The 72,089-nt window shown below is 39.5% G+C and overlaps 1 protein-coding gene across 1 annotated transcript; it reads left to right on the forward strand.

Annotated features, from left to right (window-relative positions):
- Positions 1 to 723: 723 nt before the first annotated feature.
- Positions 724 to 58,347, forward strand: LOC103138026 (receptor-type tyrosine-protein phosphatase N2-like). The gene is made up of 13 exons (XM_016671454.1): positions 724 to 750; positions 3,368 to 3,451; positions 8,852 to 9,064; positions 20,867 to 21,064; positions 28,672 to 28,819; positions 29,928 to 30,001; positions 34,098 to 34,175; positions 37,862 to 37,981; positions 38,634 to 38,800; positions 44,683 to 44,736; positions 48,709 to 48,773; positions 55,414 to 55,487; positions 56,910 to 58,347. The coding sequence occupies exons 1-13, from the start codon at positions 724 to 726 to the stop codon at positions 56,979 to 56,981; spliced, it is 1,374 nt and encodes a 457-aa protein (XP_016526940.1). The 3' UTR covers positions 56,982 to 58,347.
- Positions 58,348 to 72,089: the final 13,742 nt, after the last annotated feature.

Consider the following 72,089-nt stretch of genomic DNA (forward strand, 5'->3'; position numbering starts at 1 on the left):
GTAAGAAATACTTTAGGGCTGTAAAAAGAGCTTTACTTTACACAATCCAAATTTTATGTAGGTTATAGTCAAAGTAAATGTATAATGAAATAGACAGTCTGTATTACATAAAGAACATTAAATAAAAACCCTGACATCAGTGCTATACCAGGCAGTAGGCCATGAGGGTCAGGAAAATCCTGGTGTTTTACCCTCGTATTGTCCTATTTCTGATCTTGATGGCGGAAAATAAAAAAAATTGGTTGATATTTCAGAGATGTATTCAGATTTTGCTGAAGCTGTGATAGAAACGAGCGGACAAGGTAATTAAACATTTTCTTTTACTAAAGCTGTTAAGCATGCAGACAGATCAGGTACATCTGGCAGTTGGGTTGCTGGGGCCGTGTGGCTGCAGTGAATAAAAGCTTTAAATATTTTTTTTCTTCCTACTCAAAGAAAGAGAGAAAGAAAGGAAGTGTTGGCGCTCAAACCGCCGAACATTTTTCTTCCAGCTCCATTAGTTAGCGTTGGAGGCAGTGAGAGTTAAGCAGGTGGAGGTCGAGAGAAGTGGTGGGGGGTGGCTTGGGCTTGATATAAACTGAAAGGCCCGGCCCCCTCCCAAATCACCAATCACAAAACGAACGCCCTCCACCCCCTCCACCTCTTACCCCGGCACACTGAGTCTAGTTGAGGGTCTTCGCCGCCTGCCACCTCCAGCTGTCGCCAAGGGGGACAAAAGGTTGCATGGGGGTCTCTGTGAAGGAGCTGGGGGTGGGGGAGCAGTGGGGTGTGTTGAGCGGGTTGAATAGAAAGATAAACTGAAGAACCCTTCTCAGAGCTGCACACACACTAACAAGGAAGGACCTTGTCAGCTGCATTAGGCAGCATCTTTTTTTCTTCTTCTTCGCCTCTTTCCTTTCTCCTCCAAGCTGAACTGCAAACACTGGTGAGATGGGAGTTGTCAGCCTGCGCGCACTCACAGCCAACAAACAGAAAAAAAAACCCACTGTATACAAATATGCCTGAAATCCATGCATAAAAAGCAAACATGTAAACACCTATTTGTCTCATGCATTTGCACGAACAGACCGACTGCAGCCTGTTCCTGACTCGGTTTATGAATTGTCCGCCACTATTTGCTGCAGCTGGAAGCCTTCCGTTGGCTGCTTTGCAGCCTCAGCATCTACTAATTAACCTATTTAAATTACACAGGCTTCAGGGTGGTGTTTGTATGTGAGGTCATACACCGGTCACCTCTGAAACATGACAACCTTTCAGTTGTTTCTCTTGGTCAACAAAATAACAAACACATGTACCGATCGAGATGTAGGTTAATGGCGCCATCTTGACTAACTGTGGCGACATTTTAGGTAAAAATCCCGAGTTTGTGGCAGTAATCTGTCTCTTTGAAGGAATTATGAGCTGCGAATGCAAAGAGAGACAAATATAAGGATTCTGTCAGTGTCGCATTACAAATGTGCGCTAAACGTTTACGATATTCTGCTAATGTCAAAAAACACAATTTTGCTATTGCGGTGATTTCATTAAACAAGAAATGTAATTAAAATATGAATGTTCAAGAGATAAGCCATTAAAAATCATGACGACTGATGTAAACAGTTACATGAGATAAATTCATAATTCAGCTATCAGAGGAGACACCGGCGTCTTGTTGGCATCGGCACAACAAGCTAATTATACTTGGAAACAGCAACATGTGCAGCTTTTTGGTCGTTCTACAGAACAGTGATTTTTTTTTTCTTTTTTTTAATTGCCATGTTTCCATCTACTTTCATGCTTTTTTATGTTTTACAAACATTCAGTATGTGAAGAAGAATAAATATTTAGAAGCATTGACTAAGTTTTTTGTTGTTGTAAAAGCGAGTGACACAGTTAGTCTTTCATATTTTAGTTGCCAAGATGAAAACTTGTGACAATGTAGCTAACAAATTGACGGAGACGTCTATGGAAGCTACATCTGACAACTTTTACCACTTTTATCATCAATGCAACTGAGTGAACTTAGTTGCTCTCAGCTAAATCTTGACTTTGTTTCTTTTAAGTATGAAATAATTTTTTGTTGGCTTTCAGGTTCTCAATTATTGTAAAATATTGACCCACTGATTATGATTTTAGTTCATAAAGAGCTTTAAAATAAAATAAAAAAACTCAGCAGAAGTAGTTGCTGTTAAACTATTTCACTGAAAACAAAGACTAATTGATTATAGTTGATATTTTAGGCGGTTATTGAGTTACTTGGTTATCATTAGGAAAACATTAACCTGATCACATTTCTGTCACCTCAGATCTAGATTGTCATCGTCACTCTGAGATTACAGAAGCTTGTCATAAATTCAATAAGTTTTATGATATAAACTCAGATTTATCAAGCTTCTATTGGGCCTTCCAGTTATCTGCTGAAAGTCTTGCTCTCTCTCACTGTCTAACAGCTGGCATGTCTCAATGTGCCACAACACAGTTTCCTTCTAAGTATCTCCTCTGACTTCACCTCACTGATGCAGAAAATAGGAAAAGAACAGGATTTTTAAAGACAACCTGGTGGCTGTTTTGCATGATGCATTCACTGCCTGGAAAATAATCTGACTTTTGACTTTCTGATTGGCCAACTGAGCCTTAAAACCTTCAGATTTCAGTCCTCAGCTGATTTCTCAGATGAAGGTTCAGATAACAGAACATTCATTTTTCTATTTATTTCCCCATTTGTTATTCTGTAGATTGATTTCTATCAATCTACAGAATAACTGTGTTACAAAAAAGGAAAATAAATTAGTAATATTTTGATAAAATTCCCTCGTATTTTCTGTTCATCCTTCTTTTTTATCTGTCTGTGTACTTTCTTTTCTTTTTTTCCCTCAGACACCCCTCTCTTTACCCTTTTTTTTCCCCCTGAACTCCTCTTCCTCTCACCTCCTGTCGGCAACATGTGGAGCCGTCGCCATGGCAACGAGGGGAGGTGACATGTGCTGTAGACAGGCAGGGAATGGAGGGAGGGATGGGAGAAATATAAGGAGGAGCCCCATGGAGCACTTTGTAGCCTCTCTCTCTTTCTCTGGAAGTAAAAAAAAATAAAAAGCGTCTCAGTCGTCCATGTGGAATCGCTGGATGCTGCCGCCTGCAAATCTTCATCACTTTCCAAACATGTACTTAACCTCATCTAGGAGCAAAACAGAGAATCCGCATCTTTCCTCGTTTTAATTTTTCCAGTTGAGATGGCGTAGAGAAGGAAAAGGAGGAACCCGGGAACTTTCTTTTCCATTTTTTTTTTTTTGTTCGTCTTCAAATGAGGTAGAAAGGATGATGGGAGGAGATAAATCTCTCTCCAGCTCCCTCTCGCTCTCCCCTGCTCCTCCTCCTCCTCTGCCGCTAGCGAGGTGCTGTCTGTGGACCCAGAGTTGAATGGGAAATAGGAGCAGGAGAAGGTTTCCACTCCATCTCTCATCATGGATTTTTGGTAGGATTCGTTTCACTTCATATGTTTTTACATGTAAATGCTGAATTTTCATCTGCAGCTGTAAATGTCTCTTCCCTAAAAGTCTGTGTGAAATCTGAGGAAATCAGTCCAGTGTCGGGCTGAGGAGTGTTCCTTATTATTTTCCTATATTTACATTACAAGCCATGTCTTTTCCATCATTTCTTGTCCATTTATTTGCGTGTAAATGATTGAAACAGTGTATATTTGTGTAAAAGGTGAGCTGGGAGTATCCTCAGAGTTGAGGCGCTGGCTGACTGATGGCTCCCCGGCTCGGGGATTTCACGCAGCTGCATCTCACCGTAACGCTGTAATAACAGTCACTTTAATGGGATTTGCTGCTGTTTTCATTTTCTGGATCTGCCGCTTTGCACCGCAGGATGTGCGACATTGAAATCATTTTTAATGTCATCCTGGAAGAGCATCCCAGTCTGTCTGCAGGTTGGCGCCTCGCAGAAATGCGTTCACAGCACACCGCTTTAATGTCTTATAGGCTTTTTTAAATTTAAGGATGAATTTAAAGTGAACTTTGAGTTTGATGATCAGTGTGGGATATGAATCAGTTTGCTGTGGAACGTGACATGTTTAGGGACCCTGCGTGTGTGTGCATGCATCTGGTGAGGAAGGGTGTGTGAAGTCCCGCCAGCTTGTGGAGTTGCTGTGTTTCTGTTTGCTGAGAGGTTCCGTTAACACCGAGCTGAACTTTTGCAAATGCCCAGGATGAATCAGAGATGAGAGACAGATCTTTGTTTCCTCCAGCAAGTCATCACAGAGGAAGACAATAGCCGTCTGCTGCGACCCCGCTGACCCCTTCGCTTTTCCCCCTTCGCTTTTCCCCCTTTCTTTAACTCATTCTGAATAAGCCAAAGCCGTGCAAATCCATCTGCCTTTTGTCTATGGGAGCCGGGCTAATCCACACCCTATTTACACACACGCACACACACACACACACACACATCAACTACCCTAACACTATTAATTCAGCACATCTTGACATCTTAAAATAACGCCACGTTTAATCTTACTTTACAAATTTCTGCACTACGATTTAAGTTTTTTAACAACCATAAGAGCATCAAAAGATGCTAATTACGTCACTATCAGTGCAGCTAACGCTGATAGTTTAATGAGAAGTAAAATCTCAGATTTATCTCGTCAAGTTCAGCGTGTTCTGTCTTTAGCTGGTCGCTGTGTTTGCTCAAAAAGAAGGTAAATCCATCAGATTCAGTGCAGACAGGCAGACTTCATCCTCGGTGGGCTACGCTGAGGCTTTGCGAAATTGCGCACTCAGTGTGATCCACAGATTCTTCTGGCAAATTGTTTGCGAAACCAAAAGATTTGCAAGTACAATGAATTTTGTGAGAGCAGATGGGTGGCAGGGGGTGGAAGTCCCTTCAGTTTGTTGCTTTTTGGGGTGTTGGTGTTCCTGCTTCATTTCCAAACCCCCGGACCAAAAAATTAACACCAAAAAATTAATAAATGTTTTGGTGTTTTAATAAACACAAACATAAAAATGATATTTGAGTTTTTTCCTCTTTTTACTTGAATGAGTGTGAATAAAATTTGGTTTGGCTTCACGTTGACACTCCTAGCTCTCCCCATTGAGCTCGTGTGAAATGTAATTTGAGTGAAAGTGTTGAGCCACAGGAGGGATAACAGCGAAAGGCCACAAAGCTGCAGCGCCGAGCTGATAACCTCTTATTATTCGACACATATAGCGCACTATAGATAGCACATGTAGACAGAGATAGAGGGTATTAACATACTCGCCTGGAGCTGCACATCACACAGGAGGCTGCACGGTTTGATGCATGCATATGCATGCATCAGTGTTCCACCTCCCATCTGGAGAAAACATTTGATTGCTAATATTTTTTGCTCCGTTTTCCTCCTTAGCGCCTGCAGAGTGGCTCCAGACACACACGGCTTCCCTCCTTTGCTGCTGCTACTAACAACTGCAGCCAAACTTGTTTAAGCAGGTGGGGTCAAGCAACATTTGTTTGAATCAATAGACAGACATGCTAGGCAGCCATGATAAAGAGACCAGAGGAGGAAGAGGAGGAGGAGGAAGAGGGGGAAGTGTGTGTTGGAAATGCCGGCATCTGTCCCGTGAAAGATGACTGAGCTGTTACAGTTAGAGCTCTGAATTATGGGCCATTACTCGCCGAGCAAGGCGCGATGGCTCGCCATGAAACTTCATTTGACAAAACAATGAGACGACTCGGGGAGGAAAATGACAAATGAAGTTATTTGATCCGCGGTATTGTGGGTTTGAGAAGGGGGTGGGGTGTGTGTGAAGAAAATAAAAAAATAATACATTTAACCAAACAGTACTCCGCTGGAAGCGTGTGGGATCAGCAATAATTCATTATTAATGGCCGTGCCAAGCCCACAACACTTCCAGACTGCTGCTCAGCCACTTCTCCTCATCAGGCCTCCTTAATGGCTGCTACTCCTGCTGCAATCTTTTACATTAAAACCACATTAATGAAAAGAAACTGAAATAGACACAATCGGTTCCTTCTGCTCCTACAGATGTCTGGATTAATATGTGCAGCCACAGAGGTGTGATGTAATTATCCTGCCTGCATTATGTTTGAAGCAGATTGATGCACTTCCATCAGGTTTGTTCTTAGAAAGCGCTCGCTCTTTTGCGGATCGTCACATCGCGGCCAAGCGGAGCTGTGCGCTAACCGCTGGCCCCCCATTCTGCAGCCGCTCTTTATGAGGTGCTGAATGCAGCAGCAAATGAATGCAATCATAGAGGGGGGTCGGGCGGAGAATTATCGAGTGTTGATGGTGGCGACGGTGTTAAGGAAGGGAGGCAGGGGGAGTGGCACCCTGAAACCTCACAAGAATTCCCGATTTGTGTGCGGCGCTCCTTTTTTCCCCGTCTTCCCGGAGTTCCTCTGTGCTGACAGGCGGGCAGGAGGGATTCAGGAGGACCGCTCCCCTCCCCTCTCCTCCTCACCGCTCTGCTCTCAAAGCCTCCATTCCATTAACTCACCACGCTGCTCCTCACCTAATCTCTGTGACCTCCACTACTGAGGGACAGGGGTTTTTTTCACCCCCCTCGGTTCTTCTCTTAAACTCGAGTGAGAACCTGCTGCTTTTCTCAGATGTGAAGAGACCCAGCATTGCAAACAAAATTTTCCCAGAAAAAAAAAAAAAAAAACCCGAAGGGGGTAAAGAATTGCGTTTCCAGAAAGGGACGAGCCGTTTCTGCTATTGATTTCTATTGAACAGTCTTTGTCAGGCTTGTAATTGGCAGTGCAATTTGCAGCTCTCCTCCTGTTGGTTCTTGCCTCTGTCTTTGTTGCCAACATTGTTGCGCTGCATGTAATAATGGGGAATTATGTTGGCTTTTGTTAACTCTTAGTTTGTCAGGTAAAAAAAAAGAAATGCAACAGGCCCCCATTATGTCAGAAAATGAACAGCAAGCAGCAGTTTGGAACTGCAGCACTTAATTAGGAGTTCAATAAAGACTCTCTTCCTCTTTCTCAAATTATTGCAGCCGTTTTCTTTTCTTCTTATACACTGGTGAAGCGGAGCAGGCTTTTATCGCACGCCTTGTGTTCATTGTGTTATCTGGGGCGGCAGAGTGGACTGGAAGGACGTTCTTTAATCTCCAGTTGTTTGCTCAGGGAGCCGGTTCTCACGCGTTGAGTTAGATTGCAGCCGAGGTCGGCGGAGAATCCCACATTCTGCTCAGATGTACCTGTGGATTAACTCAGGGTTTATTAAATGCAACGCTTTGCCTTAAAGATAGTGGAAGAAGCTGTTTTTATCTTGCAAAATTATTTGTAAATTTCCTCCTTGAGGGGAGAATCATTAGTATCAAAAATAGCTTCATGCTCTTAATGCATTTCACGCAGATTACCTTGTTGGGTTTTGGGGTTTTTTTGGCCTGTGTTTGCAGATGCTTTAATCCGGGGCTATGAAGCAGCATGCAGTGACGATCCGGCAGCCTGCAGGGTTGTTCCCATCCCACACGCTGCCAGATGTATCCCCAGATTAGCTCCTCTTGTCTGACTGATCAGGAAAATCACCTGAAAGCTTGTGTGTTTTCATGCGCCAGTAACAACCTCCGTCACACAGTTTCTAACAGGGCGGATGAATCAGAACTCTTACTGTACGCTTACAGAGGCAAAAGCATTTATGACACGCTCTGTTTATCTGGACACAACCGAAGGCCTTTTTTTTTTTTTGTAAAGAAAATGGATTCAATATGAGCGAATTTTAACAGTTGAGGCCCATTCAGAGCAGTCATTCATTACATTTCATGCAGGGTTCTAACTCTGAGTAGAACTGTGGTTTTCATGCTTTCTCTCAGTAATATTTTATTCAGAGTACTTCAATGAATTCGTTTACACATATTTCACTCAGCATGCAGCTTTTACATCACTGTACAACTATAAATCTCGCTTTGCTGTAACGGATGAACCGATTTTTATATGAAAGAAAATCTCCAGGTTCTCTGTTAAGAGCACAAATGGAATAGCTGATGATGCCTTTTATTTATGTATTTTTTAAAAATAAAACATTTCTTTTTTTGGATGTTTTAATTGTATTTTTCAGTGTTTTGTTCTCCTGTTGGGTTGCATGAGCTTTGAGAGTAAAAACCGTTTATCATTCCTAAAATCTTTTCATTTATTATGTTTTTTAATCTGTTAATTGAACCCTTGCTATTGGTTAATAATGCAATATTCTATCTAATTTTAGATTGTTTAAAACATGAACATTAACAAAAAATAGTAAAAAAGCCTGACAAAATGGTTCAATTACCTTAAAAAGAGCATAATGAAGAACATGCCAATTATACAACTCTAATCATTTGAGTCTGACTATTAAATTAAACCAAGTGGTTAAATTAAGACTGAAATGGATGAAATGTGATTTGAAATACAGGTTTTATAAAAAGCAAAATGTGTCTCTTATTGTGAAATGGCCGATTGAACGAATAAAACTGATCTGAATTCAGATTTTATCATTTCTCCTCTCTGCTCAGTGCCTGATTTCAGGGTTTTTGTTTCATGCAACAACTTCCTGATTCTTCCACTCGAGGAAACTACGTCATCATTTTTTCCATAATATTTAAAATAACTGACTATTGCTCATCCTGGGAAGTTCAAATGTGCATTCAGTATTAATCAACAATCTGCAATATATTTGTAATTGGGTTTTTTTTTTCCTTTAGGTAAAACATGAAAGTTTTTAATAAACCAGAGTGGTGAAATTTCATTTTCTCAGCTTTAATTAAGGTACTTTTTTTTTTACAGTGTTAGCTGTGCCACGCCTCATTGAGCTACACAATGAGCCGCAGATAAAAACTAAAATAAAGAGAAATGTTGTGAACTCTTTTGTGTGTTTGGTGGCCAACAGGGAAGCCAGATCAAGCAGATCCCCACCAAGTACAGCCAGGGAGAATCCACCAAGTTCCTCGTCCTCACCGTTGTGTCCATCCTCTGCATCGTCGGCGTGCTGCTGGCCTCCACCGTGGTCTACTGCCTTCGCCATCGCTCCCACCACAAGCTCAAGGAGAAGCTCACCAATCTGGGCACAGACAGTGGCGGCGATGCTACTGCCACCTATCAGGTAGGAGGTGTCACTGCCTCCTCTGGATCCAAAAAGAAAAGCTTTAAATATTTTATATGTTTTGTGTTGCATGCAGAGTCTTTTTAAAATCTTTTCTATGCTAATGTATTCAAACAAAGGCATCATTTTATTTCATCATTTTCAAAATTAAGTTAAAAAAAGTGAGCTTTCTAGGAGCATATCATATTTGTGTAAACTCTTATTTCAACTAATGCAATGAATAGTAAACATAAAAGACAAAAAATTAGTTTTGAGTCAAACAGGAAATTAAGAAATTGACTGAAACTCACACAGACATGCTCATAACCAGTAAAATCACAATTACAGACCTAAATTTAAACTGGTGAAGTCAAAACAAAAACTAATAAAACAAACTGTGGCACATTAACAGACTGGAAAAATTACAGTTTTAAGTTTTAGTTAATTTAATAAAAACGGGGGAAAAAAACATACGCTTAATGAAAAATGGCAGATTTTTATCACACAGTAACTTATTGACACTTAGCTTTAAACATAAAAAACACACATTTAATATTGGGTTTGACTTTGTTGAGCCTGATCTTTGAGCTGGTTTGTTGAATTTGCTGTATCAAAGTTTAAGTGTTGTGCTGCTAATGGTCCGTTGATGTGGCTAGCTGAATGCTACGTTCTCCTCTGTTTCCTGTTAGATTTAAAGGCTCTGATTGGTCAGCCTGAGCAGGTTCTGCCCATCACATCTGTCCTGCTGAAATGTAAAAAATAAATTTGGTAGACTGAGGGTGAGGACCCTTTTTCTTAAATTGTCAGAAAAAGCTCCGTTTTTTCACCTCTGTGTGATTAGTTTATGATTGCATTATTAATATATGTGACTCCAGTTTCTCTTTAAACCTTCTGGTGAGTGAACTACAGGAAGCTGCTGCTGATAAAGATTTTCTCGTTTTAAACAAGTGAGTGCTATTTTGTGTCTCGCCATTATTTCCTGCTTAAGGCTTGAAGCAATAAAACAAACCCAACAGGTTTTCTGTTTTTTTTTTTCCTCCTCCAGTTATTTTTATTCCTCCTCGTTTGCTGGCTGCAATTATCCTTTGGCCAGAATAGCCGAGTGTGAAATTTAATTTACAGAATCCAATATTAAGTGGCTTTTTGAGCAAAGAATTAGATTGAGATTTTTTTCCATCGCTCTCGCTGACCTTTTCCCCGCCATGTTTTTAAATGAGAGTGGTCCTGTGAGCATTGATTTTATAATGAGCCCCCCTCCCCACACACACACACACACACACACACCCTCCACACGTAAGTGCCTACGCTTTCTGCTCTTCTCCAGAGATTTTTAACTCCTGAAATAAACTGTAATGCTGCGTCAGACAGCACAGAAGTTTGACGCTTGTTTGTGGATAAATTGTTGCTTAGCTGTCAGGAGAAAGAAAGAACTAACAAATATCAGTAAAATTATGGTCTGTGGTTAGGATTTGACAACTTACTCGCAAAACTCCACTTGATGTGGAAAGAAATAACTGTAAATTGTGTGTGTAGTCATAATTAATCAGGGTTATGCCGGGTTTTGCTCCCTCTGTTGATCCTGTTCTCCCCTCGTCTTCGCTCAGTTCTGGCGTTGTCATCCTCACTGTTCAGCTCCCATCTTAGCCACGTAAACCTCGTCTCTTTGTCGGCACGGTGGTGTGGAGGGGTTCCCTGGGTTGGATCCTGTATGTGTGTAAGTGTGTGCGTGTGTGTGTGCGTGTGTGTAAGTGTGTGCAGTCTCTGGGGCTACAAGCAATTAAAGCAGACAGAAAGTGGCAGGCTGCCTGAAGGCTTTACTACTGCAGCTCCTTCATGCTGACTGTCAAACACACACACACACACAGCTCCCCAGTCGGCTGCATGTTAAGCATTCTTGCCCCTGTGTCCCGTTTGTTTGAGGCCTCGCTTCGTACCTTTGCTCACTCCCCCTTCACCTTCCATGTATTTGGCCACAGCCCCGCCCCCTCCCACTCTCATCCCCGCCCCGTCTCTCAAACGGACCGGGATTGGCTGGCGCAGACAAAGGAGACGTTGATTGACGGGCGTCGACGCAGCATGGCGTATGGGAGCGTTTGGCGAAGAGTCGGTAGATGAAGCCCGTCAGTCACTGAGGCTCTGGACTGCTCCATGACTGAGCCGGTGTCACGTTTAGATTATCTCTACTGCTCACCTTCCATCTGAAGTCCTTTTTTCTTTCAGCAGATATTATTATCAAGGAATGAAATGAAAAAAAATCTTATCCTGACATTATCCCGATTGTTTCATGCATTGAGAGATGTCGCCTACATCAGAAGGAAATGCAAATATTAACAATGGTCTCCAAAAAACAAACACATTCAATATTTAAGGTTTTATTGATGATTATTTGCTTTTCTGTCTAAATTCATGCCTTTTTTTGGTGTAAATCAGATTCTTGGTATAATTCAGTTTTGGTAGCAAAATTGTTTCCATTACTAGATAGAAATATTGTTTGTTAGATGAAATCTATATATAGTCACTCCATCGTCTCCCATGATGTCTGATGGAAGATGAGCGCCATGGCCGAATTCTGAATATGTCTCATTTATATCTGTAATTTTTAATGACTAATCATGTGATCAAGCTTATTCACGTATGACTTTAAGTGCATTTCTTCTTTAACCAAAATTGCAAAATAGTGTTTTTTTGACATTTTAATTGCAAAATACTGAAAAGATTTTGCACACATTTGTAAAGGAAACAACTTATGTCAAGTTTGTACACCAAGCTTAGAAAAAATGAATTCAACTGGTTTTTCATTTGCATACAGAGTGTAAATTAATGGGACTTTTACTCTTAGCTTGGTAAATATTACATATTTTGCCATCACAATATTGTACATATAATCTTGCAAAATGGCTGAATGGAGCTGAATCTGGATTCAGCTGCAACATTTGGGCCATATTTCAATGTCACAGTGAAAAAGTAGCTCAGCTGATTCAATAGTCCAACCCTCACCTCAGAAAATGAGGATAACGAACAAAAGAAGGAAATATTTCAATCAAAACATGGAGAATGAAGTATAGATTTAACGTAAATCCAGAGACCAAGAATTTAAAATGACAAAAGTTATCAGGAAAATTGATAAAAAATATTTTATTTTGATACATTTGATTGTTTTATCATAGTTTGTGCTTCTGAGGATAACAAGTGCAAGAGTCATGATATTGAATACAAGGACCTGTCATAAGCTCATAATAATGCAGTCTAAATTGACAATAAAAGATTTAACTGTAGCATAAAAGGCGTCATGACGTCACAACTCCGTGGCACCATGACCACTGGAAGAGCTCAGTCTGACATTAACCTGTTTGCTTTACAGCCTGATGAAATCACTTAAAAGGATCTGTAATGAGAGAACTATTTTATATTGCCTAACCAACTCAATAAAAACCAGAACATTGATCAATTTTATTACCATTACAGTGGCTCATGATACTGGAGCAGTCTGCCAGAGCAGAGAACGCAGAAGGGCAGGAAGATGCATCAGATCTGAAGAGCGGTTAGTTTAGACTGAGGGGTCAGATCACGGAGGAACAAACACAACTGGTGGCTGATTATTACAATCAACATGATTTCCTCCTCCGGGACAACATGAACATGTACTTTAACTTTAATTGTAGCACACATTCAGATTGCATCTTTAGGACTTAATGAAACATTCATTTTAGATAAAATGAAATGAAACTAACTGGAGAAGACATGTTGATTCTGTTCTAGTATGAACCGCTTTCCATCCAGACATAACAGTTTCATTTATCGACAACTTTTGAATTATGATGCAGAGGAAAATATGTTTTGTTTTTAGGAGTTAGTGGCTTTCCATATCAGTATTAAGACAGGAAATGGGAGAGAAGAAGTTTTATGTCTGCACCACACATAAAACTAAATGCTTCTTTATGTACCAGTTGGATTTGGCTGCATACAACCTTCACTAGTTGTTTTCTGATTGTTTAAGAAAGCTAATCTTCAACACGGCAGTTTTTTCCCCAGGAAATGACCTTTTGATGACCACATGCGCATCTTAATCATACAGTTTGTGTTTGATATCCTATCAGAACATCTTCTCCATATTGTGACATTTAATCATCCATAGGTACATTCTTACCCCAGGATATGCAGAATAAATAGGTAATGAGTGGAAACCTGTGATTAAAAACGTCCTACACAAGAAGAAATGAGTCTCAAAAAAGCTGCACTGTTTGTAACCAAAAGGAAAATTCAGCTGCACCCTCCAACCCCAGGAGGGCAGCACTGAGGTGGCTTTGGGCCAAACATATTGCAGAATTAAACAAGTTTACATGAAAATGTCAGTATAACGTAAAAGTAGCACTCTTAACCTATTTAGACAGTTTATCTGTAACATGAAGTTGGCTCTAATTTACCATATCAGACTGCATGAGATTAGGAAAGGGTTTAACGTTTAACGCTGTTAAGCCTTCAGGTCAAGTAAGGTAAAACAAAAAAAACCCTCAAATAAAAAATAAGCATTGTAGTGCCAGATTACTTATTATCACATAATAAATCCTCGGGTAAACACAAATCTGTGCAGGATTTCCTTTTTTTTTTTTTCCACTTCGGCTTCCCTTTAGCCTCCGCCATATTTATTCCACCTTTTATTTGTTTGTGCTTTTATTCAGAGTTCCAACACTGAGGCCTCTGAATTTGCTTTGGCCAGAGCAGCATGTAAACAGAGGCAGCCCCCCTTTCTGCCCCGCTGCAGAGACACGCCTACTGTCACCCCATGGTGATGCATGCAGCCCCTGAGAGTCCCCGGCCTGTCGCCTCTAAGAAGAGGTGTTGGGGATGTTTTAATGTTTGCAGGCAGAGATGCACTAAAGGGCGCGGATCACACAAATACAGCAGTCTGTCTCAGCTTAATTGTAGGAGCTGCGTACGCGTTTCTTCTGGTCTGCATGGACATTTTCTCTGAAGATGTCATCTTTCTCGACATCTTTCTTCAAGAGTAATTGAATTTCATTGATTTCTCTGCTGTTGTTGCCAGAAAATAAATACAGCAATCCACATTCATTGGCACTATGGGATAAAAAGAAAAAAAAAAAGGCTTAAAACAAATTATTTTTTTATTGCAGCAGCATTACTTCTCTCTGAGAACTGCTCCGGTTCTCAAACAAGTGAGCAGGTATTTTTACCTCTGATTCTATTAATCCCCACACCTGAACCATCCAACCTTAACCTTTTTATTTTAGCTCTGATTGCAGCTGTGGTTGAGTCAGACCAGCGACTGTTTTCCTGTCTTTCTCCTTTTGAACATTCTGTGTAAAGTCATATTTATGCCACAGGGAAAAAAGCACTGGACTCTCTGGTAGATTATTTTTTAATGCTAAAACATAAATTACAAAAATGTCCCAGCTGTATTTAGTTCACGGGTCCAGATGAGTCTCAGTAAACTGAGAGGCTTGTTTGTCAGATGAAAAGAACCTTTTGAAAAGATGTTGCCTTCAGCTAATATTTATGTTTTAAAAATGTTTTTTATTGGTCTGATATAATCTATCAGGTGTTGTGTTTTTATAAGGTGTAAAGGGAATTCAACAAATATATTTTAGCTTATTGAAATGGATCTTTTTTGGTCATTAATGCCACTAAGTTGGACAACAATTTTAAAAAAAATCATTGTTGTCCAACTATAAATTTCTACTAAATTTCTAATTTATATATTTTATGTAGACATTTAACAGAGGTACAAATGCTGTAAATAATAAGAACATTGGTTATGAGCAAATATAAACTGAATCTGGTTAATTTTTTGATTTCAAGTGAAGAAAAGAAAAGTTTTGTGTATCAGTAAAAAATAGTCAATGTCATTGACAGTCAGAGCCGAAAGGTGATTGAAAAAAGTAAGTCTTCTGTCCTTCAAGTGTGACTTAAGCTTTTATTTTTCACTTTTATCTATGCCAAGAAAAAGATCTGATTATCATTTTTATCTGAGAGTCACTTTCGGTTTTAACATTGTTCTCCCTTCCAGACACATTAATTTTCATTCATTTAATTTTATTTTAAAGCTGATTTGAAAAGCCTGACAGAGATAAATAATCCATCATTGTAAACATTGATCCATTTATCTTATAAAAGTCAAACTTAATGTAGTTGTTGAAGTGGCTGATGCAACGTTTTTGATTTGCCAGAAAGCAAATGATTTAAGAGCCGTCCAACACATTCATCCCAGTGACTGAAAAGGCCAACGTGAATGTCCTGGAAAAGACAATTTCATCACCGCTTTACCATCAAGACGTATGCTCAGTCGACTTTCAGTCCACCCACACTTAGGTTTTACTCTAAGGTATTAAACTGTATTAGAAACATTAAGGTTCAGACGAAACTTTTCTGTTCGGGCCGGTCCTGACTCACAAACTTAAAAACACAAACAGAAGCTGTAAGCAGTCTCAGCAGAGTGACCTCCATATCATAACGCAGTGAGATTAGTGGGATGAAATGTGGGAATCGATACGGTGTAAATAAAGGTTCTGGTGGTTGTGTGCTTGCAGCTCAGAGATTGGAGGCATCAGAGTGGTAAATTTGCACTCTTTACACTGTAAAGCTGTCTGGGTTATACAGGTTCTTTACATTTTTTCACTCTTTGCCCTCTAATTGGCTCTCAGAGGAAAGCCATTTTGAAGCAGCTTTAATTACATCATAAAAAAAATTGCTGCAGCTGCAAAGTTCAGTGTGTTGGGATCGTTCTGCGATTTCCCTCGGAGGCACAAAACCGAACCAACAGCCAGAGAGTCAGACTAATTCATCGAGACAGTATTTGATTTGTATTAAACATATGAAAAATCAATGTTGGTGGATCCATCTTCAACCCCCTGGTCTAAATGGAGAACAGTGTATATTTTAGATTTTTTCCACTTTCTCACCAGTTTGACACGTGAAACACGTCGGCCCTGAGTCTGTTCATCGACTGGAGAAAAATATTTCTCATTTCAAGATAAACTTCTAATTATAAAACTGTACTTGAAGTGAAGAGATATTAATTTAATATGACTGATTAACTCAGCTCACCATCTCAGCTCATCTTGGGCTTGAAGGGAACTGATTTGGGATTTTTATTGGTTTAATTTAACTGTTTTAATTAAATGATATTAAACACAACTTCAGGAAATTGAAAAAATAGAAACTGGAGCACAAGTTTGGATGAAATAGGAATTATCTTTGATCAATATTTAGTAAGAATTATTTGTAAATCATAAAGTATATTCACACTTCCTCTCCAGTCGTAGTTAAATGTTTTTTAGTTGCATGTTTTTTTGTTTTTTTTCCAGACAATAGAGAGTTTCTGGCTGGATATTTGGTCACTGTCGCCTTACTTTGTTTAAACTTTTGGTTTCTTAGACTGCTCCTATAGACCATCACCAAGTTGTCAACAGTAGATGTGTTTCCATTCACCATATAATTGTGCAATTTGACATTTCGAAAATAAATTTGCTCAATGGAAACTTGGTAATTAAAAAAAAAAACAGCTACTGTTGAGGTTGTGGTTTTAAAAAGACCATTAGATAACCTTCATATGTGAGTTTATCTGTTTCAGAGCCGGTGTCATTATTCTCTTGGAGCACTGAGTTTATTCCTATATTTGAACCGTTTTGCTGTTTATTTGTGGTGATGAAAAATGTTGAGGTCGTCCTCCATTTTTACTTTTCTCTATTTTTATGTAATGTAGTGGTATTGGCAGTTTAACAGCCGGTTTGTAGGTTTGGACACCTACGAACTCCCTTCTTGTCACTGTGGCCAAACACCTTGAGCAGTTTGTCTCATCTGAACCTCCAGAAGATTTTTGGTTTCTGCAAATTTCAATCCAGCTCGTTTCTATAGACACGGTCTTTTGTTCTTCCTGTTTCTATTGTGATATAAAAAGGGTTTTCCTGTGGGCAGTGATACTGGTGTTCCAGTGGTTTCCAGTTCATGACACTGGAACCTTGTTGATTTCTAACCAGTTTCATATCATCTGAAGCAACTACTTCCAGACTTTGGCAATGATTTTAAATATTTGGTTCAAACTGATATTTGAGTCTGTAGTTTTTTCTCCAAAAGATTTTTCTAATGTAAATCTAAATTTTTAAGGTTTGTTGAGTTCCTTGGACTTAATATTCATAATCCAAAGAGTGCTGTAAAAAATACTTTTAGGACAAGTCCAATAAATAATTAGCCATTTCATAAATCCAATCCCACATTGGACTCTTCTGTATGTTAGAAAGCATGTTGGCTCAGAATCTTGTAACGACTCTGTTTAACACTCAGAACCAAGATGGATAAGAATCATTTTAAATGTGTGGTTGTACTGAGAGCCAGTCTGATTTTCTCATTTAGAGAGCTTTATCATACATTAATGGTGCTATCACATGGTTAATTGTTTCGTGCATGAATCATTTGATTCAGAATATTGATTGAAAGGGCTTTTGTTATGAGATAAGATGATTTACTCGTCCAAACGAACAGCTCTGTGGATCAGTAAGCAGAGACTCACGACTAAATCTGAGAAATCCATTAAGTCTGCAGCAATCAGTCAGAACTTTACTCTGTTCTCATTTTGTGAATTGCAAAAAGTCAAATGTAAGGAAACAAAACGGTTGGATATGTAGAAATAATCCTTTAAAAATACTTCCTGTTGGAATATTTAAGACATTTATAGCTGGAGATGTTTAGACATTTATTAAATGATGAGGAAAGGTTTTAAAATGCAATCTTAGTTCCTCATCTCAGATTTAAAGTCGTATTTTATTTACTGGAATAACAGCCTTGTGTCCCGCGCCAGCCTGTTTTCACCTGCCTTCCAGCCATAACCCCTAAACCCAGGTGCTTTAATAATCTGAACGCGTTTATGAGTCCTTGTCCGAGCCCATAGATCAGTGTCAGCCTGCCGACCTGCGAGAACATCCGTTAGATCTGATACGGACTAATGAAGGCCCTCTCACATTACCTCTGCTGTCAGTCAGACGCGCTGTCGGTTAATCATCAGCATCTCCCTCATTAGGAGACACAGATTCCCACGGAGATTGGCTCTGCTGTCCTGCAGTAGCTGCTGTCCTTGCAGGTGGAGCTCTGTGATTTATGGATCTGTGGAAGACGTTACAGAGCCTGTGCCAGTGTGACAGGTTCAGCTTTTATTTCCATGTCAGTCTGGAGTCAAATACAGTTTTCTGAAGGTATAATTAGTAAATGAGTGGTTCTTACTGATTATGATCTGAAGCTCCACCAAAGTGCTTCTACATAAATGGTGTCATGTTTCAGATAGTTACAAGGAGTGTGTTTGGTAACACTTTGTTTGAAGAGGCGTGCATACGACATGACACCGTCATAAACATGACATAACATCTGTTATGAACATGAAGAAGCCTTCATGAATGTTTATGACTGTTGTCATGACATCTCATTTGATACATTACGGCACTTTTAATGCACATTTTAATTAAACTTTGCATTTAAAGTGTCATTATTTACCAAATGACACTTCATGACAACTGCTCTAAGTATTCGTCATGTTTCTGACATGTTTGACATGTTTCTGACTGACTGACAAATAAAGTGTTACTGTATGTTTTACTCATTCCATAATGAAGCTGCATTTGACTCCTAAAACTTCACCCTTATTCATGTAATTGTTAAAGTTAAACTGATTTGGTGAGTTTTTGAAATTGCAGAGGTTGATGGGTCCAAGAGATCCTAAAGGTTCATTCTAGGGTCTTTTGTTAGGTTGGTCTTCTTGACGTCTCACCTTTCCGTCTCTGCTGTTTGTTGACATGTCTTTATTCCGTCTTCGAGTTTTGCAGACAGAAACGAGGGAAGGAATAAATCTGGATCAGTGGCAGAATGTCCTCAGGCTCGGCTCACATAGTTTAACTCTCTATGGTGATTAGTCTGAAAATCTTCCTTCCCTCTCCCATCTCAAAAACAAATGAGGAGTTAAGTGTTGTTCTGTCAGCGCAGGCAACTCATTTGCAGTCTGAGTAAAATCATAGGCTTGCATTTAGAGCCACATTGTCTCCTGGCATTGTCCTTTCCATCTACGGAGGGAGGCGCAGTCGCTCATTACAGCAGGCCGACGTTAGCGCTCGGAGCGCTGTGAAGGAGAAGTTAGACACTGTGTTAATATTTCATTGTGGTCACGTATCCAGCAGACAGAAAATGACAGTTTGCTCAGGCGTGTGAATGAAGATATTGTATTTGCTGCAAAGAGATTGTGACAGACGGCTTTTCTCTGAAGTTTTCCTCATTTAACCAGTGAAAGCCTGCTGAGCTGTGAAGACTTACTGGACGAAAGTCAGGAGTTGATGAAGTGCCTGAAATTTCATGTTTTTCAAAAGAAAATTAGAAAAAAAACCCTCTTCAGAGGACACAAATTCTCAACACTTAAAGTTGGGTTTGAAGATACAGCTGCCTGCCACTGATCCCACATCATCTGGCTGTAGAAAGAAAACACAGTCTTTGCTATTTGGAGGTGTTGCGGATCTCCTGTGTTCTTTGGTGGTTTCTGGGCTTAGCCGTCTGAATGGCCATGTAGATCCAGAACGTGTCTGAGGGACTCTGTGTGTCCTTCAGGCCTGGGAAAACCTTGGTGTCTCCAGAATCAGCTGGGTCGGGTCGTTTGGTAGAGATGTCTGGGTTTCATGTAAGACATCTCAGCAACTCGCTTGAAACCAAAAAAGCAAACTCTTGTTCACCTAAAAACCTTGATCTTGGTTCAGTTGAAGTGAACTCTGGTGCGATTCGAATGCGTTTGTGAATGCCAAGCGGACCAGAGACAGCTCCCAGAGCAGGGCATTCTGGGTAAATACAACCAAATCAAATGGAAGAGTCTAGCACTAGTGGGAGAAATGGATCATGGTATTTTACCAAGCACAAAAGAGAAATCCTATAACTGCTAAAATCTGATGCTTCTCCATTTTTGTCTACATTTTGCGAAGAAGGAAGTTGCGCTCTTGTCTTCTTTGGAGATTCCTGTGTCATTTCCTTCAGTGGTTCTTGATGCAGCGCCACCACAGGCGAAGGAAGGCAAATGATTCAAAGAGCTTGAATCATTTGACACAGTGTGAAAGAGAAGCACATCAGCTGAGAATGTGAAAATGTCGCAATTTTGTCGTCAAATCAAGCTGATTCTACAGAACTATCAGGAATAAAAACCTGGCTTAGCTGCTGTGCTGGTTACGCCATAACAGCCATGTTTGGAGTTTGTCCCCAAGTGTTGGATTTCTTGTACAGCATATTTAAGTCCCATGAAACTCAGATGCCTAACTTAAAATAAAACTAAAACAAACTCAGTCAAGAAAGTGAAGTTTGTCAACAGGAACTTTAGATCTCATTTGAAATCTTTTGAAAACTCGTCGCCTCATCCCAGCTTCCCCTGCTCATGTTGAACCTCACTTTCCCTAATGTTCATCCCCGATCTGTAAAGTAAGTCTGAATACGACTTTCAATGTAAAAGTGCTCTGAGTGATCGGTAAAACCCTGAAAGTGCTTTCTGAATGCAGTCCATCTACATTTGATGTCATGTTTTACGTAATTAGAGTTAAGTGCAGCGATGGCTCTGGGATAAATCTGGTCTTTATTCTGACTGAGCGGCATTTGATCTGACAGAAGGGATATTTTATCTACATTCAGCCACATTTTTTATGTCTCTACTCTGTAGTCTCCAGGTTTCACCTGGTCCCTGTGAAGACTAAGTGTTATATCTGTTATGTTTCGTAAAGCTCTACATCACGTCTCGTCATGACTTGTTTTCCGTCGAGGTGAGCTGTGATTGATGAGTCCGTGTCCTCCGCTCCACAGGAACTGTGTCGGCAGCGCATGTCGGTCAAACCCTCCGTGGACCGTCCTGAGCCCATTTCCTCCAGGATCAACAGCGTCTCGTCTCAGTTCAGCGACGGCGGTCCGGCCATCAGCCCCTCCGGACGCGGCAGCATCTCCTCCTGGAGCGAGGAGCCCGCCCACTCCAACATGGACATCTCCACTGGCCACATGATACTGGTGAGTCTCCAGTTCAGACGCTTTGCTGTGATTTCGCTGACTCATCTTTCACATCTAAGATTATGCATTTTGTGATCATGAAACATTTCAGATCAATATTTGATACATTTTGTTGTTTGTTGAGTTTGAATTTGCTTCACCCATCCAGACTTTATTATATTCAGATTAAAACATACAACCGTTTCAGTAATGAGCATCAAAAGTCATTTCAGAGGGAAGCTTTGAACTTAGATTAAAAAAAAACTTGATAAGAGGAGGAATTATGTGCTTAAATGCCTAATTCCTAATAAAAACCAAGTAGATGGAGTTTTTAATCCTGCAGATGATATTTCCAAACGTTGCATCAGTTTTTGATGTCTAACAGTGATTAAAACAAACAAGAAGAAACTTTTTCTTCACTTCTTCCTGCAAACTTTGTGTCTTGTTTAAATGCTTTTTCTGCTGTGCAGAACTGAAGTGTGATCTATGCAGTAAAAGAATGGACTTTAAGGACAGATGTATGAGGATGTGATGTTTCACAACTTAAGCTGTTTGGAAACACACTGATGCATTGATGGGCAGAGAAATCCACTGAAACATCAGCCCAAAGTTTCCACTTGGAAAGTGGGAGAAACTGATTAAAGGGAACATAAACAATAGAATAACCAGATCTTACTGCTCAGTCATCTTTGTGATTTTATGATTAAATTACTGCTAAAGTATTTCTTCTTTGCAGATATTACCTTTACAGCTCCTTCTCAAAGTTAAAACGAGCATACAAGCACAATGTCTACATATTAATGTCCATCATGACCTGATGAAGCATCCTTTGCTCCCTCCACCTTCCTCTCTGTCGTTCCTGAAAGCTTTTTTTTCGAGAGCTAGCTGAACTGTTTTGGCCCCGTGTGAAACATGGCCGTCTGCGTTTCCTGCACACACAGAGCATTCCCTTCATGTGCAAACACACACCTCTTGTTCCTCTCATCCTTCCCCCGTTCTGCGTGTCTCTGCGCCTTCGTACATCTCATTACTCCCACAGCTTCTATAAGCAGCCCTCTCAGCCTCGTCTGTTCCCGCAGATGAAAATCTCGATTGAACCTCGGTTGCATTCTGTCGAGTGCCATCGTAATTTCGATGTACAGCTACTCACTTCAACAGCCCACCTCCTCTTCATCCCTCCCCTCCTCTCTCGCTCTCCATGTATTATGAAGCTGCCGGCGAGATGTGATAAAGCCGGCTGCTTCTTTTTTTTTTCATTTTTTGATGTGTTCAAAGATTCTAATTACCCATGAGATTTGTGTGCGGCTGAAATGACTCCCTCTGCAGCCTCTGCAGTGAGTCCCTCTGTTGTTCCACGCAGGCACACAATCAAGCTAAAATATTTCTTTGACAGGCGCAGCCACAACACTGAACAGCTCCTGCGTTTGAGGTGCTCAGGTTTTATGTGGCTGTAAATAAATCTGAGTAGAGGTGAACATGTTCAGGTAGAATTTCCTGTCGATCTGAAGAAGCCGATAGGAAGAATAAGATGAGTTATTTGTAATTACATACTAAATTAATTCATTTAATTCATGGGGTCAAGATACTGGCTCACATTATGTAGTATTAGAATATTTGTAATGTGTAAATAAGGCAAAGAGTTCAGCTGGTCATGGAATTATAAATTATGTAATTCTGAAAACAACATACTATAAAATATTGTTTTAATACTGAGATATTATCATTCATAAAGAATGTATGGTGATATTTGGACGACATACCACAAAAACCTGATTAAAGGAAAAAAAAGGTTTGGTAAAACTGTTTCCTCAAAATGTATAAATGTCAGATTAGGTAACGAATAGAATGAAAAACCAGATATTACCTCATGGATCACATCTACATTAATCAGCAGAGTCACTCTTAGTTGCAGTGTGTAGTTGGTCAGAGGAAACTTTGAGCTTCCTGGTTGAATTGGATCTTTCTCACACGTCTGACCTGCTGGAGCCAGAGCCACAGCTCCTTCAGCACCATGGACAGCTCCTCCCGCTCCGTCACGCAGGTCTGACGCTCTGATTGGTCCAAAGCAACGCAACACAAACAGGAGCCTTGAAAAGACACAACAATCCCTGCTCCAGCACTTTCTATGGACTCAAAACGTGAACTTTTCGAATCTGAAGGATGTGTGATTTGTTCTCTAATAATTGTTTACATATGTCTTGTACTTACTGGGTTATGAGAGAAGAAGTGGATTTACAACCTGCAGCAGGAAAAAGATGCAGAGAGGATTCCAAAAACAGTTGAGAAAATATTTACAGAAATGATTTTTCATACCATAAAACATGGGAGGAAGGGCAGTTAGTCCTAAAGAAAGTCACAAACCGGTAAAGTAGATAAAACACATCCAGCCATGGTGCCCTGCAGATGATGGTGAACTGACCTGCCTGGACCACTGCAGCGTTCCCGCCCTCTGCCCAGGTTCTGCTTTGGATTAGGAACAGGACTGTACACATTGTGTAATCCTCCTGAAAGGCAGGCCCATCAGACTGCTTCACAACGTCCTGCCTCAAGCTGTTTGGATTCAATTTATTTTATTGCTAAAATTCTCAGTTTTCTCATCTTTTTTTGTGTTCATCTCTTCTATTGTATCTAATTTTGAACAATAACTTGCTAAATGTTTGCAGAGAAATGCTTTGAGTTTCCTGTAAACCGTTTGCCTCACAGTGAGGTGATTTGACTGGAAGCCTGATGAACGCAGCAGTGAAACCAGAGCAGTGTGTGTCTCTGGGCTGCAGTGAAAGTTTTGACTTGTTGTCTGAGGAATCCTCCATGCTTATGAAAACTCACAGTGACTGACTGACATCAGCGCCATTCAAATGCCTCCTACTGCTGCATACAGGAAAAAAACCCATAAATATGAACATGCATTTTAAGGTGAGCCAATTTGTTTTATTGCAGTCTTTCAAACTGCATTACATCATACATCATCTCCTGCTGCTCCGTTTTCCTCTCTTCTTTTTTATACTTTTGAATTAGACATTATTCTCTTTTATTCTTTCTTCCCTCCTTTTCTTACTTTTTTTTTTCTCTTTGTGCCCACGTTTTGGAACAGTGCCTGTTTGTGTGACTGCTCATATTTCCATCTCGCAGTCAAAACTGTCAGCCGTACAAAAATATTCACTCTTACAAGAGACCTCATTTCGAATTCCCACCATGATGTTAAGTGCAGACCGGAGCCGCAGGAGCAGAGGGTTTCCTGGCAACAAACCTGGGCCCCGGTCGACATGTTTGAGGGGGAAACTCGAGAGACTGAAAACATTTTTAGTTTTTTTTGGAGCGATATCACATCAGGAGTCACAGTCTTTTGCGAAGCAGCGAGAAAAGAAAAAGTTAATATTTGTTCTGACGGTGCAGCCCGTCCTCGGATGAGGTAACTGCTGAGCAATTATTAAGAAACCACGACTTAAGAGGAAGAATTGACATTGCCACTGATGAGTTGCTTTTCCCCTCCTCACCCCCGCTCAAATATTAATTGCCACTTGTAAACCTCTGGCAAATTGTGTCATCTTCTACCCAGTGAGTTTAATATGAGGAGAACCAGCTTTCACCATCTTATCCAAGTTAATGTAGCTCCCCTGTGACGGGCTCTTGGAGGACCCTTCACCACCCCCACATCCTCTTTGCTTGTGTCTTAAGAGGATTAGGCCACTCTCTATATAAAGCACATTATCTTGTCCTTTGTTGCTGGCCAAGTAAGTGTCATAGATTATATTGCTGCTGGAGACTCCGCTGAGATTTGCCTTGCTTGGAATGTGTCTCCTCGCTTTTTCGTAGCTCCCCTCCAGGCCAGGCGCGATGTGATACGCAAAGTTGGAGTAGGTCACAGTGCAGATGGGGGGAGGAAGAAGCGACTTCGGGAAATGGATGTTAAATCACTTTGATATGGTCAGCTGAAGAGGGGAAAGGCTGAGCTTCAGAGACGATGTACTCATGTAACGGGATGATGTCAGCTTCTAAAACTGAGGCAGCTGCTTCTGCAAATAAAACCGGATTAAGTTTTATTACGTGAATTATGATTCTATGTATTGAAATCAAAGCGTGTCTATGTATCAAACTGAGGCTCACTGGATGTTCTCCCCTTTTCTGGCCATCATCTGAGTGAGAGAATCCCTGTAGAGTCCCTGAAGTGCTGTGATCTTCCTGTCTGCCTGCAGTTTGAACCCAAACACGTCGCCTTCAGCATGTCAGGAGTCCTAAACACATGGAGGGGCTTCCGTGTGATTGGCTGAGTCATCATTTCTTAGACTTGTGCAGGTCAACATGCATCTCTGATTCAAGAAAAAAATATGACATATGATCGATCGCTCTATCATGATGCAGATCATGAATAGATTGGTTAACTGAATCTATTCAGTATTCAGTTAACCAAAGTAACTGATTATAGCTGATTAACTCAAGCAATCAGCTAAGATTCCTCCTTTATTTTACCGGTTTCCCAGGAATTACTCTGAGACTCACACCTGGCCACAGGTACACCTGATATTTATCAGGTTAGGGATGACAGACTCCAGACAATAACTGAAATCCTCCAACACTTGAAACCTCCTCTAAAATCGCTTATTTTATTACATCAAACACCAAATGTACCATAATATGCATTAATAAACACAGTGGAAACTGTCTCAGCATCACTGCAGAAGCTAACATTCACCGTCTTCCTTATTTACGCACTTGGAGGTACAGCCAATCAGCATCAAGGGAAATAAATGGTTCTCCTGGATTGGCTGTCAAGTAGCTCTGCACTTTGGTGTTTCAGCTTCTCCACCTGCATTTTCTCTTGAATATTTTAGATATTGCCACCTACCTAAAATACTGATCTATCGTTTTATTTAGCCAAAAGTGAGTCTTTTTTTTTCTTTTTTTTTGCCTAAAACATCTTTTAGAAAGAAAGAAAGAAAGAAAGAAAGAAAGAAAGAAAGAAAGAAAGAAAGAAAGAAAGAAAGAAAGAAAGAAAGAAAGAAAGGAAGAGGTAGTGTTTTTTTACTTGTTTATTTTGCCAAATTAATGTTTGGCATGAATGGCAGGCCATTTTAGGAAGGTGATGATTTGCTCTAAGAAAAATCAGTGAATAGGTGAAACTGCAGAAACTGAAGCATGATTAGGTGAAGGTGCCCTGCATCTCGTCTAGCTTGGAGAGATTTGTGATGGGAATGTTCAGATCTCTGAGAGGAGATGTATAATAAGTAAATGCTGATGAGCTGAAGCGTCTGTCTGATCCTCTGTTGATGCAACTTTCAGATCGTCACCTTTAAGCCATTTTTAGGCTCCTCAATTTGTTCAAAACTCAAAAACCTTCCAGAAACCCTAAAACCTTAAAAAGACAAAAATCATGTCTGGCACAGTAGAAGACGGTGGGTGGTTTCACTTTTCCTCTTCTGGAAGTAAAAAGACACTTTTGTTATTACTTCATAAAAAGGTTTATGAAGTAATAACAGAAATAAAACACTAAATAAGGATGTGATAAAGGGCACAGTTGCATTTTGGCCTCTCTTCCTTACTGAGTAACTGCGTCCCGCTGTGATTTCTTCCACCCACTTCCCCTTTTCATTCGCCATCTCAGTCGATCCAAAATGGCTCCCGCATTATGTCACCTCCCATGCGGCCTGGCTTCCATGCTGCTCTTTCCTACAGGTGCTTCTGGATGGTGCGTCAAAGCCACAATGGCAGCTCCGGTAGCGTTTTTTATTGAGCACCTTTGGCAGCTGCGCGCCTCCCCCCTCCCCTGCTGTAAGGGGATTATTCAGTGTTTGGCCGCCACATGGTGATCTCAGCACCTCCTGATTGGATTGCAATAATCCCTTTACACAGCCACAAAACCCTATTACTCTGGCATTAGAGGGGGAGAAGGAGGGCAGGGGGTAAAGGGCGGCTGGGGGCATCTAATTTGGACAGTGCGTGTTTGAAAGTGTCTTCTGATAGATTAATGTAAATTTCTGTGTGTTTCATGTGGATTGCATTTGATTTCTGCTTCCTGTTTATTTCTGTGTTTTTCTTCTTCTCTGTGGGTGGACCTGTTCTCTGTCATTATTTGGACCTCCTGCCATTAATAAGCACAGTGCAGGTTGAGGTTTGCACCATCCGACCTCCTGTTACATCATGGCTGCTTTTAGCAAGTATAATGGGGGGAAGCTACCGCAGGAAGGAACGGCTAATGTTACACTGTGCATGTCATCGCCAACTGGGCACACAGAAAGACCTAAAGGCCAGTTTTCCTCCGTCTTCCTCAGCTGCTGCTTCCCTTTTATGAACAAACTTTCTTTCATTTCAGCCCAGAGCCATTAGGCCTTTTTTGGGAAGCTAATTCTGATTAAGATAAGCCCCTCGTTTGTAATTGTCACCATAAATCATCGGCGGATCCATTTACAGAACCACCCCACCTCGTTTCGGACCCTCATCTATTAAAGACGATGGCCTGTATTTTGCGTGCGCTCGCCGCCGATTCTCGACTCAGAAACAAGCTGCGTCAGATACGGCCAGCTACGACTTTTCCACTTGTTTTGGTCTGGAGCCAAGTTAATTTAAGGGCGATTGTTCAAAGTCACCTTGCCGCCTTTAATTATGAAAACCGGCTGAATGTAGGTAATAACGAGGATGAAACTGGCCATCATGACTCGGAGCAGGAGTAGATTAAACAGGCGCGCAGTGATTAAAATGACATTGGTGCATCTAATAAACTGAAGAAATTATGCGTGTGGACATTTAGATATGAGGCTAATGAGGTGTCTCAATGATTTGTTTTTCTTTTAATCTTCAGAGAAGATCATCTGAAGAGAATCTTCATGTGGTTCAGAAACACGGTTCAGTTCAGCTCCACTGTTTGGTTATTTAGTGCCACAATTTTTCTGGATTTCTTGTGTTTGGTGAAGAACCTAAAACTGGAACATAAATTCTCATTAGAAAGGTTCTTTCATAAAACACCCAGAGTGCTGTTGCTCATTCTGTCAGTTTACTTTTAAATTATAAACTACTAGATTTAATTTTTAAATAATTCTCAGATGTATGTATTTTACTGCGATTTTATGACATATATGCATAATAATGGTTTCTTAAATGTTTTACCACATTTTCCCACAATGAAAGCCTTGAAGTTTTTGCCAGATTTGCACACCCACATATCATAAGTTTTTTTTCTTTTTTCCATTCTTCTTTGTACAGTAACTCAATCCCAGTCAGATTAAATGGAGATAATCTGTAAATATCAAATCTGATTTTTAGTTGTATTTGAATCTGAACTTTGACTGGGCCACTCAAACACATGAGTATGATTTGATGTAAGTCTCTCCATCCATTGTTAACCCCTTCATGGATAACAATGGTGCATTTATGGCAATGAGAACAGCTGAATCTCTGAATTTAGGGGTTTCAGATTTAAAGAGGCTCAATCCAAAACGATGACATTCTCCTTCCTGTTCAGTTGTGTAATGTATGTTGTTCTGTCACAGAATCAGACTAAAATTCATTGATCTGTAGAGAATGATGGAAAGTTCCTAAAGGAATTGGTTTAATGTTTGTACCCAGAACTGAATCTCCTTCTTCCCCACATGAATATTTTAACTTTCTGCACTTTGTCTTCTTCCTGCCTCCTTCAGTCTTACATGGAGGATCACCTGAAGAATAAAGACCGCCTGGCGAAGGAATGGGAGGCTCTGTGTGCTTATCAGGCTGAGCCCAACGCAACCACCACCGGCCTGAAGAACGGCAATGCAAAGAAGAACCGCTCCACTGCTGTGGTGGCATGTAAGTACAGCTCCAACCTGTCCTTGTTGTATTTTCTTTTTGATAAATTACAGTACAAAAGTCTTGAACTTCCCCTTATTTCGTTCCACTTTACAGTGAAGAGGTTAGAATCTTTTAAAGTGGTCTCGATCGATAGTTCTCTCGTTTCCGAAGCTTGTTTTTTTAATAAATCTTTAAGAAAATACCCACCAAGGCCGACCTAATTTGGGTGTTGCACCTCCTGGTGTCATTCAGACATGGAGGCGTTAAACTCTGTCTTTGTTTTCCAGGCCTTTTCTCTATAATCAGAAAGTCGGAGCAGATGCAGCGAGCAGAAGGGTTGTAAATTAGTTTTCTATTAAAGCTCTCCTGCACAGGCCTCATCAATGTTTAAAATTTCTAAGCCTTTGTGGAAATGGCTCCATCTAGAAAAAAGGGGAAAAGTGCTGTCCCAGTCTGCAGCGGGCCGAGGCTTAATGAAATCCAGATTGTGAACTGGGAAAGCGGTTTGTGGAGAATAAATTGCGCTTCCAATTTGAAGCACCTTAAGCTTCTGTGAGTGTGAAAAAAAACTGAACTGTTTTTGCCAATTAAGCTGGTGAGGTTTGACTTCTGTTGAATAAGAAAATTTTATTAAAAAATGAAGCAAAGATGATGAGCAGCACATCTGCTTGAAGCTAAAAAGGAGCTTTTCAAGTCACTGGATGCACAAGTCACCATCTTAGCCCTAAAACGTCCTTGGATTTCTGCTTGTAGTTCTGTAATCTTTGGGATCAGTGTGATATCCCTTTGATTAAACCTTTGACACATCAGTGCGCCCGCAGTTTCAGAGCCTCACTGTAGAAAGTTTGAAGTGTGGTGACAATTTGTTAGATCTTTTTGGATGAAGGGAGAGATTTAGGGATTAACCCATCAAACTTCAAGGAGCATCTCCAATTTTTTTTCTTTCCATTCGGCTCCATCAGTTCAGTCGTGAGCTGAAGATTAACTCGATTCATTATAAGAAAAAATGCAAGTTATGTTTTAAAAGTTCGGTCAGCAGATATGCCAACTAAACATCCTGTTTTCATTCTAAAACTTGCTTGAGTGAGACAAAAAAATTGCTGAATCCTTTATTTTTCTGTTCCAGATGATCACTCCAGAATCACCTTGAAGGTGGAGAACAGCCAAGGCAACTCCGACTACATCAATGCCAGCCCAGTAGTAAGCACCTCCTCTGCTTTTAAACTCTGCATTTCACACTGCCGCCCCCCGTGGGGCGTCACGGCAACACAAGCAGCCTACCGTTGCCCGATGTAAATTTTGATGCAACGCTTGCTTAACTTCAGTGGCAGACTCGCAGTGAGCCCGCTCTCTCCACCATGAATATTAACGATCTCCATACAGCAGACACCCCGGGCGGGTGATCATTCAGGGGAAGGACATGCACAGGACTCGCTTTACATTTGGTGGAACTCAAATTGATCTGCGGGATCTTGGGAAATGATTGTTTCTGACCTTGGGTTATGCTAATTCAACGCTGCTTTGTGTTTACTGTTGCGCCTGTGCTCGGCGTGCTGAGCCCCGTTCTCGGCACGGTACCGATTTAAGGAGGGAAAGCAGCCTGCAGGACAGAAACGGGTGGGGGAGGGGGGAGAAAAAAAAGCCATGTGAATTCAGTAAGTGAGGGAATCAATTTGGAAACCAGTGTTGGAATAGTAGGTTTATGCTTCCCTCGAGGCAGATACACTGGTATTCCATTAAAAGCAACAGAAACACTATGCATTTGAAATCTGGGCGCCACACCAAAAAGTGGCTCACTCTCTGCATGTGTGTGTGTGTGCGTGTGTGTGCGTGTGTGTGTGTGTGTGTCAGCGAGAAACCAAAGAAATCAAAACTATTTGAGAACAAAAGAGCAACTCAGTCGAACGTCAAAAATGCAACAACAGACCCGACACAGAAACCAACACATGAAGCCCGAAGAGGAGCACAAACTCTGCCGGGGTGCACATGCATGGAGCATTAAACACACACACACACACACACGACATGAAAGAAGGAGCAAACACCCACACTGACACACGATCACTGTCAGGCGTACGCTCCCACCTCCCACACGCTCTATTAATACAGCAGGCTGGATGTGAACGTATGGCGGATGCTGCGCTTATTTGAGGAATTTCCTCCATCCTTCGCTCGCCCACACTCCGACCAAAGGAAGAGGAGCCGTGTTTGGGATCTTCTTCCAGCAGCCTGTCAATAACCATAAAACTCGTTTATTAAAAAATGTATTGGCTGAGGAGCTAAATATAATTCGATTCCCTGCTGTCATGTCAGATAAACCGCTTGGTTCTGATGACATTCATTCATTGACTCATACTCTTAAAAATTGAAAAAATGTGCTATTTTTTTATTGTACATATATGTATAAATAGATATATAACCATCAATCTTTTTTCCAGAAAATAACACAAATGCCTAGAGGTGATGTTTTAATTTAGGTGATTACAGCTGCTTATCAAGGATTGCAGGGCCGTGTCTAAGACTTTCCTGGTCAGAAGCCACGTTTCTGCAGATTTCTGAGGAGGTAAATGTACTAGCACTAGTCCTCACACCCCTTAAACTTTTTAACATTTTATCATTTTAAAATAGTTACAGGTGGTTGGCAGAGCCTCCAACAGTCAGTCAAACATGAACAACCCAGAGGAAGCTCTGTATTTGTCTTTTAAAGAAGAAACTTAAAGGGATTTGCAAACAGATGCGTTGAGAACAAGTCAAGTTTCAGAGAAAGTAGAAAAAGACGCAGCAAAAGTTCTGTTTTGTCCTTTAATTGTCGCCCATCCTTGGAAACAGCCTCAGGTGTCAGGCGGCAGTAACAGCCTCCCTCGTTGTCAAACTTCCTCCCAGAGTTGAGGCTGAGTGATGGAAACAGCCACTGGATTTGACTCTTTCTGTCTTAGTGAAGAAGAGACAAAAAGCCAGCAGAAGGGATAATTACATGTGTCACGTCCCACACGTTTGCTTTTTGTTTAAAGCAACATGTCTGAAAGGTAGTGAGAAAGACAGTTGTCCTTTTCCAGCTGCATTAATGGCAGGGTTTTATTCTGGAGACTCTTCGACTTAGACTTTTGTCTCCGCCGAGATGGAAAAGAAGAAAGAGGGATGTCGGGAGATGAAGACAGGTGATGAGTTTGCAAAGTCTCCCTGATCCCAGGATCTTGGTTTTCATCATCTTCTCCTGTCAGTTTTACCCGTTCTTTATCTCCAGCTTTTTCATGCATCAAAGTTTTTTTCCTGAGGAGAAATATTTGTCAAAAAAGTCTCCGGGCAGCACATCTGGAGAAGTTCATAGCCAGATGATTTGGAGAGTCCATGCTGTGTTGCAGTTTTAAAACCTGCATTAAACTGGAAAAAACACATTTAATTTAGAAAAATATTTAACTTTCCAATATTTAAGAGATAGAATCTTATTTGCAGAAGAACTTCATTTTCTGTAAAACCTGTTGATAACTTTGTTTTACATTCCCAATACAGACCCCACAAAGTCAATTCACTGCTTTTCTAGTCTCTAGAACTTCTGAGGTGCCAAAAATCTTTAAAACTTTTTTTTTGCACTTTTACAAACTGAATAAAGGCATCAGAGATCCAAACCTGTCGAAATCCAGATCTGATGAGTCTAAATGTTTAGCAGCTGATCCAAGTGGGTCCAGAAGGAAAATCAGAAGCTAACGTTAGCATTGTTGTTTCACATTTTGATAATAAAACTGCACCTGAACAAACTAACAAATAAGCCGAATATGTAAATGTCACATATCGAAACAATAACAAAGTGAGCTTCCCAGACATGTTTTTCCAATGATTCTGCATTAGATCTGATTTTTGGGGCTCTTCGCTCAGGAATGGACGCAGCAAGGTGCAGTTCTTAACTGAAACATGACAAGTTATAAAAGAATTAGAATTTCCTTTTCTTGTCACAAACAGAACAGCCCCAGATCAACAAAACTAGATGTAACTGCGGGATAATGTAGACGTAAACCTCCAGACCTCTGCCTTCATTTTTCTTTCCATGCTGCTTTTCTAACTGATGTTTTAATGAGCCCCAGCAACATGTCACCTTTTTTCCCTTTTCTCTTTCTTTTCTCCGCCTCTGTCTTACTACCTTTTAAGTTCATTAGACATTCATTATTGTTTGGCATTCACAAAAGCCACCGAGGACCATTAAAGACAATTTGGTGTGCGGAAAAGCCCGAGAAATTATCCGTCTTCCTTCTGTAATTGCCTCCAGCTAAATTGGTCCCGCCAATTATTACATTTACCGTACAATTTGCATCCTAATAAGCGGGGGTGTCACTCACTTCCTGCGCTGGTTCTGCTCGCGCTCCGTCTGCCGTCTCCTGCTCACGACGCCTACACCATCCCTCTGCACTTTTCATTAAGTTTGAGAAGAAGTTGAGTTCCTGTTCGACCTCTTCTCCGCCAAGCTTCCAGCTGTGAAGAGGAGAACGAGGAGGGGAGAAACGGTGTCGTGACACGGTAAATGTTTCAACCCAAAATGGATCCAGGCTTATAAACCTCCATTCTTAGGTTTATTCCTAACATGGGTAGTTTTAGAAACGGTTCCCTCGACTTCTCTCTAATGTTGTTAAAGGTTGCAAATCAAAGTGAAGCTTTTTTTTTTCCAGCTTCATTTTCATGGCTCTATTTGATTTTTTTTCCTTTTCTGTGTAACAACGTGTAGAACGTAATAATGAACCATAAGGCAGCTTGAACACCGTCAGGCCCAAAATACTTCATATGCTGGCTTGTTAGTGAAGTAGAAAGAAAATAATACATGGTTCAAAATATTTTTTTTACAAATAAAAAACTGAAAAGTGTGATGTGCAAAATATTCAACCCCCTTTCCTCTGAGTGCCTTCAGAAGCTGCCAACCCTAAAACCGAGTCTGCCTGTGTGTGATCTAGTCTCCAGCTGCTCTGTGACGCCTCGGAGGTCGGTTAAGAGAATATCAGCATTATATCTGACAGAATATGGAACAGTTCAAGAGATATTAATACTTTTGCAAACCACTGTATGCATAGGTTATATTTTTTTGGAGTAGTGAAGTAAATAAAATGTACGCCAGACTTTCACGTTGCCACTTTTCACCACTTTCTGTTGGTCTGCTCCTTCAGATTCTAGTAAAGTTTGTGGTTGTAGCAAGAAAAACTTTAAAAACAAGTTCAAGATGTAATATATGAACATAAAAAAATTACATGAAATTAAGGAATGAAGAGAACAAAGCAAACAATCTGTTAATCCTCCACTTCCTCTCTCCCTCCAGATGGATCATGATCCCAGGAACCCGGCTTACATCGCCACTCAAGGTCCCCTGCCCTCCACTGTGGCTGATTTCTGGCAGGTAAAGACACAAGAAAATCCGCGTGCACAACACATATACACCATTACAACGAAAATCAATACACCCCCTTAAACAAGAGCTAGCCGATTTTTTATTAGAGCAGCAACTCACACAGGAGGCCGTCTTGTTTTGTGGATGTCATTATTAATCTCTCCTTCCACATAAGGCTCAGCGCCTCCACCACAGACGTGTGCAGCAGTCGACAGTGCCATACGTTGTTAACGTAGGAGGTGGCAAACCCTTTTCCCGCTGTGTCCAATGTTGGATTGGGTTTGAATTGGAGAGCAGAGGATCGATAAGTTATTTTAGCCGGTGTTGGGGTGGTGGGTGTTTGTGCCGGGAGGAAAGGTCGCCTTGTCAAACAAGTAAAGTCTCTGTTAGGTTCGGAGTTGTGCAGGTAACCGTGAACGAGGAGCAGGAAGAAAATAAAAGTACTTCAAGGTGGAGCACGTTCGCTGAACAGTTCTGGATTTAAATCCTCAAAACAAAAGATGAAAACTATTTTTTTCATTCAATCTGAAATTAAAAGGTTCTGTCAAAGCACAGAAAAACAAACGACTTACATGAATGAGTAAGTCTTCTTAGCGTAAGTAGTTTAAATTTGTTTAATTCCCATCTGTTTCATATAAATTTTACTGAATCTAATTCAATTATTTGTAATGATTTCAAAACAATTATAACCCATTTCCACCTCCAGTCTCACTTAATTTAGTTCAATCTAACTCATCCTAAATGAATTCAGTTTGACATTTTTCAAAATGCGTACAATCAAATTAGCTGTTATTTTAGGACAAATAAAATGGGATTTAATTCCAGAAAATTCACTCAAATTCACTTGAATATTCACAGTTGAAGCCAAATTGTTACAAATAAATTAATTCTAATTCTTCTCACCTCAAACTAGTTAAGTAGGTTCTGGTTCAAAACAACTGATGTCAAAAATATTCAGTCCACATTCAGCCGATTCCAAAGAATCAATAATTCTTTTCAAGCCAAATAAAACTCAGATCCAGTCATTCTTTTCAGTGATTAAGAGTCAGGTTCAGGTCAGTTCAAATTAAATTTAACTATATAAATAATTACAGTTCACTGTGTCTGATGCAGTTTTAGCTTTTGGTCTAATTTCTCAATAATTTTAGATTTCAGTTGGGCTCAGTGAATTTGCTTTAATTCACTAGACAGTAAAAGTTGATCTACTATATTAGGATAAACCATGCTGCGCTTTTTCACTCATACAACAGAAAATCTCAGCTACCTCAGTTGTTAGAGCTGAAATATTTTTAGTGGCCGTCTCCAGCGGTCACTGTGCGAGCAATGGGAGCAAAACTGACAAAAAGAAGTTGAAAAATCTGTGCTTGATTTGTATTTAAAATAATATCCTGCTAATAATCTTGCAAAACCAGAAATACATTTAGTATTAGTTTCCATAAATTTTGGTTTCAGCTGACCTGAGTAGAAATGCTGCCTGCCTCTAAAATTAACTGCTAGTGAAAATGGAGCATTATTATAAGCTTTAGTAGTACAAAGACATTTTTGTTCATTTTCACTGACAGAAAGGCTCTTATTTAAAGAAAAGATGAAGGCTAGTTCACAAAATCCCACCAGAAAACATATATAGAGCACAAAGATTTATGCCTTCAGACCATAGAGAAAAAAGTTCAACTTTAGCTCTGGAATATGTAAAAATATGCATTTGACATATTTTAGGTTTACTGAATGGTGAAGGTGAACTGATTTTAAATCTGAAACCACAACCGTTAAACACAGGATGCTGTTATTTATGATGCTGAGCGAGAGAATCTGTTACTGGCAAAGAAAGAATAAACTAACAGAAATACCAAAACACTGAGAAACGGTGATTTCATTTGGTGAAGATAAAAATTTAGAGTCATTTAAAAAAGGTGCAAAAATATACATAAAGCTACAAATCAAGTGAGAAAATAAAGCTTCAGCTGTGCATAAACATCTGGAGCTGCTGTTGGTTTTCCACTGCTGCTCATCGGTTGACCTCATTTACGGTTTCATCAGACCTCTATGCTTCAAAACTGGCCAATGTTATTACAACACATCCATCATGCTGCAGATCAACCTGCCAGACTTAAACAATTCAACGTGAAGCGCTCATGGTGCAGCCAACTTTTCACCGGAAAATATGGGTTTGAATAAAATGTGTATTTCACAAAGCTCAGGTTTTGATAAAGGGAGCTCGTCCGCGCGGCTCCAGGAGAGTTCTCACCCTGTCAGCTAAAACAAATTAACACCATTTCTCAAGAAAGTGCAACGTCACGGCTTTGGGTCCGCGAGGCTAATCAGTAAAGCAGGAGGGAGCAGAGAGGGAGGGGTGGGGAGGGGGGCTGTAACTCAGAACCGACAACAATTAACATCAGTTAAATCACCATCCAATGAAGTGCGTGTGCAGCCGCCTAACACAGTCATGTGAGAGCGCTATTGTTTTATAGCTCCCATTAACGGATGGCTGTTATCTCTGATCGGAGAGGAATGGATCTCCTGAGCGGCGCGGCCCGCCCAGCTGTGAGAATATGGCCGCCATCAGGAAAAATAAGAGCGGGAGGCAACGCTTCGCTGTCGAATGATCCAGTCGGGGGACAGAGCGGCCTTTAGAGCAACAGTAATTACTTTTCATAGCGCTCGATTTCTAACCAAAGTCTGAGAGCGTGAGCGTTCTTCTTCCCACGTAATAGACTCTTCTGTCCTTACAAAATAATAGCAATCTGAATAAATGTAGGCTAACACGCAACTGAGTGGGTGAGTGGAGATCCGTGTCCCAGTTGGCAGACTTCGAAAGGCGTTGTTCATCTTCCACATGAAGCTCTCTGCCACTTCACACGAATAACTCGATGTACCAATGTGATATTAATATCTGTATCGATCCCAATATTAAAAAAAATTCTAGATCATGGATAAGTGACAATGTGTGCAATCCATCAGGGCAGATCTATCCAGTCTATTTCTATGCTTTGTGCTCAGAGCGAGCATTTATTTTACATTATATGTATAATTCCTAATTCCTCTTTCTGAACCATTTGAAAGAAGGTTTATTGCCGTTTACTTTTCACAGGTTTGACTGATTTTCTTTTCAGTTTCTTTATTATTAGTTTTACATTGGCTGTTATGCTCCTAACTGCACTGACTGAACAAATGAAGGTTGTGTTTAGGCGTGCACCGATTGCAGTTTTCTGGACAATCGCCGATTTTTATCTTTCAATTCAAATTTTGGATGGCAGTGATCTTTTTGTCTGAAATGTTGTTAAATATAATAAGAAAGGGACTGAGGTGGTAACAGTGTCAGCTGGTCGAATTATCAACGCAGCCCTAGTTGTGTTGGTTCTGCATGTGAAACTGGCCAAACTTGTAAAGCTGTTGGTGTATTTAAGTGTGTAGTACTGTTGTGGAGTTATCAAATAAATTTGTATTTCAGTACATTTATGTCTGTGATTTAAAAAAAAAATCAATTCAGCAGTTTTTCTGTATCAAATCGGTATCGGCTGATACTAAATCTCAGATATCGGTATCGTGCATCCCTAAGCTAAATGCTAGCCATCTAAGGAACATTGAGAAATTTAGATTTGAGAAAAAATTGAGTGTTTATCAAACAGAGTCCTGTCCAAAGCTGAATCTGAAGGGTAATGTGTTTAAGGCGTTTTATTAAAGTGTTTTCTTTGCAGATGGTGTGGGAGAACGGCTGTGTGGTCATCGTCATGCTGACTCCTCTGGTGGAGAACGGAGTGAAGCAGTGCTACCACTACTGGCCCGACGAAGGATCCAACTTGTACCACATCTACGAGGTAAAGGTCGCTCTACTTTGAAATGTTTCAGCTCTTACCTGTAAGTTATGCTTGAAAATAATCTAAAATGAATCATTTAAATCATTAATGACGTCCAAATCCAAAGCTTTCCAGATGAAACAGAACCATTTTAGTGACCTTTATTTGACTGTCTTTTCGTTTGATGCTTCTTCCCCAGAGCTTGAGTTTGCATTTAGTTGCATATGCAGTTATGTTATATGCAGTATGTATGGAAGATTTCCAGCCTCTAATCACCAGTTTTAGCTTTGCTGTGGTGGAGGGAACATTATCAGCATTCCTATACCTGATAAGATCAGATAAGATCATCATTTCATTCTGCAACATCAAGCTAGCAGCAGCATGAGACGATGCAGGTGAAGGAGTTTTTGCTGCAGGACTTCCTGCTTTTCTCCCCAAATGCAAATAAAGACCAGGTGATGTTGGCAACATCCGTTTCAAATGTGTTTAAAAGCCTCGATGATTTTCCACTCTCCTTTGTATGCAATAAGGAGCTCAGTGCCTCTGTTCTGGGACTCTGCGCTCAACAGGAAGATTCATCAAAGACTACACTCCTTCTGACTGTGCTGTGTTTGTCTTGTTCCGTCATAGCAGGCTCTTTTTAATACAGCTTGTCTGGTCGTTTCCCTGACAGGTGAACCTCGTGTCTGAACACATCTGGTGCGATGATTTTCTGGTCCGGAGCTTCTACCTGAAGAACATGCAGACCAACGAGACGCGCACCGTCACTCAGTTCCACTTCCTGACCTGGCTCAACCAGAACGTCCCGGAGACCAGCCGGACCCTCCTCGACTTCCGCAGGTAGCACTTCAGCCCACACACACGCAGTCATGTTTGTTTCTCTAAATGTCTCTAAATAAGCGAGTGGCTGAAGGAACCAAATGGGTTTGGAGTGAACATTTGATGCTGCAATTACTCTTTCATCCTCAAGAACTAGATGTTTTCCATCAGTGCACACAATGCTGGATTACAACCTGAGTCTGTGGCACCAGCAAGCAATTTCATGTTTATCTCTGCTTACCTACTGATAAACACTTTCAGGCTGAATTGTATTTGAAGTGCTTACGCTTCCCTTTTAATGTGGATTGAGAAGCTTTGAGCTTTTGCAAGTTGCACTTTAATTCCTAATAAGTCTAATAAATCCTTTTTAATTGAAGTCCTCATTTACTCTTTTTTTTATTTTACTTTGCTTTGATTGTGCAAAGGAAATTCTAATTAAAACAAAGTTAAATTGCAGAACAAACTTTTTCAAATTGCATCTTTGGTGCCAACTAGAGTTTACAGTTTTCACACATCGAAAATAAACTGATTTTAACTTCAGGAATTAGCGTCCGAGTGATATGAACTTACAACTTGGCATATTTCATTTGATATCACACATTTCCTACAGCGTGTCTAAAATATTTGGTTGTCCTGTTAAAATGGTTTCCACTATTAATGCATATGAAGCTTTTATTTAGTGTCTACACTGTTAAAATGTTTATTAATGTTTTTAGAATGGCTCTCATGCTTTTATTGATTTTAGCTTTTTGCATGTATGTGTGGTCTGACTGCCTGTAATACCAGAGACCCACTGTAAGTGATGGCCAGTTTGATCTTCAGAAGACAAAATGTTGAAAAAGAATCAAAAGGAGGTTAAAAGAAAAATGACCGCTTTTAAAGATATGCAGTTATTTAACCTGGTTATTGCACCTTTATTCTTAAACATATTTGTTTTGAATTTGGGGTTGTGTGATGAGCGAGGTGAAGTCACTCAGCAGACACAGCTACCATTCATCAACAGGATTCTCCTTCAGTTAACAGGAAATTGGAAATAAGTCAACAAATATCCCCCAAACCTTTGAGATAATTGCTTTACACAAATTGACTTCTAGAAAAAATTGTGAACAGATTTCAGGAACATGGTGCATGCTTAAAAATATGAATAAAAGTTTGTTTTAATATTTTTCACTCCTCTTCCAACACTCTGCATGGGACTCAGGTGTCTTACTAACTCACCAGCTCTCTGGCCTCCGTCTTGTTTTTGATGAATGCAACTTTTACCACTGACCTTATGAAATGAGTTGGAAAAACTAAAAGTTTTAAAAATCCAAAAGAGGAAAATTTTATTTTTTTTCCATCTTAATCCATAAAAATGAGTATTTTAATGTTTGTTTGCACCATATTCATAATCCTGTGATGCAAAGAGACAAATATCTTCATGTCCTCAGACATCCATGTTTCCTTCTGGATGTATTGAGGTGATTCAGCCATGTGATCTTTTATTTGTGGTGCGACTTCCTTCCTGCTGACCTTTGACCTCTTTTTAAACTGTTGTACTGTATTACCTGTTAGGTGTGAGCTTTCCTTTCACTCACTGTGGATTTAGACCCAGCCCTGTTTCATATATTGACCTGGTGTCGCTGCACATCAATTAGGTGGGATATCGAGAGTCACAGCGTTTCTAAAGGGGCTGGTGGGCGTCGCCACACACCATCAGTTTGGAAATATTGCCTTTACTCACAGGGCAGCAGGGTCACGACGCAATGAAGGAAGCGTTCTGGGAGATATTTTTCTTTTTTATTACTGCGGTTATTTCAAAATAATAATAAAAAAACCTGACCTGTTTTTTTTCCCCCCTGCTCTGATGTGTTGAAGATAACGGCTGATGTTTTCCTGTCTGTGCGCTTTGGCCAGCATGCACTCACAGTGGACTGACTGAGAATCCTCTCCAGCTCCTCCCTTCCTGTTTTACCAGCTAACTAGCGGTTGCCAGTGTCATTTTTGTGATGTTGCAGCTAGTAATATGAGTCCAGTTGCATAGTCACAAAAGTGATCATTGGAGACTGTGACTCTACAACCAAGCACCGCTCCTCTTCCTCCCTCCCCGCCTTCCTCCTCCTCCTCCTCTCTATCCTCGGTGTGCTCGGTGATCTGAAATGACCTCTTCCCTTTTTGCTTGCTCCTGGTTTGCTTGACTGCCTCCGATCTTCGCTCCTCTCTCACCATGTATCCCTTTCTTTGGCGGTTGCTTTGTCTTCCTCTCCCTCCCCTCTCCATCCGTCCCTCAGTGAGTTTCTGCTCGTCTTTTCTGAAAACTTCTGACCCGTTGAGCTGAGAATACGTCCAACACAAAGATGAGGCTTCTCTCTGTTCTGTCGGCTGCAGGCTGGGAGAAAAGAAGGACAATATTTGCTGCCAGCTCAAAGTTTTTTTATTTTAGTCACATATATTAAATGCTGACACAGGAGAACTTTTATTAACTTTTATCAATGTAAAGTATTGATGCACATTATTGTTCAGTGGCGCACTGGACATTAAAAAAGTGACTCCTCTAACATAGTTTTGTAATTTAAGAAATGTTTTACTCTAGTTGCATTGAATGAAATAAACTTGGTATGGTTCTGTTTTGTTTCTGAAAGTTTTTCTTTAAGAAATAAAAAATGAATGTAGTCGTAACTCTTCACCTGGACGCTGCATCATCACACTGTGTGGGAAATTTCAGAACTTTTTAAATCATCTTATTGCTGCTAAAATTATGAAACTGAAGAAACTGGGAAAAATATCTGTGTATTCAGGTTTCTGACAAGAAATTAATACCTGATGATGAGAATAATCCAAATGATCAACACATACAAAATCAAAACAGTTTATTGAGGGTAATAAAGTGAAATAACCCAACAAAAATATATAAATAGGTATAAAATTTGACAACTACATTCTGAACCGTTCCAACAGTTTATTTTACTGGATTTAGTCCTTTGGGTTTTGGAATAATTTTGAAAAAACAATCCATCCTCTTTTAATAGTCTGATCAATTAATCCTTTCTTCAACTCCATGAAATCTGCCAGAACCGTTTGGTGAAACACATCGTGACCTGAAACGTCGCTGTCGGATTCCTGCTGTTGGTTTTATGGTGTCCAGTTTCTTCTGTGTGCAACGACATCCAGAATGCTAAACTGTGGCCTAACCTGACCAAACTGCAGCATTTCATGGACTAAATGTTACAGCAGGCTGTAATCAGGTTTCAGCCTGCATTTCTCCAGCAGTATCATGTTATTCAAGATAATCAGATAGAAAAATGACCTGTTTTCTAAAATCTTAATATTTTTTTCTGTTTGTTGATTCAACAACAGAAACCTCTTTGCTTGTATCTTTTGTTTCATGATGAAAGTAATTTGCCCAGAATATAAATCTGGATTCTTCAGTTTAATCACTGAATAAAGCAAAAGAAAAGAAAAGAAAAACACGTAATTTCACTGAGACACTTTATTGTCTCTTTTAAACCACAACAATCTAAACTAGTTCATCTTTTCTCCCAGTTTGCACAGTGGTTACGGTTTGATTCCCTCCTATCTGGTGGTCAGTCTGTAAATGTTCTTTATCTGACCATTAATCTGGCTTCTGAAGGCATTTCCTTTGATTTTAGCTCCCCTCTCTACTTCCATACCCCTTCAGCCGCCCACCCTGCTCGTTGGCGATCCTCTCCTGGCTGTTTCCATGGTAACGTCACTAGCGATTTTCCTTGGGAAGCTCTGCCGATTCTGTGTAGGGTTTTGTGTTAGGTGGGGAGACGTATTGACTCGAGTTTCTTTGTGGTTGTTCATTTATTCCTGCCCTAAAATAACTGAAGTTCACGTGTAAAGTTGACGTTACTCCGTTTGGCCGCTGATATCCTACACCGTTAGCCGCTTGTTTGTTTCAGAGAAAGAATAATTGGCGTCATATTGATATTCTTCTTCTCCTGCAGGTTTCTTCTGGTTAGAATTGACAACTCGGAGAAACAAAATAATAGGCTACCACTGTTAATCAGGTCCTACAGATGGAAACTCATTAAAAAAAACAAAACAATCGATGGCAAAGTGGTCACTTTATTCCACAAAATGATTCTGCTATTTGCTTTTTGTGGATCTGTGTAATTAATTTTACTGATCATCTGCTATAATAAAACATTACATTAAATTGTATTTGTACAAAAAGCAGAAATGCGCTGCTGTGTGTTTATAATAATTTAAAAGTTTTTCCTTTATCAGTTTCAGAAATGATCAAAGTATTCAAACCATCTTGAACAGTGGTGAGATCAAAAAATATATTTATTACTAAAGTCATGAAATAATATTTTACTTTGGATGTCTTAATTTGACAGCACAGATTCACACCAACAGAGTGTAAAACTGTTCAGGTAAGCAGTTTGGACCTCAGTCCAGATAAATATTTTTTGTGCAATTCTTTTTAAAAGTCCTGTTAAATTTCAGCTTCTCTTGTATCTGAACATTTTTTTAAGAAAAATTTTTGCAAAGGTCAAAAAAATAAATATTTTACTTTCACCTGATTCTTTTTCCCTGACTGCAAACAACCAATAGTCTGTGAGTTTTTTTTCTGGGTTAAATACAAAATGTTTCCCTGGGATTAAATTGCTTCATTTTAAATAATGAAACAAATAGTGAAATGTTAGAGTTGGTAGTTAATATTTAACTAAGATTGTCTTCTTGCTGCCTGTTGATTTGTCTGCCTTGGTGAGAAGATTCCAACACTTAAAATACTTTATTATCATCTGGTAATAAAGTTGCTCCCTGAAGTTTTCACCTCACCAGATATTTGTCCACCTGCATGAATTTGTTCCAGACATTTTTTATCATGTTGGCTGCAGAACTTCTAGCAGCCACTGGGTTTCTGGGTTTCACTGGGAAGAACCTGAGAAGAGACGATTACTCTAAATATTTTCAGCAATGTAAAATTCAAACCAAAAGTTTTGGATGAAGTGGAAAAGAAATAGTTTGCAGACTTTGAAATGAAATCTTATTTCGTAATTCGCTGGAAGCTCTGAGATATTGAATGAAGTCAGCTGATCTTTTAAATGAATCCTAGAAACCTTGAAGCAGTAACTTTTATTTTGTTTGTTTTTTTCCTTCTGTAAAGATGTAGAGAAAGCTAATCAGACACGTAAAATTTTTTATTTTTAAAGCTGCAGGATAAAGTAATCTCTTTTGTATGTGTTTCATCTCTTTTTACTATGGCCCATTCTTGTATTGGGAATAAATACTAATTGATTAATTGATAAACTATCATTGTTAATCTCTATTCCAAATTATTGTAAGAGGTTTTGAAACCATACCTTGTTTTTGGTTTAAAAGTTGTACATGAATAACTGTACAAAGTTCTTGCTTAGAGGTTTTAAAAGCAGCCAGTTTGAGGTGTAATTTTTTTATGTTTCTCATGCACACTGCCTGCTGTTACATAATTTGTTTGGGTGGAATGTAATTAATCTGAGGTGTCATCTTGAAAAGAAAACTCTCCAGCTGGGATCAAGCTCAGCCGTTCTGGTTCCGGGTCAGAGAGCAGCTCCATGTTTTTACAAATCCACTGACTGCTTTAAAGAAAAACTTCTGCTTTTAACCAAAATCTCCAGAAGGACTGCTTTGCTTTTTCATTATGATTCTGCTAAAAGTCTAAAATAAACTAAATTCAGAATCTTTGTTTAGCCACATGGTAAAACTGTAAACACTGTCAACATGACGCCTGACTGCCAGATGTCGACACGGTTTTAGTGTCAAACTAAGATCAGGTGAATTTCGGTCAGTGGTCCAAAGTTGAAAATATTCCAGGTGTATTAATTGTAATTGTATCAGGGAATAAATCAGTTTGTTTCTGTATGAATGGCATTTATACTGACTTCCTGTTTTGTTTTTGTTTTGTCTCGTAGGAAAGTTAATAAGTGCTACCGGGGTCGCTCATGTCCCATCATAGTCCACTGCAGGCAAGTATAACATCTTCATAAAATACTTCAGTGATGTTTTAGCACCAAGTTACCGTAGCAACATAGACTTATTTTTGAAGCGGGCAACAAAGTGGCTGTTTGAACTCACTGTGGCGTTTCCTTTACAGGAATTCATAATAAAATATGTAAGGGGCAAATTAACCTGGATCCTTGTTTCTAAGTTTAACGTAGCATTAGCATAACATTAAAGTCATGTGAAGTATTTACTACTGCTTAGATGTTTACAAATTGTGGGAAGAACAAAGTGGTGCAGAAGTGAATTAATTTCACTCCTGAACAAAATGACTTATTGTTTAATATCACCCAACAGCTCCAGCTCAGTAATAACACTCTGAGCTCGTTAAAGAGTTTTATTGAGAAACCATCTACAGAAACATGATCTTCCTGATGTTCCTGGGTCTTTTCTTCCTTAGGGGTCCACAAGTAGCTGTTAATAAAATAAATGGAGAAATTTGTAATTTGGGACCAAGAATCCTTGGTCCCATCTTTGCTGGCAGACTTTATGAAGGTATATTGTATTTGTTTGGGAATATTTCTAATTACTGCAAAGAGCCCAGATTATTTCTCACATATTCTGGATAGTGATGCTGACCCCGTCTCTGTATTGGCTCTGGTAGTTTAGTTGGTTAGCTCCTGGTTTAGTTAATGAGGTTTTCTGTGGGGTTTGCATTTAAACATTTGCACAACGAAAAAGATCAAATCTCTTGAATCTCATCACACATGGACTGCACTGTGGTGCTTTTCTGCTCCACACGACTCAAAGCAGCTCCAACTTAATCTGTAGGAAGATTCATCATAAAAAAAATAACTTTGCACGAGTCTCCTGCTGTCCATCTGTGGTGTTTTCTCTTGGATAGAAGTGGCTTCTTGCTACCTTTCTAAAGGTTTTCATCTAACCGTGTGCCCTGCTGTCAATGTTGAGGACGTTCTGCACCAATGGTAACATCATCACATGGTGCTTCCCTCTGGTAGAAACTCGATTCTTTCTGGACGCTCTTGGAAACGTGTTGCAACTGGACGTCTCACTCTGAATCTCTTGATGATCTAATGGAGAGTCTGTGCAGCAGTTGTGATAAGTGATGATGCCTCGGAGGCATGAGTGATGTCTATCAGCTGATGCAAAGGAGAAAACAAAAAATGTACAAACACGTTTTGATGTTAAGTGGAGAATTTTGTTTTAGGTTGATTTTGGTTGAGCGATATTTTAATAATCTCAGGTTCTACATAGCTATTATACATTTTGTGGATCAAGTTTTTGGTATTTGAGCATTTATTAAGAGAGTTTGTTAAGAGAGTTGCTGCGTTTATATTTTCTTTTCAGCCACAGAAGCCTTGTTGCCAAAGCAGTCATGGAGTGTTATGTCTGATAGGAGAGAATAGGAAGAGAATATGTGACATCTAAATTCTTACTTTAATAAATATCAGAGAATCCTAAAAAAAAACCCCAAATGTACCAAGGTTGTTTGAAATGTACTGTGTTGCTCCATGCTTCTCCGTCTCCATCTTGTCTTTCACTTTTTCTTTTCCTTCCTTCCTCCTTGTTTCCTGTCTGTCATTGTGAATGGATTCATTCACTGCAATAATGTTGACTTATTATTTTAACAAATATTCCATGCTGAATCGTTTAGATTTTTAACGGTGCTAAGCATTTGCGTTTATTCTCTTATTTAATAATTATTTTCTCTGGGCTCGTCTAAAACAAGGTGAAACCAGACATTATCTTGGTCAACAATCCCATTTGTAGCTGAAATATCCAGTTAAGTGTTTCTTTTTTTGCACAACTCGTAAAACCTTTTAAAAAATGCGTGTGCCCGACCTTGCCGTTGCTCAACCTAACACAACCCCACTGTGCATCATAAACATGCAGAACACAGGGCTGGGTTGCAAGGCAAAGGATGAAATTGGACCCATAATCCGTTGATGAATCTAAGAGCAGACCGACCCTGTGTAACGGCAGAGCAAAGAAAAGACTGAGTGTGGAGACTTTCATTTCCAAATGGGTTTCTCAGAGCCAACATTGCAGTGCCATTTATCGCCCTAATGTATACAGAGAGCAGGGTGAGGCAATCAGGAAGAGAAGTGAGCGAACAGAGGAGTGCAGATGCCGAAATTCAATAACCTCACAGCATCTCTCCTGCTCCATCCTTCTTCTGGTGTCCGTCTCCATCTTGTCTTTTACTTTTCCTTCTTTCCTCCTTTTTTCCTGTCAGTGTCATTGTGGATAGATTCATAGACGGCCGCAGACATCCTGACGTGTTCATTCACAGAGCTGAGGCTCTGTTCTGTCATGATTGGAGATCAGACGAAGTGATCACCTTGTGATGAAAGCACACACACACACACACGCACACACACACCGGCTTCCATGTTATCTTTCAATTAATGCAGACTTACTGGTGAAAATGAAATATTCTGATTCTGAGGGCAAAGACATAAAGTTTGTACTTTTATCCATATTAGGACTTTGTATCAACTTCCACTCATTTTTAGAAACTCTAAGTTTTCACCTAACACTGACCCAATGCCCATTCATTCCTGGTATATTTGTAACTCAAACTTTAAACTTAATTCACACCTCGTTCAACTTTGACTTCAAACCTTAAAAATGGGGATCCGGTTCGTCAGAACCGAGCTTTAGTCTGTCTATGACATATTGCACTTCAGAAGGTTGGTGAATTTATAGGAAAAGGTACTAAATAGTTTGCATAAACAAGTCTATACACACACACACACACACACACACACACACCATACAGATATAACATCCCCTGAAACAAACTTTTAGGATACATTTATCACTTTCCGACGCTTGAAATAAATCCATAGTACAAAATATTCTTTCCAAATACATTACTTTGTCTAATAAATGTTTCCTCTCTGTTTCCAGTCTGTTACTTATGTGGAACAGAGGAAAATGTATTTATGCCTGGTGTTTAAGTGAAATACTCTTCATATTTCAGCTTTCCCCCAAAGACTTTAAGCTCTTTACCACATAAATCTACACATCTGCAGCTATTTATCCACTTGCAGTAAAAATAGTAAAGTCATAAAAAAGAGCTCATTTGTCTGCTTAAGACTGTAGTCGGATGACATCCAACCAGAATAGAGCAACACGAAACAGTGACACTCCTGCAAAACATCCCTTTATGTTGAATAACTGAATCCTATTTAAGGTTTCTGACTTGCTATTTTTTATTACAGAGTAACTTTTCACAATGAATTTGAGACGTAATTATTTCTTTGTTGTGCTTTGACGGCATTTTAGCAACTAAAAGTGGATATTAGGAGGTGATGGTGGATCAAATGGACCTGCAGAACTCAAATGCTAACTGCTGACTTTGCACTAGCATAAAAACTAACCAATAGGTTTGCATTGTTTTGTGCTGACACTGAATTAGATAATAATAAATAAGTAACTTAATCATCTTTAGGTTTTATAATAATTGTGTAACCCATCAAGCTTTTGCAAACCTGCAATGCATTACATGATACACTGCCTTAGCTAAATAATGCTAAAGCCTTTCCTTCCTATACATTTATTATTCTAGCATGCATCAGTTAAACTTGACTTACCTCTTGATTATGCGGTTAGGTATTAAACCAACTGCGGCGCTTATCAAGCATAAGATTTCCAGATGGTTTTTTATCCTTAAATTTGGGAAAGAAAATAAAACAAGGCGGTGACCTGATGGCACAAGTAACTCACATCATTCTGATGCAGAACACTGTGAATCCCAACCTTTACACTCGTAGTGGTAGTAGTTTGTTTTTATTTAAAATGTTCATTTGATTTTATTTACTGCTGTAAATATAGCTGCTCATTCAATAAAATGTTTTGGTTTTTGATTTAATGTGATCTAAAGGAAGTTTTGATGAATTTTCTGAACCGAAACGATCCGCTGATGTAACTGATGCCTGTTTCTGTCCATCCTTTGCTGCTCCGCCCTCCAGTGACGGTGCAGGAAGAACTGGGACCTACATCCTGATTGACATGGTCCTCAACAGGATGGCTAAAGGTGAGCGCCGCCTCCATGTCCTTCCTTCCTGCTGCCATGGAGAGACGTTACCATGGCAGCATGTCTATCTTCTGCGGACTAAATCAGGCAATTTCATTTCCAGTAATGATATTTAATTACATAATTACAGCAATTAGCAGGCAAACATAATGTCACATTTTATCAAAACACTCAGTTGTGTTGCTTGTTACCTTTGAGCAGCAGAAAACAAACGGCGTCTGCATTGGTGATTAATTGTATTCATTTGTATGAGAAAGATGCTGATTGATGCCGACTGTTGATGTTTTTCTTTTGAAGATCAGTAAACAAGTTAAAGTGATTTAAACCTAAGAAAATGTCTGTTCTAATCCTGAACAATCCCATCTACTAACTTGGTGGATTTGTTGGTGTTGAGGTTGTGATGTGGTCATGGCGGTAAACAGAGAGTGGAGTAAAAATGACCTTTCACCCTGACCTGCTGCTGTCGCTGACACCTGCAGCTGGATCCTTAACACAGCCACTAATAGTTTTTAATCATCCTTAGAAGTTGTTGAGCTTCGGCCCAAACAGCCTGTTTGCCTTCAGGACACATTTTGCTTTTCCGATCTATATGCAGCAACGTCCCTAAGATTTAAAAGCAGCATTCAGCGCCTGCAGCAGTGAAGAAACCTCCCCAGTCAGCCATGGTTTTCGATTTTCCACGTTTCTTGAGTTTTTTGGTAACAGTCATATCATCCATGCATTTTCTAATGAAGCATGTGGCAAACTCTGTGTATCCCTGCAGGCCAGTGATGCCGTTATTTGTTGTTTCCTTTTATGCTAACAGTGCTTAACATTGGAGTAATGTCTTAACTCTAGTTGCACAAGTTGCACTAAAACACTTAAACACAGTCTAAGTGTGTCAGTTTTTGGACTAGAGATTACATTATGCAATCCAGATTTGCATCAGATTTTAAAGTAGATGCTAACTTTAGCATTGGGAGTATCCAAGCATACAAAAATGATTTTTATCTGGTCTGCCTCTCTGTCAGTTTGTTTTTTCTGTTTATGCTACTTAACAAGACAAGAGTGCTGCAGACGTCTTCATTTATTTATTAAAACTGTTGTCTGATGAAAAGTCTTTGATTCAATCAACACAACAGAGAATCTGAAGAACTGAAATAATATCTTACCAATGAGGTTACATGCTGACAGCTAAAACAAAGTCAGGACTTTGTTTCTGAGCTACAGCTGAGATCAAGATTATTATCCCCTCCGTGAAACTTTAAGTTACTTTCAACATGTTTTTCAATTTCTTAACTGTCCAATGATTTTATTTTTGATGCTTACAAAATTCATTCAGAAAAACTAAAAACTGCCAGGATCAAAATGATTAGCTCTTTAAGATCTGGCCTTTTTGTTTAGCCAAAGCACAAATCGCTGCAGAAACGTTTCTCCTGGCCTCAGACTCAGAAAAAATTACAACTTGCTTGTTGACAAATGATAGCAAAAGGTTACTTTGTGCAGCATATTGTCATGGCAAGGATTCAAGTTTTAGAAACGGGACTGAGTCTTCTCAATGCGAGGAACAAATTAAAAAGAATTAGCTTCCACTTGTAAGTTGTTCATCATGTGTAGATCTGAGACATTTAGTCTGCGCTGCAGTGATTTCACAATGCTGCTGCATGATCTTTGTGTTCCTTTGTGTCCCATGGTGGCGCTGCCACTGTGGCAGAACGAGCTCCTGCGTCTTTAATTCCACATCAAAGGGGCAGCAGTCGGTTCCCAGGCTGTCACACTGTGATCACGCTCCTCAGCACCCCGGCCCCGGGGACCGAGGGGCCGAGCTGGGAGGGACAGGACGGGCCCCGGGGCGGGGGTCGGTTCAGGACACACTTCTGTCTGTCCAGAAAGACAAAACTCAAACTGCGAACAGCAGAAACATATTATCAGTTGTAAAAGCATTTTTGTTACTTATGTTGTTGCTTTCGGTTGTCCACCTGAGCCGTGGCCCGCTGCAGCTCCTCCAGTTACATTCTGTGATTAACAATCTCTTTGTCCTGCCTCAGTTGGACTGGGCAGCCATGAATTGGCTGGTTTGTTGTCACTTTAGATGGATTGAACATTGAGATGTTTTATAACTTACCGCCGCTTTAAGAATTCTCCACAACTTTCTCTTTGATCTGTCTGCTATGTTCTTGGAATAATTTACTGTTTTAATTGTTTTTTTGTGTTTTTAATTGTTTTTTTGTGTTCTTTTTTGTGGTTTTTTTGTGTTTGATGATGTAAAGTACTTGCATCATAAAATAAAATTGATTGATTCTTAATACTGACATTAAATTACAAACAGGTGAACTGTATTTATTAGGATATGTGACTCTACAGCCAATATGTTGCACTAGATTTTATGTAAAGGTGTCAGAGTAAAAGGGGCTAACAAACATGCATTTTACATTTTTTTATATTTTATCTTGAAAATCCTGCCACACTTTCCCTCCTCTTATGTGTGTTGCTGCTTTGTGTTTGTTCAGACAAACTTTCATCTCTTATTATTCTTCAAGTTTTCAAAATGTAGTTTTTATTTTTGCTCGTTTTACTTTTTGAATAAGTCTGATAAATCCACATCGAAGGTCAAGCTTTTGATTTGATTTGATCACATTTCTGACGATGTGAGTGGATCAATCAGAATCCAGGCCTTGTAGAAATTTACAACCAGAATGTAGAACATTTTAAATACAAACATGGTAAAATCTAGTGGAAAACCTGAGATGGCTCATCATCGGCTCTTTATAATGATCCTAAACAGGATGATCTGGGGAGATTGATGGCATGAAATGTGAATTTAAGGATTTACAAACTGACGTATCTGTACCAGATGAGTTGGAGGGCAGTCAGTTTTACTTTAAATAACCAAACTGCTGTTAAGTCTGATCCTAAAGGCAACAAATTCAAACTGAAAACGGATTAATCATCAGTAACATGGGAAATATGGGTGTGGTCAGTAAGGCAGCGCCCTCTGGTGGATCTGAAAGAGCCTGCATGTTGTAATCTGCCAAAGCAAACTGGATAGAATTTGATTTATTAGTGAATAAATCAACAGCATGATGGAAAGTAGAACAAAGTCTGGAGCATTTTAAACATTGGGATTTGATCCTGCAGTGTAGCTTTACATAATTCATGCTTTTCTTTCAATCATCGCTTTACAGAGAGAAGACAAGTGAAAGTTTTAATGTAATTGTGGTTTAATCAGAACAATGCAGAGCAGCGTTAAGGTCGCAGCTGCAACATAAAACTGTTTCTTTAGGATAATCATGTTTTGGATCAGCACATCCCAAAAAGATAACAAGCACTAACATGATGCATTATTAGCGTAAGCATTGCATCCCATAAAAGCAGTATATATAATTGTATATATATTTATTTTTGTGTGGGTTAAACCTGTGGGTGTTTTTGAAGTCGTTTGTTCTGGATCAGTTTCTGGAATCAGTTACTTAAAGTTATTTTGCCACATTTTAACATCAAGACTTGTATGTTGTGTAAACATCAGAAACAAAATGATAATGATTGGTGTAAATTTGATTGATATTTATGCACATTTCTGAAAATGCTTTCTAAAAAGCTTCTCTGTGTTGGCTCTGATCTTCCTGAACCTTTTTGTTTGCATGCGTTCCCCTCGCCTCCCTTCCCCTCATCCGGCTCCCACAGCCCTTTGCTTTCTGCTGATTGCTCCAGCTGCTCAGAGGGAATTGTAAATTTTCTGAGGAGTTTCGGTGAGGTATCAGAGATGAGGAGGTATTGCTCTGGTTCTGAAAGGCTCGCTCCATTCCTCGCCCCTCTCTGTTATCCCCTCACATCCCCCCGCCACCACCGGCCACATTTCTCTTCTTCTTAAGACTCTTACAAAGCCCATGAAGTGGTTGGAGGTTTTCAGCTCTCTTTCAATTCCCTTTGAAATGTTACGTATTTTTTATTTTTTTTATTTTAGCTGATTAACAGTTTGCCTGGCTCTCAGCTTCAGCTTTCTTTTGGCTTCCTCAAGCACCCCAGCTTTATTTTATTTCCTAAATTCTACATCACTTCTTATAAAATCACTTTCTCCCTCGTTTCTTGTCCAACTCCTTGACCTCCACCTAAAATCTGGAGTCTTACAGAAGCTCAAAAAAGCTGCTGAGGTTTTAAACTAACCCCCTCCTTGGTTCCTCTTTCAACCCTCAACTCCGTCAAAGAGGAGCTGTACAAAAGGAGAGCTTTTTGTTTTGTTTTTTTCTTTTATTTCCCTGAGATGCGATCCGTTTTGAGGCTTATCAGAAAGTTTTCCGTTTAAATTATTTCCCTCCAAATGAAAGAGAAAAGCCAAACCTGTGAGCTGTGTGTTTCCACTTTTCTGGCTGGACAGGAGTCCATTGTGTTGAAAAGGAGAAGAAAAAAGACTGCAGCACAAAACCTGTGAAACAGAAAGAGAAAACTCTGAATGAACAGCACTCCCACCATTCATGTTCCTCCTCAGGCAGGCAAGAAAAAGAAGCGTTATTATGTGTCTCAAAAAAAAAGTAATTCTTGTGTTTCTTTGTATCTGGGGTTGGATAGAGGATGCTGAGAAAAAGAGTCAGAAAACAAATTGAATGTTCTTCACTACTCATGTTCTTTGTGAATTTAATTGTTGCTCCCACATCATCTTTTCTGTTCAACTATTTCTCGTTTCATTGAGTCCTCTACCTTTATTGTAACATCTGCTTAAAGAAAAACTTTTGTGAGAATTCCTTTGTCTGGTTTCTTTGCCCCCATGAATATTTTAATCATGTTCCATAAAAAAATAAAGTTTTAAAAAGATACTTTATTAATCCCATGTTAACCAAGTTTTTTCAAAGAGTTGTTGTAAACAGTGAGGATCTCCTGTAGCAGTCAATATTACAGCGGCAGGAAGAAGCTTCTAACTGGAGACACTGTTCTTGTATCCTAGTCTCAAGAAGAGCAAAGTCTAACAGAACCAGATTTCTTTTTTCTGTTTTAATTTACTGGATCATTCTGATGATGATGAGCAGATCACCCTCCACCACAGACTAATAGAAGCTGTGCAGCATCTTTCTGCAAACGCTCCTTCACACAGGGTTTCTGAAGACGTACCGTCTGCTCTGTCGCGTCTCTGGTCCAGTATTATGCCAAGGAGAAGAGAGATATTTTTACTCTTCCGCTTCTTTTCCCCTGACAGACAAAGTGTTTGACATGTTTCTGTTTGTTCTGAAATCTACAATCATCTCCTTTGTTTTGTTCACAGTAAAACTCAAAGGGGTCAAACAGTTTTCTGTGCTCAGCTTTTCTGACTCACTGACTGCAGAGTTTTCCTGCAGATTATCCTAAACTGGAACAGTGAGGTGTAAAAATGGTGAGAGAATAACAGCCTGAGTTAGAGGTACTGCTACTTTAATGGTGGCTACAACCCTCTGATCAGCAAAGATGCAAGATCTGGCACAGAGTTACACAAAGAAAGAAAAACAACAACAAACTATTAACTACTGAATGGATGGTGTCAGTACAAAACATGTATTTACCTTACAGTTACGGCAAACCAACCAATTATAGGACAGAAACGAACAAACACAGGAAAGCTCTGAGCTTCCCAGCTGTGTAAAAAAAACAACTAATGTGAACAAGTGAAAGAACAAGCCCATGAGGAGCGCCCCCTAGAGGTCCCTGACCGTAACAATGGTTACTTTAACTTTCTAAACTGCAAACAGAAAAAAAATACAACCACTTGAAATGTGTACTTGAAAAATAAGAGCAACACAAAGTTCAAATAGATGGGAAGAAACTAAACCATTAGAAATGGCAAAAGTAAACTGAATTAATTTAGACAAAATCAATAGAACAATTTTGAATACTAACATCTTAAAGTTAGCATTGAAATTAACAAGAAAAATCTTGGCATTCCTGACAAAACCTAAGTAATAACAAACCAGTGGAGCCTCTATTGTTTTTTTATCAACCACAGCACCACAACAGTCGACATTTCTTAGCAGAATGACTCATGTTTCTGTTAGAACTCATCACTAAAAGTAGCTATTAGGAAACTTTTCTTCAGATTATTCTGGTTCTTTCTCACTTCCCAGAAAACCTAAACTATAAAACTATTTTCCTCAGACTCGACTAACAGTGGATGATTGGCTCCACAGACTCCAAAGACCCAAGTTTTACTTTAGCAACTGGGTTTACAAAGCAATAAAATATAATTTGATTTGAACTATGATACCACCAGATAAATTTCCCTCTGGAAAATTACCCAGCAGGTATCATTTAATTTAGGAATAAGAACTTTGACTGTAAAGCAATGAAGGCTAAAACTTTTTGTACACCCTAAGGACGGGACTATTTCTTGTAACAGGGCTGTGAGCGTTGACACTAAGGAGTGGCAAGGCTCTGTTGTGTCAGCTCATCATCAGACTATGATGCACCTCAAGGATGGCTGCTGACGCTTCTTTTGTCAGATTTTTTCCCCACCCAAACAAAACATCTCAAGGAGGGTTTGAGCGAAAAGCTTGAATGCGTTTTCTTTTTTGCTTTAAGAAAAAAATCTGTTGTAAACGTCATATTTTTTGACAGATCTTAGCCGGATCGTCTTCCCGGCGCGTTCAGCTCAGTGCGGCATCATTTTTCATGTGTCTGTTTTTGTTTGTGTGTCTGACAGGTGCCAAGGAGATTGATATTGCAGCCACTCTGGAGCACCTGCGGGACCAGAGGCCAGGAATGGTCCAGACCAAGGTAGCACACCTGAGACCAGGACGTCTGCTCTTCTCCAAACTCCCTAATGTCTCGCCTAACTGCTGAGAAAAATGTCGTCACACACATGAACTAATAGGTTTAAAGAATCGACACAAAATTCAACAAGTCCTTGAAGTGCACGGGTTTTAGCTTTGGTTTACGTGATGAAGCTCAAAGTGAGAAAAAATAAATCCTCTAACTCAAATAGACACATTTCACAATGAAATGAGCCTGAACAAACATGCAAAATAAATGCAGTTTGGTTCGACGTTCTTTTCCATTAATAGGTTTATGCATTGAAGACGTTGGTTGGATGAAGGACAGTTAGTCTTTGGCCAACTTGGAAAAACTGACATAACATCATATTTATGATTTACCATCTTCTTGGTGAACTTTAGAGGAAATACTGATGAAAAAGTTCAACAAATTGATCACACTGATGTTTGCAAACATATTGTGTTTCTAGCCTATTGGCTTGAAAATTACTCAAAGCCTTGGATTTTGACCCATGGTTTAAAGTTTCCCACCAGTTTCCAGCCGGTTACTTTTTCAGTTGTTTGGACATCACACACACAATGCAAACAAAAATTGAAAATCTTTATAAATTTATCATAATCTCATTTTTCATGCTAAGAATCGTGGCATTTTTATGCAGTTCGGTTGCATAAATTCCTGTTAAATACATTTTTTCTTTTCTCAAGACAAAAAGGTGAATTTTTTTACACAATCAGTTCCAAACACAGAGATTCAGTCCATTGAAATTAAAACTAGTGACAAAACAAAACTGTCAAGATCTGTTTATTACACCAGCTGCTAAAAAGTCAAGTCAGACTTTTATATTGCTAGTCTCTTCAAACCAGAATCAGCTACCTGAGAAATAAACGCTCAGTAGTTTGTGAAAAGCTTCTTTTTTTTTCCAACCTGTGAATGACCCGCCTGCTCTGTGTTGGAAATTTCTCCTAAAATGAACTCATTCCTCACCACATTGTACACGGAGTGACTCCAGGCTGCTGTGAAAACAATTACTGGCTGATATGAGAACATAATTAAAAAGAAAGCCAAGAATGTGTGTAGAACATCTGCTGTATTGATCGTGGCCGTATTAAAGCCCGCGGCCTGAGCGAAGTGTGTCGTCGCCTCTCCACCGTTCGGTCCGGAGCCCCGGCTTCAGCGCTCACAACCTCAGGTCCAGTTATGGCCGAGAAGGCTTTCAGACGTTAAACTCCAGAGGCCACAGTCACGACAATGGAGTACTTCCAAAAAAATCAAAATACGGAACAATACGGTAACTAGGTCAGGAATCAGAAAACGTTGCGTTGTCGAGCCGGGATCGATAATTCCTGCAGGAAGTCCCAGACGTCTTGAGCTCCATGTCGCCTGCAGCGTCGCTATTTTTCACTTCCTCTCCTGTTTCTCCTGCAGGATCAGTTTGAATTTGCGTTGACGACCGTGGCTGAAGAGGTGAACGTGATCCTGAAGGCTCTTCCTCAGTAGAAAGAAGACGCTTCCTGCTGGAGAATCGTTCCTGTTGTTACTTCCCTCCATCTTTGTCCAGTTAGTCCCTGTCTTGTTATTTTGGAGTTTTAATTCTCCAGCTGTCCGTTAACCTTGTCGATTTTCCCGTCTTCATCTCATTAGAGTTTCTGTCTTTATCCATGTCCATGGGATTTTTTTCAGTTTTGTCACATTTTCCCATATTTTCTTGTCTAAACACCATTTTGGTCTCCCAGCCCACTTTCTGTGCTCCTCTCCATTTAAATATTGTCTTTTCGACATTTTGGCCGGAAGGCGCTGAATCCGTCCTGTACATAGCTGGACTCTCCTGTTGTCCTACAGCTTATTTTCCAAAGTGACTCAGAAAATTAGCACATTTTGATTGGCTGATGTCTCAGACTAAATGTATCAGTTTTGTGTTTGATCATGAGGAACCTCATGGGTATCAGTTGGGTGTAACAAGGTTTGACAACATAATCCAAAAAAAGTTTTGCTTCGTTTATAAAATTAAGATTTTGTTTTTCTGGATTGTGAAATGTACAAATAAAGCATGTGCTGGTTATGGTCAGAATAACTGATTTCTGTCAAATGGTCTTGGACTTTAATTTAGTAAATTGGCTCTTTGCTATTTGCCAAACCTGAATGTTAGACTGAACTGATGACTTTGGGAGTGTGCATCAATAACTGTCATGTTTGGTCTGATTTTCAGTGCCATGCTCATGTTTTCATGCAGTATCTTAGAGAGTCGCAGTAACTCAGTGTTGCTCAGTGTGGTACAACTGATTTAACCTCCAATTAAAGTTTGTTTCATTTCACTGGGATTATAATTTAGAAAACTAAACACAATTCTAATGTTAGAAACGTCTTAAGATATGATTATTTTGTTGTGGTATTTCTAGTGTGAGCAATATTGTGTTTCTTCAACCTGAACTGATTTCTTGTGTTCAACCAATGTTGTGGCTCGTCAGTGAAGTTACACTCATGTCTGCCTTAACAGAAATATTGTAGGAAGACGGTAAAAAGCCACCTAAGTTTCTAAACCTACGTTTAAATTGCCCTTATTCCAATTGATTATGGGTTATTTGTGCTCAATATGACTGAAAATAACGTAAATGTATTTTTGTTCTTGTGACTATATCAAATATCAAGGTACTGCAGCTGAAGCAGAAATGACTGGTGTACTGGCAGGATAGTGGGTTTTAAATGAGTGAATTTATTATAAAATGGTTTAGTTTTGCTTCTCAACATATCTTATATGTAGCATAAATGGATGATTTGTAAATATGCAGTAGCAGAATCTGTTTTCCCTCAAATGCATCCTAAAATTGTTTGCTGATGCTGTAAATAAAAAAAAGCACAAGAAACCACGTGAGATGGTCCGTGTTTTTATTTTTCATCTTCCATGCACAAAGTAAACATAACTTTGTGCATGGAAATGCACAAAGTTATGTCAATTAAACAACATGGACACAAAGGAAACATAACTTCATTTCACTGCCGGTCACATAACTGGGACATGAAAAAAAAAATCTAACATCAAATTACTTTCTTCTAAGAATATTTGACTTACATTCACTGCAGGCCTGTTAAATTATCATCCTGTTTTCAAAACAACCTGAGATGCCATAAATGGAAAAGGAGTCAGTCAAATCTGTACCTGAGGTAACCATGGTTACAGCAGAGCCAGGCAAAAGAACATTATAACTTTACCTTAACAATACTTTTCATGTTTAAACAACATTACATGAAACATTTTAAGCTCTAACAAGATATTGAACCCTGTTTGGATCCAGGTTTATGTCTGATGACACTCTGCTGATGCGACCCGCCCGCCTGCTGCTCAGGTCGGCTGGTTTCAGTCAGATCTTCCCTCGTCCTGCTGACCGATCACTGAGAAACGCTGCCGTCTCGATCAGATCAGCCGGTTCTTCCTCCAGTTCAGAACCACGGCTCCTTCTCAATGTTCACATGATTATGATGGTACGGTCCAAACGGCTGATTAACGGCACCGTGCCTCCATGGCTCAGTCCAAGCAGAACCACTAACCCCGCCTCTCATCTGCACCGTCATTAGCATCATGATGCTATAAAATAAACTGTAAAAGGTAGAACATAAAAGCTTTGTGAAATATGTTATTACAATATGGTTTATATATATGTGAAATGCTAGTTATAATGTAATAAATACGTATATTGTAATAACATGATAAAATATTGTATAAACATGAAAAGGATATTAGTTTGAACACTAAAGTCTTGATGTTATGATGTTTCCTGTGTCTGATTAAAAGCTCTGTGTTTCCATAATGAGCTGAACCAACATGATGCAACTCAGCATCAATATGGCGTCATAAGTGGATAAACTCAACTTCCCTAATAAAATGTAGTAAATTATAGTTTTCTACTGTAAAAAAAACACCTGGATATCTCAGAATATGAAATGAAACAGATTGTGTTGAAGTTAAAGCTAAACTGATATTTCCTGTGAAGCTGTTTGGGTTTTTTCCTTCAGCTGGTTGAAATGTTGCTTTGACACAACAGAAGCATTTAGTTTGGCGTAAACAGCCTGTGAATAAAGTCAGTGGTGATGCTGATTTGTGTGTTTGCCACCACTGTACACTGTTTGGAAGGCAATTATCCACAGGCATTTCCACCATCTGGGTGGGCGTTCCAACCATCTGCTTTATGGAGTAGTGAACAAACAGCTGTGTTTTAAATCACACAGCGTCATTAGCTTTAGGTGTGGGCCAAAGTGGAATCCTGCAGCAAACTGCACCGCAGCTTGTGATTGGCTCATTTTGCCCCAAACACCACAGGAGGCACTTTTACTGTTCAATAAACATCATGCATGAAATTTCACAAACAGCCATCATTTTTGTGAAACCTCATGTTTCATGAGGTTTCATTAAGAAACCCTCAAAGTTTTTTTAACTTCAAAAAGAAGGTTTTTTTTTTACTTTGAGGGATCTTCAGCTTTAAACCCAGTATGACGTTGAAGAATTGCTTTAATTTTGTAATTTATTAATAAAGTAGAGGGTAAAAAGCATCAACTAAAGCTGAAGCAGAAATATTTCTCCTCGTGCGAGATTCAGAGAGCAAACTAAAATATATTAAAATTTTCCAATTAAAACGTCTGAAGTCTATCAACATTTTTAATCACAATGTATCAAAATGTGGCATTCCTCACAGATCTCTTTTTGGATCCTTGCAAAGATCCTCAAACGTTAAATCATCATGACCTTTTTCCTCCCTGGTGCTTCGTATTCACCATCTTTTATCAATCCATCAATCAGCCGTTTTACTTTCTGTTGCTTTGATGATCATTAGCCTTTCTGTACAATGACATTATCATTTTCCAACACTGTAGTTGTGCCTGAACGCATCACCACTCCAAATGATAAGGGCTCAAGAGTTTAGGTCTGATGTAACTCGTACTTATCTTCTCTAGAGCTGCAGAAAGTGAAACAGAAGTGAGAAACCACAGCAACAAACACTAGAAGCTCATATAATAATAATAATAATAATAATTATTATTATTATGTCATCACGTCCCAACAGAGTGGATCTGGAAAACAAATGAATCTAAACTAAATTAAGACATTTTTTGATTGAAATTATTTTCATATCCTATGAAATCAAGTATGTTATGTTTCTTAGTACATTTTGAATGTGACCATTTTGTTTTGTTTCACATATTAATATTAGTTTAACTTCATTTTGCACATCTGTTTGTGTTGCATGAATTTTGTGACATAAATACTTTCTCTAAAGACAGATGGATGTAGAGGTTTATCAGAGGGTTGCACCAGACCTGTTCATCCTCAATTACCAGATAAAGTTTAATTTGATATCTTTTGGTCAGAGCAACATTTCCTCAGCTCTAAATCCCATTTCAACATAAATATTCAGGCTCCGTCTTCCAGGCTCAGGAGGCTCTTACTGTGTCTGTCCTGATGAAAAAGGCTTTGTGATAAATTAAGGGGATTGTTTTGTCCCTTCTGTAAGCAAACTCATCACAGAATGAATAAAGATATAATTGGAGGAGTGCACCACGAAGTGTCAGCTTTATTTACACAACTCTTTGATTTGGCTCAGTTAACGGAGGACACAAATCTCATACTAATTTAGAGAAGATCAGATATGCAGCTGAATGTGGCTGTTTGCCTCCAATTTATATCAAAAAGTTATTTTTACTCTTAATATAAAGGTGGATTCATATAACCGGTCTTGGCTTGTCAGGGTCCCTCATTAAAATGATTATTCTGCCAAAGGTGTTACCCACCCTGCAGATGATCACCTTACACATGTAATAAGGAAAAGAAGTTCCTTTACGGCTCAAACAGGGAGCCATATATTCACTGGATCTGCAGAAAGTCCAGTGGAGTTTTCAGGGTTGGAGCTAAAAAAGAAAAGATCAGAAATCCCAAAGCAGAGACATGTGCTCCATCTTCCTGCACTAATTCACTTGGATCCACTGATCGTTTCTCATTAATCGTTTCTCATTAATCGTTTCTCATTAATCGCTGTATTTTCTTTTTGGTCCCATGCAAAAACCTCAAGATTAAAACCATTAAAATCCTTTTAAGAACTGGTTTAAGAAAAACCTGTAAGGCATCGTCATTGTCAGATTCTTTGTAAATATAACATGTTAAGTTTTGATAATTTGCTCTCTTTAAGGTTCTGAATAACACGGAGCAGATTGGTACAGCTCTACTCTGACTATTAGGTCCTGCAGGTCTACGTCGCCTGATGACTGCATGTTACATCAAAGAAGCTCAGACTTTGCTCAGACGGCCTTTTCATACGGAGCCGTCAAAGAACCCGAAACCCTCCCAGATATCCTGAAATTATGCCCCGGCCTGCATGATTTATCACAAAGTGTTTGAAATTATTAGGAAACCAGCAGTGTCAACATTAACTATGGTTATTATGTATGTGTAAGGTAAAGTGATGTAACTGTTGGACTGAAGTGTTTGGTGTGAACGGCTCCAGATTTATTTTATTGTTGTGACCTGCTCAGAGACTACAGCTGTAAAACATCTTCATTTTTGAAAAGAATCTGTTTACACATTATCCCTGTGAGACAAATAATACTAAAAAAACAACAACATAGCATCTACAATTTGTAGCAACTGGGCTAGAGTCAAACCTTGTTTGGTTTGTCCCAGAAAAAACTAAAGCTTTTTATCCTGAAAGAAGGTTAATGTAGGAACATCTGGAACAACAATACCTTTACCTGTTTTCCTTTAATATGTTACGACTAAACTTTACCTCTTTGATTCAACTCCACAGTACAGTCAACCTGTCACAGTTCAGTGTTAACAGATTCACCGATTTGTGGATTCGTCTGCAGAATTTGACTCTGAATTATCTGCAGAACAATAACCTATTTGGGGATATTTTCACAGCTGCATCTGCAATCTTCACAGATTTCATCCGTTCTCAGGCTAATGCAGCCACTAACCTGCACACATACCAAGGGTTAAACTGCACGTCTTTACTCTTAGTTATACACTTGTTACATGCTCCAGAGTATAAATAGACAACTTGTAATAGGGCTTAGCTCTAAAAATCCGATTTGTAATATATATTTTTGTAATCTGAGGCAGGTAAACAAACATTTTAAGATACAAATCCAATGAGAATAAAGTGATGTATTCATTTCAGCTTGTTCCATCATCCATGTTCTGTTGCCTCTCCAAAGTATGTGATTGTTCATCACAGTAAGTATCATCTAAGTGAAAACAAAAGCTAATCATTCAAATAAAGAGAGAAAACACTTATTTTCCAAAAACCCAGAGTTCCCTCTACGTTTTTACCTCGTCTGATTGGATCTGAGGCCTCAGCCTCCTGTGTCCGACCTTCTCTGCCAGCTTCCTCCACTGCGAGGACACGTCTGGCATTTAGCTGATTATTTGAGTCAGTGTTGCACGTTTGATGACCCCAATATTGCCTGCCGTCATTCATCATTTTCATGTTTGTAAGCGTGCTAACAGAGGCCCTCCTGGGGAATTCAACCGTTTGTGAGCAAAAATTGCTTTCTTGCAGTGGAGGAGGGAGGGAGGGCTGAGCAGGACCGAACCGACAGGCAGGAGCTTCGGACTGAGCTGTGATTAAACACACGTTTCACTCATGGAGTCTTTCCGTTAACATAAGTGACAGAAGATATTCTCTCTATTCTCGAGATTAATAAAAGAAAAAATTAAGATTTTCAACTGAATTTACACAAATATATTTTAGCTGAGTTACAATTTATGAGAAAAAATTGAGCTTTAGCACTGCAAACAAAACAAAAAAACTTGCAATTAGCAAGTTTTTTTATGATCAATAACAATTAACATCCTCCTACATCAGGATAATTAAAAACCTGATTCTTACAGGTTCTGAAATTATTTTAATCCAACCTCAAGCATATAAAGTATATAAACATATTTTGCTACCATTACTTTATGAAAAACTAAAAATGAAAAAAGGTGTATAAATAGTCTGAAGCACAGTGTAGCAACAATATGCTGCCAGTTCTAACTAAATGTGAGAAATTATAGAAATACACAAGTTGTGGCAGTTTGCTGACCTGAAAATGTAGCCGTGTGTTAACCCAGCAGGAAGACAAGAGCAACATCTGGTCAGGGCTGCAGGGAAATTTACAAACCTATTATCAAAATAGAAAAAAAACAATTATTCAAAAGTAAAAAACATTAAAGATGGCTGCCCGTCTTCCCAGGTGTTCATAAACTTCACCCAAAAATCAGAACACAACATGCGATGCTCAGAAGTCCTGCAGAGTTGGACCTCAGACTCTACAGTAGTTAATAAAGTTTACAACAGATCAATTTGAGAAATAGGAAGAAAGTGTCACTTCTTCAGAAGGACTGCCAACAGAAAATCTTTTCTTTAATTACATGGCTGAACAACTTCGACTTGCAAACTTGAACCTGAAGGGAAGTCAGAACTTTCTGGAATAATGTCATTATGAGACATTAGTAGAGACGGTCGGCCATGAAGCAAAGGACTTATTTGGAGAAACCGAATCAGCAGATCACCACAGACAACTTGTAACAGCTGTGAAGTTGGGATAATAATTTAAAATCAATTAGATTTTATTGAGAAGACTCTCAGTGTAGTGGACTCCTGTACTGAGAGGGGTCCAGTATACCCCTGTCTATCCACAGAAAGCACAATCCTACCAGACATGCTATTGGCTGGTGTCATCCAATCCTGAAGTGCCACTTCTTTTCCATGTTGTTGATTGGCTGTTCCTCTAAGAGCAGAGATAAGGAAGAATAGAGGCAGCTTTCACACTACTGCCAAGACAATTTCCAAAGGGCGGTTAGGGTATGAGTTGGTTGTTCCAACCAGCGTTTTTAGAGATGATGAGTGGAGAACTGATCCAAACCGTAGCGAACAGATGAAGAAGATGTTCAGAGACATTAGCTGGAAGGTAATCTTTACCTGAGCTAGTTAGTCCTCATTTGGAAAAAGCTAGACTGGATTATTGCACTACATGGTTTTTGACGTCCTCATGAGGAAAAAGGGCCTAAAGAATTGTCAATATCATCACTAACAATTGGCAAAAATGACAATTTGTTTTCGTTTGATAAAAAAATTATGGACAGCCACTGTTTATCATCTTCAAGGCAACACATTCCCAGATAAAATGAGTCTCGCTCAGATTTTAAAGGCAAATAAATGTGCAAGTCATATTCAAAGCAGTGAAATGGAGGTTTATACCCTGGACTCAGGGGACAACTTAGATAGAGCAAACAAGGCTGAGCCTGAAGACAGCTGTGCAGAAACAGAAGTCTGCAGACCTGAAAGAACTGAAGTCATGTTGGGTTCAGTCAGAAAATGACTGAGTTCTTCTGCTAATGCTGCTTCTACAGACTGAGTCGTTCACAAACAGCAGCGGGTAAAGACTGGATCATTTACAGGTTTATCTTGAGCTCTTTGTCACATTTTTTCATTCCTAAAGATCTCTTTTCACGTCTCTCGATGTTTAGGTTGTTTTCTCTGCTTTTGGAAGAATCATTGCACCAAAACTTTGGTTGTTCCACATCTGACCATTCCGCCGCCATTCCTGAAAGATGCACGAATGTATCCCAATGACTGGCCGTCCTCAGATCATTGACCGGCGTTAATCTGCTGTAATGTGGCCGCTCCATGTTTGTCAAATATCTGAGGAGAGTTGCACCAGGAGCAGAACTTCCCATCAATACCATTACTTGGCCAACTTCCCTCTTAATCTGTTTCGCTCCGGTGCTGTTGGCAGAGGAGGAGAAGACTTAAAGGTGATAACAGAGTCACAGATAAAACGGACAGAGGCAACACGCACACGACGAGCAGCAGCGTGTTCAGACGGATGTGTTGGAGAGCTATTAGAGCCCGTCACAGTCGGCTTGTCACGGATCAGCTGTACACACACGTTTGCACAATACTAATTCTGTGCACACATACGAGCTGACAGGCCCCCCTGCTGTGGCACTGATGCAGAGACATCCTTGGCTCAGTGTTACTGACATGCACACTGCCTGCCTTCTGTGGGAATAAGACAGCAGCAGCAGGTATTTCTGATGTGCAGACTTGAGCAGTCTTCAAAGATAAGAGCTGAGGCTGAGTAGCTTCGCTGCCATCTGGGTAGAAAGGAGAGAGAGAAGGAAACACCGGTGGTCCTTCATCCACCGGCGCTGGAAACGTTTTGCTGAGACCTGAGAAAGTAACAGGGTTTTACTGTCTTCTAAGAGATTCTTCAAAAAGCTTGGTTGACAGTAAATTTACTCTGAATCAACACCACGTAAATCAAAAGGAAAAATGTGTGGAAATGGACGCTTCCTAATCAAGATCTACTCAGTTTGACACAACTAAACTATGTTCAAGACTGAAGCAATTTGTTCCTGGCAGACTCAAGTTTCTTGTGCATTTTTAAACCTTCATTCAGAAATCCATAATTTTCCTTTCTGAAGTGTAAATGTGATGCAACACGAACCTATTTTTCTTAAAGCAGGTTAAACTCAGGGTAGCCTCGTTCCAAACGCCCGGGCTAAGCAGGCCGAGTGAAAGACCAGAAATGAGCAGCCATGAAATCAGACGTCTAGCGTCCAGATTTATTCCGGCCCGGACTTCGGCGTATGTCCTGTAACCTAGCAACTGTGACGGCACTAACCACAATAAGTGTGCAAGGTTCATTTCACATTTAGAAAGTTCTGGTCATTTACTGAGAGTTTTTTCAGATGATTCACCAGAAAAACAATTGAGACCAATTATATTTTAACACCTAAAGCATATTATGAAATCTTGGCTGCCTAAACCGAGCAGAAAACTATTTTAATGACTTCAGCAAATTTTAAATGGAAACAAAAAGTCAACTAATTTATAAAAGCAGTTCAGATGGATTATCTACAGCACCTATATCTACAAAAAATAGTTTCTTTTTTTTAATTAAGCCGAATAAATGTTTAATTTTTTACTTCAGTGGCACAAAGTTCTCAAAAAAAGAGAAAAGAAAAGAAAAGAAATTAGAAATCAGTTCCTGAAAGTTTTACAGAACTACATGGGAAAAAGCAGTCTGTGCAAAAGCTGCTAAGTGAAAAGTGTTGCAGAAGTAAATAACTCTCAGCTCACAAAAGACACTTTAGATTATTAGAACATGAACAGAAGGTAAGATATTACATCTGCATCAAGGTTAAATGAGGAGGAATGTACATCCATCTTCTTAGAAACCAGATTCATTTATAGAGTCTTTATTGGGTCATTCAGCCTTCAGAGGAAATATAAACAGTTACATGTTGTCTGTATTATGAATGAGACCTTGAATATCTTGAACATTACATATGATGATGAATGTATGAGATCAGGTGCCTGAAGAAAATCTATTTTGAAGGTTTTGACCCTAAACCTAGCAGTAGTTACACATTAAAATCAGATCTAGAGTTTATAAAGAAAGATGCAACCGATCGAGATTTTTTTCACATGATTTTGCTTTTCTTTTTAAATGTGTTAAATTAAACTGATTCAGTACTGAGGTCACTTTAATTAGATTGTAAATGTATCATTTTTACCTTGCTAACCAAATTAAATATAACTCAAAGGAACCAAACAGAAAATGTCCCACATAAAGGGCTTCACACTGCCAGGCAGCTCAACTTGGTAAGAATATTTCAATTAGATTTTCCTTTTATCATGTAATTTTGATGGTTCAAATTTCATTATAATGATCCATTGTTACTTGTATGTTGCAATATATTTGAATTAAATTAATATTTTTAGATATTTTAACATAACAGAATCATTTTCTCTGCAGTAGTTCTGTGAATCCAAAACCCTGAATCTCCATGTTTTAAACCAGACTATGGTTTAAAACATCAAATCAAGCATGTGTCTCTGGCATCTGAGAGACTGAAAATTTGTTGCCTTTCAAGTCAGCACCAGGGTCATGCATTGCTTTTCTCCTCAGTGCAAAGCTGGCTAAAGCATCCAGGAGAGGCTGCAGACGTCTGGTGCCAAACATCTGTAATTTAGGAGGAATTTACGACAGGCCAGTGTGAGACGAGGAGACGCAGGCTGAGCTGCTGGGCTGTCTCCTTAATGAGGAGAGGAAGAAACTTCCTTTAAAACAGAATATAAATGTACAGGAGAAGCCTCTGTGAATGTGTCTACATACTGAAACGGCTCCTGTTTTTAAAAACATTGCCTAGAGCCATGAAACTGCAACTATATGCAGATCAGTCTGATTTACATGTGGTGTTTGAGAAAAAACAAAAACAGAAAGATGGAAAAGCAGGAAGAAGAAAATAATGACAGAGTAAGAAAGGGACAACGATGGGGGCTCAGAATCGCTCCTCCATGAGGGAAGCAGCCATCCATCCATAATGCATCACAAGTCTCCTAGCAACAGCCAGAACCTAGCAACAGGATCTTAGCAACTGCAACAAACTGCCCCCTCTTTGTGTACTGGCCAATAAGGGCAATGTGAATCAAATTCGAGGTGCCCAATCACGAGCCTCGGTGCTGCAACAAGAGTAGAGTGGGTGTGCTGCTTCACACGGCACTGCTGGGCTCTGCTGGGCTCACAACACAGGAAAAGTACAAACACAAACAGGAAATCATGGTGTCAAAAGCTGTCAGGGGTCTCAATCAGCGCAAGTCCCGAAACACACACATCCAACACGGGATGATTGGGACGCCCACAGCTTTCACACACACACAAGTTTTACCAAGCACTAACACTCCCATATCATATCCACTGTTTAACACAGAGCACTAATAAAGCAAGTGATTAAACGCTGTCTGGAAACGCGTCCACAGGGTGTTTGTTGCAGTTTGGAGCTTCATTTCTCAGCATGGGAAAAAATAATCAGAAGATTACAGGACGAAGGGGACGAGTTGGTTCCTGTGAACGAACCCCAATAAAATGTCCTGTTCATGCATCAGTCTGTACAGTATGCTGTTAAATGGTACCTCATTTAATCTCATTAACAAACGCTGCCTAGATAAAGAATTAATGTCAACAAATTAGATGAAAAAAAAAGACCCTACTGAAAAAACAACCTTTAAGCAGCTTCAAACTATCTATTAGGATATATAGTTTGAAGCGTTTTCACTGCGGGTCTGAAGTATTTGTGGATTTTAGCTATCGCAGCCGGTTGTTCCCTCCAGCCACTTAGAATACCAGTGCTCCCAGTGATGCCTTGGAGTCAGTGGTGGTTCTCCAGCGTTCCCAGTCCAGCTTGTCACATTGATTTTATACTCAACATTTGAGGAATGCACACCTGTGTGCTCATTTTTGTTTCATTAAATAATGGAAACAAAGATTGGGGGTTGGATGTGGATAATGCTGAATATTTGCATTACTGATAAATTCAAGATTGTTGTACACAAATAAAGTGGTTCATCTATGTATGCCAGAAACTTACTGGGATTCCTTCAGTGCTGTTATTCTGGCTCATTCAGGCTTTCATTACTCTGTGAGTTGTGCCATTTCTCCTCTCTCCTCTGAAACGTCCCTCAGCAGAACAGCTGATCTCTTTGAAAAGGCTCAGCAGCCATCAGTAATCAGGCCGATTTGCAATTCAGATGCATCAACCAGGTGAGAGAAAAGGTTTAAATATTAAACATGCTGAAGTCCAAACGTGACTCTGGCTGATTGCATGTCATGTCAGCTGGAATCTTGATCTAATTACTTATTTAGAGAGACTCATTAAGGCGGCTTCAAACTTTTTTTATTTAACAAATGCATTACTGGAGATCACAGACTGTAAATATCTGAATGAATTAAAGTTGGAAAAGTTGATATGCTGGAGATTTTGATATTTTTATTGTTCCTTTTTATGATGTCCAACAAATCTTTGCATTTTAAACTATTTGCAAGTCTTGTAAAATCTTAACTTTTGCCCTTGTTTTAGTTTTACCACATAAAACAGGGTCTCTGATCCTGAAGTAGTTTAAATATGATATTCAAAGGGAATCCAGGAATCCCCCTGCTGCTGCTTCCTTTTCCTTTCTGTCTAAATCCACTAAACAGTGAAACTTTCTCCTGAAGTAAAGTCCAAACAAGAGTTTCTTAGCAGATGTTTGTGTGATGTTATGGAGATTTGACCTGTTTGTGGCTGAGAGGTAGACTATCTTTCACTCCTCTCGCTCTGCTTCAGACTCCTCCATCACCCCTCAGATTAATCTGAAGCTTCCCACTGTGGGCTGACAGTTTCTTCCTAGTTGGGGAGTTTTCATTTCAGACAGTGTCAGACGGCGACTCCACTGTCCTTAACAAGTGTCTGAGTCTCTGTCAGAATTGCATCAGTCTTATTGCTGGAAACCTGCAAGTTATTTTATTCCCATCCCAGCCTAAAGCTGTTCAACCAGTGGATGGCTTTACTGTAATATTGTCTTTTTTGCCAGAATGCATAGCAGCAATAACTGATCAAGCTGATCAGAAAGTGGGAGAGGCTGAAACACCAGCATCCAACTGAAACATGAAACAAAGTTTGACATAATCGTCCAGATAAACTGCAGCTGAAGCAAGCAGGCACATTAAGGCAACCTAAAGGTTGAAGCTTCAAAGCTCTTTAAAATCTAAATGAACTGTACAAATTCACACACTTAATCTTAGCACCATTTGTCTGTGTTGCACTCTGTCAAAGTTAACCTTAAGTTAATTTAGTGAAACCTAATCACAGCTCTACATTCATGACTCGTCATTCCTGCTCTGCTTTCTCTCATCTCCTCCTTCTCGTCCTCTGAATCGATGTTTCCCTGCTTCTCTCTCCATCTCCTTGCTTGGCATAACTACTTTTTTAATTTGGTCGTGGAGGAGAAAGTTAATTACAAAGCATTTTGAATTATGAATTGCAGTACAGTTTTGTAACATATTGCCTCATTTCTCACTGAAGCCGAGATGAGAATCTGCAGGTATGGAAGGTGGGCGCAGTGTTCGGAGTGGTCTTCTATATTAGATGAATTTTATATTAACTCGATATCATCTCCTGACAGACGAAGGCCTTTATTCCAAAATGATATATAAATTAAAGATGAAGATTAAAAAAGTGCTAAGTGACGTTCCTTATAGGCATTTTTTCTTGCTTAGCTGTAAGTTATTGCTCTCTTTGGCTGCAGCCATTTCAAACTTTACATTATGTTGATGCAAGATTAAAATTTAATTCAATTTTGTTTTACAATTAAAATCCCTAATTTTTGGATACACATTTCATCATGTTTTGTTTGTTTTTATTTACAAACGAACCTTAAGTAAAGATGTTACCGGACCATTCTCACTCACTGTTTGACATTAGTCACATAGAAGATGACAGGATGAAATAGAAAAAGGTGGTTAAGTCAAGCAGTCTGAGTCACAAGTCCACTCACAGTGCATAAAAACTGCAGAAATACACTGCTGTCTGTGAACATGTCTGTGGATGCATCCGAAACCATTAAACTAGAAACATACAAGTTGACTGAAGCAAATCTAAGCTCATAGTTCCTTGTTGCTGTGGCACCACATTCATTTTAATTGCTGTTGTGAGCAGTCAGCCAAAGAGCAAAGATACAAATGTCAGGAATTAAAACAAAGCTTTTCACATTCTTCAGTATTTCCAGACTACAGGCAACATCTGCTATTCCACTGAAGTTGCTGAGGGAATTCATTTTTGCAGATGATCCAGCAGTTAACGTCAAGATAAATGAAGATTTGCTTCATGGTGGCAGCATGTCTTGAGTTTGGATTTTCCCCAAACTCCCTGGACAGGATGTGGATTCTTTCTTTTGCTGACATCAGAATCTATCAACTACAGGTTATCCATGGCTTAGTTTATCTTAGACTTAACAGAGTTAAAAGCAGGCACATTGGTCAGACAGGTGCAGTCATGCAGAACAGACCTAAAGTCCTCAGATGTTGACCTGAAGCTGGAACTTCAGCAGCTCATTCTGACCGTTCAGAAAGGAATACTTCAGGTCCATGACTCCTCCTGGGTCCACTACTAAGACAGCCGATGTCAGACAGCATAATGCAAACTTACTTCAAGACCTTTGCTTTTCAAGAAAGCCACTGCTTGGCGGAAAGCATCAGAGTCGATATCCAAAGCGAAACTCCCCGGTCCTGAAACTAAAGGTGTCTAGTTACTCGTTTCCTCAGAGTGGGTCAACATAGGTTGGTGCAGTCCAGTATGTTACTTTGTTTGTTTCTATTGCAAAAGCAGATCATACAGCCGACCTGTTCTGGACCCTAAAGTCGCAAGTCTTTAGGGTCCAGGACAATACCAGGGTTACAATGGAGATATTGGTGTCACACAGGACAGTCCATTTATTGGGCGACAGGAAAATGTTAGAACTTGTGACAAGCACAACACATACTAGTGTTTCATGTTTGTGGTCGCATGTTGACTTCAGATTAAAAAAATGACAAATTCAGTTTCTCAGAATTGAAGAACCACATTGAAAATAAAGAAGAATGTTTTTGTCATTTTTAATGATGGAACATTGTAATATCCATTTCTTTTTTTCTCAGACGAGCCTAGGAAGAAGAGAATGATTGTGTTAATTTGGTGAAAATGTTCAAAAACCACTCTTCATTTTCCTTTAATCAAAAGAAAAGGTGTTAGAGAAATTCCTCAGATGCAGCATG

The sequence above is a fragment of the Poecilia formosa genome, unplaced genomic scaffold (assembly GCF_000485575.1).
Source record: "Poecilia formosa unplaced genomic scaffold, Poecilia_formosa-5.1.2 Scaffold45, whole genome shotgun sequence".
NCBI lineage: Eukaryota > Metazoa > Chordata > Actinopteri > Cyprinodontiformes > Poeciliidae > Poecilia > Poecilia formosa.

Bases quoted from the DNA above. Each gene is read 5' to 3' on its own strand.
- LOC103138026 (XM_016671454.1), top strand. From the start codon at position 724: ATGGGGGTCTCTGTGAAGGAGCTGGGG. The intron at 30,002-34,097 runs GTAAGCACCTCC...CTCTCCCTCCAG, and splicing joins ACATCAATGCCAGCCCAGTA to ATGGATCATGATCCCAGGAA. The intron at 34,176-37,861 runs GTAAAGACACAA...TTTTCTTTGCAG, and splicing joins CTGTGGCTGATTTCTGGCAG to ATGGTGTGGGAGAACGGCTG.